Source organism: Sorex fumeus, unplaced genomic scaffold (genome assembly GCF_029834395.1).
Source record: "Sorex fumeus unplaced genomic scaffold, SorFum_2.1 ptg000010l, whole genome shotgun sequence".
NCBI classification, from domain to species: Eukaryota; Metazoa; Chordata; class Mammalia; order Eulipotyphla; family Soricidae; genus Sorex; species Sorex fumeus.
This window is the reverse complement of record NW_026606067.1, coordinates 44,256,164-44,328,252: the sequence shown is the minus strand read 5'-3', so window position 1 is coordinate 44,328,252 and position 72,089 is coordinate 44,256,164. Positions and strand designations below refer to the sequence as shown.

The 72,089-nt window shown below is 44.3% G+C and overlaps 1 protein-coding gene across 1 annotated transcript; it reads left to right on the top strand.

Annotated features, from left to right (window-relative positions):
• Positions 1–34,738: 34,738 nt before the first annotated feature.
• ZMAT3 (zinc finger matrin-type 3) lies at positions 34,739–70,321 on the top strand. Its single transcript, XM_056110769.1, has 6 exons — positions 34,739–34,843; positions 39,128–39,454; positions 63,662–63,781; positions 66,499–66,665; positions 66,792–66,892; positions 69,793–70,321. The coding sequence occupies exons 2-6, from the start codon at positions 39,185–39,187 to the stop codon at positions 69,999–70,001; spliced, it is 867 nt and encodes a 288-aa protein (XP_055966744.1). The 5' UTR covers positions 34,739–34,843; positions 39,128–39,184; the 3' UTR covers positions 70,002–70,321.
• The last annotated feature ends 1,768 nt before the right edge of the window (positions 70,322–72,089 follow it).

The window sequence follows — 72,089 nt, the reverse complement described above, 5'->3', positions numbered from 1 at the left end:
TGGACAGTCTCAGGGAAAATGAGAAATAAGAGTTGATTAAAAAGCTGATTATAAACATCATAAGCCATTTGAGACTTCTAAATTTGTATGTGGCAAAAATTGTAGTGTTGGTGATAAAAATCTTACTTTTTATTGAATTTTTTTCTAATATTAGATAAGATTGGACACATTCATGTTGGTATGACAACTGAAAATATCTGTTGGCAAGTAATCCCCAAAATATAAAATATATGGACCCTGGATGGGGGAGCCTATTGGTCTGTCTTAAAGTTCTAGTCACAGAATATCTGATATTAGCCTAAAAATTCTGCTTGCACCTTATTATTGTGTTGCTGCATTTTTCATTTTCCATTTTAGGTTTTGTTATAATAAAAATAAATAATTAAACCTCTTGTTATCTCTAAGTATTTATGGAATACTGTAATTATAATTGAAAGAAACATTTGCATCCTATACAAAATAAAGTCACTGTCACTGTCCTCCCGTTGTTCATCGATTTGCTCGAGCGGGCCCAGTAACGTCTCCATTGGAGACTTTGTTGTTACTGTGTCTGGCATATTGAATACGTCACGGGGAGCTTGCCAGGCTCTGCCGAGCGGGCGAGATACTCTCGGTAGCTTGCCGGGCTCTCCGAGAGGGGCGGAGGAATTGAACTCGGATTGGCCATGTTGGCTGCATGCAAGGCAAACGCCCTACCGCTGTGCTATCGCTCCAGCCCATACAAAATATATACTTTTATAATATTGTTACTACTTTGGACAAACTGGCAGGCTACCGAATGTAACCTGCCCACACAGCAGTCTGGCAAACTCCCCGTGGCGTACCCAATATGCCAAATACCAGTAATAATGATGGGTCTCATTCTCCTAACCCTGAAAAAGCCTTGAATATGGCACTTTTTAAAAAATCTCAGGGCTAGGACAAAGGAGACCTTACTGGGGCCTGCTCGAGGCAATCGACGAATAACAGGATGGTCGTGATTGTGATCGTGAATATTGTTAGCTTAAAAGGCAGGAAGTTAAAAATGATTCCTAGTATCCCATATGGTCCCCTGAGCACTGCCAGGAGTAATTCCTGAGTGCAAAGCCAGGAGTAACCCCTGTGCATCGCCGGGTATGACCCAAAAAAAACAAAAATCAAACAAACAAACCCTAATTATGTGAGCTACCTAACTTTCAAAACAATTGACCATCCCACTAAGGGATGACTGCTAAGGCAAGATCAGAGCTCTGGTAGGAAACAGGGAACCTGACACGCTAGAGGAGAGCATTTATGTTTGTAAAAACACAATATTTTAAACCTTTGACTCCACTGTAGGCTCATATTTTGCAGCTGGACTCTCCCTTTCCTACTAAAAGCAAGCATTCCTGTCTGCTCTTTGCAAATGGAGACACCACAAGGTCTGCCCTCCTCTGTAAGGTTACAGAGCACCCCAACATATGTTAATATTTATTCTTCTGGACTCCAGACAAATACTAAGAGTAAGTCACAGTATAACCTGAGCAAGTATATGCTGAATTGACATTGGAAAAAAAGAGATAATACTCCCAGGATGTTGTAAGAATTTATTGGAACATACTGGCAGGAGTCTAGGAAGTTTCTTGATCAATGTGGCTGAAATTTAAGAATAAGAAAAAGGTAATTGACTTAGGAGCTAATCTTTGGGATATAAAGTTTAACATCCTGACAGGGAACCCAAAGGTACAATCTTATTGCTAAAGTGATTCTTAGAAGAATATTTATACTATACACTATACTATATATAGTATATATACTATACACCATAATATTTATATACTATATATAAATACATACTATACACCAGAATATTTATACTATATACACCAGAATATTTATACTATACACTTCTAGAAAACCCAGAGGAGAATTGTGATTTCAATCCCAGAGGACACACCACTCACCAAGGCCACCATGAATTTGCAAATTAGAGAGAACTTGCTCACAGGGTCATTAGTAGCTCTCCTTTGCAGTCTATGATTGATGGTAAGAAAGGTTCTCTCAGAACTTATCTAAAGGTCAGTGGGGACAGTGAGGCTCTAACACTAGACAGGGCTTGCAATGATTGCATTACCTAGAAGTTGTCTTAGATTGGGCTACTACAACAAACGTCATACACTGTGTGACTTAAACAAGAGTCTGCTATTTCCTAGAGTTTTGCAGGCTAGAATTTAAAGATCCAGGTGAGAGCCTGGATGGTTATTTCTGCAAATAGATGATATAATGGTGACTCAGTCCTTGCCTGAAGAGCTCATGGTCATCCACTCATGTGACTTTTCACTAAAGGAAGGGATTATTACCTAAAACTTCCATTGTTGGAAGCCTGCCTCATGTGCTGGAGGAGAGGGCAATTGGGATAGAAAAGGGACCACTGTGACAATGATGGTGGAAGGGATCACTCTGGATGGGGGATGAGGATGAAAATTGGGTCAAGGACCAAGTTGACAACCTCTCGGTATTTGTATTGCAAACCACAATGCCCAAAAGGGGGAGAGAGAGAGAGAGAGAGAGAGAGAGAGAGAGAGAGAGAGAGAGAGAGAGAGAGAGAGAGAGAGAGAGAGATGTCTTCTGGAGAGGCAGGCTGAGGGAGGGGGAAGGTGGAGGGAGAGAAACTGGGGACTTGGTGGTGGGAAATGTACACTGGTGGAGGAAGTTGTATTGAGGGTGTTGGAACACTGTATGACTGAACCCCAATCATGAAAGATTTGTGATTGTGCAGCCCACAGTGATTCAATTTTTTTAAAAAAACCTCCATTGAAAAGAAATAAGTTGATGTTGATACCAAAAATCCAAAATGACATTTTGCCCCCTTTCTTGTCTTGGCTGAGCTGCCAGAAAATATCACAGACCAAAGAGTCTTAACAGAAACTTATTTCTAACCATTCTAGAGGCTGGGAAGCCAAAGACAAAGGTACTATCCAATTAGGTTCCATTTTGTTCAGAAGACTGTTATTAGGGGGAGGTGAGGCAGGGCAGTGGTCTACATCCAGTGATGCTCAGGGATTGCTCCTGGCTCTGTGCTCCGGAATCATACCTGGTGGTGTCTGAGGGACCATATGTGGTGCAGGGAATGAAACTGGGTCTGCCGCATGCCACGCACGTAATTTGACCATCTCTTGGCCCCAAGTGAGGCTCCATTTTGAAGCCACTTTCCTTGACATGCAGGGGGACACTATATTCCTGTGTGCTAATATCACGTCTTGAAGCACTGTCTTTCAAGGATACCGAATGAATATATAATTTAAAGTCTTCAACACATCACTATGTTCCCAATGGAAGAATAAATGGGTAAAAATATCAAAAGGCTGGGATAAGAAAAGTCTGTCATTGTACTTAATTCTCCATTTGAAGAAATAGTGCTTTCTTTCCCTAAAATACTAAAATACTCCTGCAGTTAGAAGAGAAGTTCTGCTTCGCTTTTTCTAGGAGGCACTTTGTCAATGAAGCACCGAGCAGCTGTATCACTGTATCACTAGGAGGCACTGTGTCACTGAACTAAAAGATAAGATTGCCCTAGGTGTGTTAGATTTCGTGTAGCTAGGAAGTTGTTAATCAGACGAGGAACCACTGTCTTGGCAGGGGTAATTGTCTTGGATCCGTAGGATGCTTTTATGAGGCCAGAACCCAACAACAGAGCATTTCTTAGTTCTTTGTTGTTCAGTTGGAATAATGAATGAAAGAAATACAGCAACCACAACCTGAAAAGTGGATAGTGGCCGGAAATGCCAAACCATTATGGGTTTTCAACCACACCTAAAGGCAAGCCATCCGCAGAGTGATAATAGCAGGCGGGGAATGTAGAGTGGATTGGCATTACTGGGAGAGGCTTGTGGGGATCAAACCTTGAGCCTTGCATATGCTAGGCGTGTGTTCTACAACTTGGCCACATCCTTGACCCCCTAGAAAAGAGAAACTGATTCATTTAAGGGATGGATTGTGACCAAAGATGTACTGGTCAGATTTTCCTTTAAAGAAAACCTGCCACTCAACTCTGAGGAACAGTTAATGGACACCATTCACCTCAGCACCATTAAAAGCCACTGCAGCATTTGAGTGAAATTTAGTCTTTAGCATATGATTGGCAGTGAGGGACATTATATCATGTTTTGTTTTACTCAACACGTCTGCTCAGCAGTTTCTGCCTTTGTGTTGTATGAGATTTGTTAGATCGTTATTACTTTCTTTTTAAACATTTTATGTATTTTGTCACTGTCACTGTCACCGTCCTCCCGTTGTTCATCGATTTGCTCGAGCGGGCCCAGTAACGTCTCCATTGGATACTTCGTTGTTACTGTGTCTGGCATATCGGATACGTCACGGGGAGCTTGCCAGGCTCTGCCGTGTGGGCGAGATCCTCTCGGTAGCTTGCCGGGCTCTCCGAGAGGGGCGGAGGAATCAAACTCGGGTCGGCCATGTTGGCTGCATGCAAGGCAAACGCCCTACCACTGTGCTATTTTATTGAAGTATAAGTGACATAGCATCATATTAGCTTTAGTTGTACAATCTAATGATCAGATATTTCATACATTGTGAAATGTTCATCACGATATATAACATATCTAGTTAGCATTCTGCAAACTACATTTGCCATTGACTTTGTTTACTTGCTTGCTTGTTTATTGAGCATAAAGCCCATGTTGTTTGGCTATGTTATTATAAATTGCAAGATCTCATTCTCTTTTTATGAGGGTGGACCACCTCCCAGGTGTTCCTAGACCATGTGGTACCTAGGATGGAACTCAGACCTCCTGCGTGCAAAACAGGAGCTGAGCCTGTGGAGTTCTCTCTCCTGCCCAAGATTTCATTATTTTCGACTGAAGAGTATAACACAACTCATCCATCCATCCATGCGTGGAAACTTAAGTTGTTCCCATATTTTAACTATTGTAAATAATGAGGCAATGAATATGAGTGAAGGGAGATGTGTAATTTTTTTAGTTAGTGTTTTGTTTTCTTTGGATAAGTATTCAAGATTGGTATTGCTGGGTCATATCTTTGTTCTAGTTTCCATTTTTTGAGGGATTTCTTTGTTATTTTTTTATAGTGGCTGCTCCAATCGACATTTCCTCCAATAATACACAAGTGTTCACCTTTATCTTTGCCAGCCCTTGTTATTTCTTGTTCTTAAAATTTATTTTTGTTTTTGTTTTGAGGCCACACGTGGCAATGCTCAGGGGTTATTCCTGACTCCACCCTCAGGAATTACTCCTGGCAGTGCTTGGGGAACCATATAGGATCCTGAGGATCGAACCCAGGTTGGCCACATGCAAGGCATGCACCCTACCAGCTGTACTACTGCTCTGGTTCATGTCTTGCCTTTTAAATAATAGACTTTTTGACAGGTATGAGATGATATATCAATATTGTTTTTATTTGCATTTCCTTAGTGATTAATGATGTTGAACACCTTTTCATTTGCTCTTTGACCTGCTGTATGACGTGTGTGTGTGTGGGGGGGGGGGGTGAAGGGGATGGTGTGGTGGTGAATGTTAGCCAGTTCTCAGGGCTTTCTCCTGACTCTGGGCTCAGAGTCACTCCTGGCTGTGCCTCAGTGGACTGTGTGTGAAGCTGAAAGCAAGCCAAGTAACTTAAATCCTGTACTATTTCTCCAGGTTCATCTATATGACTTTTTGAAAAAATGTCTGTCTAGATCATCTTGATTTTAAATTGGATCAACAAGTTTTAAACTATTTTTTATCGAGGTACTGGAATTTACAATACTGTTTAGCATACTTTTTCATGCATCTCTCCTTCTAACACCACAGCTATCACCAGGGTCCACTTCCCTCCACCAGTTTCCCAAAGGCCCCTCCTACCCTCCCCCACCACATAAACTCAAATCTATAGACCAAACCTCCAGTTCCAATAACTTTGACCATTTATTATTCCTTCACTATGTTTTTATAGTATTTTTTCATTTGTAACATATAGGTTATATAGTTTGGATATTACATAATTTGAATATATTTCCTATTTTGGCTATTACATAATAATATACTGTAGCACTGTCCTCCTGTTGTTCATTGATTTGCTCGAGCGGGCCCCAGTAACGTCTCCATTGTGAGACTTGTTGTTACTGTTTTTGGCATATCGAATACGCCACAGGGAGACTACCAGGCTCTGCCGTGTAGGCAGGATACTCTCAGTAGCTTGCTGGGCTTTCCGAGAGGGATGGAGGAATCGAACCCAGGTTGGCCGCGTGCAAGGCAAATGCCCTACCTGCTGTGCTATAGCTCCAGTCCATAAATAAATATGATTTGTAAATATTTTAATCCATACAGTAGGCTGCCTCTTCACTTGGTTGGTAGTTTCCTTACCTGTGTAGAAGCTTTTTAATTTTATGTGGTACCGTTATTGGTACCTGTCTCCACCAGGGCCCAACAGCTGAAGACCTCCGGGGCCCAGCCAAGGCCATGCTGGGACCACTCTCCACACACTTGGATGAGCCTCACGCATAAAAGAACTGGCAGAGGAACCCAGGTGTGTGGGACCCGGGGCTGAGATCTCCAAGCCTGCACGGTTTGGGACTGGACCTGCTGGACCTGCCAGTAACTAGACAGTTACACCCACCAACTGCCGTGTAACTCCAACAACGGCCAGGATCTAGAGATTATCACACTCAGCTCCTGGAAGCTTGACATCTTATCATCTAATTCCTACTTTGGACAAACTGGCAGGCTACCAAATGTAACCTGCCCACACGGCAGAGTCTGGCAAACTCCCCGTGGTATACCCAATATGCCAAATACCAATGATGGGTCTCATTCTCCTAACCCTGAAAAAGCCTTGAATATGGCACTTTAAAAAAAATCTCAGGGCTAGGACGAAGAAGACGTTACTGGCACCTGCTCGAGGCAATCGACGAACAACAGGGTGGTCGTGATCGTGATCGTGACCGTTATTTACCTTGATCTGTGTTGCTATGCATACAGTACTTTCTGCAGCTTTTCATGTTAACTCCCCCTTTTTTCTCTTTTATTTTTCATAGGTGTGTTTGCTGCAAAGACCATCTCTTATCTCCTGGAGATTATAAAGTGGAATAACTTGTCTCATAGCTTGAGGCATGACTTATAACTCTATGAGTACCAGGTTTTCATATTTTTTTAATTCCACAAGCTTTTATTTTTATTTTATTTTTATGTAGGAGTACTGCTATTTATTCAGCCACTGATTAGCTGATTGAACTGGGCATGAACTCCACCTTACTTTTTTTTATTCCATTTTTTATAATTTTATTTATTGGATCACCATGAGAGTAGTTACAAAGCTTTCGGGTTTAAGTCTTGGTCATACAATGAAACACCTGTACCTTCACCAGTGCCCATTCTCCACCAGGTTTTCATATTTAACTCAGATTTTTCTCAAACTTATCTACATGCTTGACATGTTTTATATATGCTTCAGGCAACAGAAAACTCATCCTTCCATTGTTCAGACAAGAAGTTTGGAATCATAGATTTTTCTCTCCACCAGATGGACTTGGACTGCTGTTCCCTATCCCTAGTGACACCATCCTTGGCTGAGCTATTGTGATCTCTCAACTGGATTTTTAAAATGGCCTCTGATCTAGTCTCCCTGCTTCACCTAAAAGAGTAGTTGGTCAACAGATGCCACAGGCCATGTTCTACCAACACAGATGGTTCTGCTTGTGCCATTGTACCTTTAAGCATTTGAATCTCATTTTTGCCTTGATTTCCTTCAGTCTTGTTTTAACACATTAATATAGTGACCTGGGCTGGAGCAATAGCACAGCAGGTAGGGTGTTTGCCTTGCATGTGGCTGACCCGGGTTCGATTCTTCCGTCCCTCTCGGAGAGCTCGGCAAGAGTATCGTGCCCACATGGAGCCTGGAAAGCTCCCTGTGGCCTATTCAATATGCCAAACACAGTAACAAAAAGTATCACAATGGAGATGGTACTGGTGCCCGCAATAGGATGACAGTGCTACAGTGCTACAATATAGTGACTTATGTTAGATCATGGGCTGGAGTGATAGCACAGCGAGTAGGGCATTCACCTTGCACGTGGCCAACATGGCCAACCCGAGCTCGATTCCTCCACCCCTCTCAGAGAGCCTGGCAAACTACTGAGAGTATCTTACCCGCATGGCAAAGCCTGGCAAGCTCCCCGTGATGTATTTGATATGCCAAACACAGTAACAAGTCTCACAATTTTACTGGGCCCGCTCGAGCAAATCGATGAACAACGGGAGGACAATGACAGAGACAGAGATGTTAGATCATGTTATTTCTCTGCTCAAACTACTGTGGTGACTTCCCTTCACGCTCATTAGTCTGGCCACTAGACTTGAACCTCATGCTCTCACTCTCTCCATTTCACTTACTTTACTCAAGCTGCATGGGCTGTTTTACCATTCCTTGAACACACCAAACATTGAACTTTACTTTTGCTATTTTTTTTTTGGAAAGTTGTCCCCAATGGTTTTCCTGGTGTCTCTCCTTTCAATTTTCTTCAAAGGTGATCAACATCACTTGATCTTTTCTCTTTCCATTTCCTCTGCTTAAATGTTCACCTCCAGAACTCTGTTTAGTTTATTAATTACTAACCTCCCACCAGCATTGGTCTACTTTTAAATCTTGTTAGATCATCATTATTCTTCTACAGTGATGGAATCCTGTGAGGTAAGAATGTATGCCTACTTCCTTCACAGTATTCCCAATGCCTGAAGGGAGACAGTTATGTACTAGGTTCTCAAAAAGAGTTCGCAGAGTAAATGAGGGCTCAATCTTGGGTCAGCATTGTCCAGAGTTTGTCTCCTTAAGGTTTTCCTGTGTCTCAGGGGTTCGAGCTCTGTTATTTAAGGGAGGGACATATAAGGCGAGTCTAATCTCCTTAGCTCTCTTCCTCCACCTCCAGCAATGCTTCCTCTCACATCCTCCAGCACAAGGGGTGATGGATGTCCCACAAAACGTTAGTAAACCTTCATATAGTTTTAAATATTCTTTTCAAAGGGTTTAATGTCATACGTTTAATTTTGTAATGAGTCAACTGGCATTCTTCCTCTAAAGACAGTAAGAAGAGGGCTTTTATTACATACCAGTGACATATTAATTTAATTTAATAGTTAACATGGGGAGGAGAGGGCTGGAGCGATAGCACAGTGGTAGGGCATTTGCCTTACAAGCGGCCAACATGGTCGACCCGAGTTCGATTCCTCTGCCCCTCTCGGAGAGCCCGGCAAGCTACCGAGAGTATCTCGCCCGCATGGCAGAGCCTGGCAAGCTACCCGTGACGTATTCAATACGCTAAACACAGTAACAACAAGTCTCATGATGGAGATGTTACTGGGCCCGCTCGAGCAAATTGATGAACAATGGGAGGACCGTGATGGGGAGGAGGATTCAGGCCACACCCAGTAATGTTCAGTGTCCAGGGATATGAACCACATTGGGTGGTGCACATGACTTACTCCTGGCTTTGCGCTCAGGGATTACATTGATGACAGATTGGTAAATAAACACAGAGGAGTTTGAATCAGAAAGATACTATAAGGGGTTAAGGCATTTTTCTTGTATACAGACAAGTCTGGTTGCATCCCTGGCACCTTATTTGGTCCTCTGGGCTCTTCTTGGAGTAATGCCTGAGCACAGACCCAGAAGCGAGTCCTGAGCACCAACCTAAGTGCTGTAGCTCCCCCTTCTCCCAAAAGAAGAGTTTGAATTATTGGAAAGTGCTTAATATTGATTTTTTTTCAGAGACGAGAAAAATAAACCCTGATCTCTCCAAATAAAAATCTATGAACCCATCACAGGATGAAAGATCAGACACAGTTATAAATAACACTGAGATAAACCAATAAGTAAGTAAGTAAGTAAAGGCCCTCCCGTTGATCATCGATTTGCTCTAGCGGGCCCAGTAACGTCTCCATTGGAGACTTTGTTGTTACTGTGTCTGGAAAGTTATATAGAAATCAGCTGAAACAACTAGAATTGTATTGTTAACAAAATCCTGACATTCTGAAATATTCCATTACCCTGCCATTCAAGTTGTTGTGTTTTTTTTTGTTTGTTTGTTTGTTTGCTTTTTGGATCATACCCGGCGATGCACAGGGGTTACTCCTGGCTCTGCACTCAGAAATTACTCCTGGTGGTGCTCAGGGGACCATATGGGATGCTGGGAATCGAACTTGGGTCGGCTGTGTGCAAGGCAAATGCCCTACCGGCTGTGCTATCACTCCAGCCCCTGCCATCCAGGTTTTTATAGAGATTGTTTAACACCTGATTCCAAAGAGGTTTGATCTGATGAAAGTACCAAATGAACAACTAACAAATATAACAAGTTAAAGAAATGATGTTTCCCTACCCACATCGCCAGTGGACAAGTTGGCTTGGGAGAATGAGACTGTTTTCTCAAATACTCAGACATATTGAGAGTTTTGATTAAGTAATAATAGCAAATGACTGCTTTTTACTCTTGAAAATCAAATGATAGCAAAAAAGGATATGAAAATAAGATCTAGCTTCTGAAGAAAAATGACTGTGAATTCCTGGATTTTATATCTGGGAAAGTTATAGTCTTCTCTTTCTAACTTTTTTTTTGGTTTTTGCCTTTTTTGTGTGCCATAGCTGGTGATATCAGAGCTTATTCCTGACTTGGTACTTGGAAATACTCCTAGCAGTGCTCAGTGGAGAATAAGGGTTGCTGGGGATCAATCCCAGGTCAGCTGCGTGCAAGAGAAGTGCCCTACCACTGTATTATCTCTGTGGCCCAATTCTGGCAATTTTAAGGAAAAGGATTACCAGATTGTTTTGGTAATAGTCACTGAATTCTAAATCTAGAATCATGAATAATACTATTATTACTATATTAATAACAATTATTATCATCAGTATTTAATTTATTGAGCTAGAGCTCTTTTTTAAAAATTTTTATTAGTGAAACACCATGAGGTACAGTTGTAGACTTATAATTTGTTGTGCTTGGGTTTCAGTTATGCAATGATTGAGTACCCAACCCTCCACCAGTGCCCATTCCCCACCTCCAATGCTCCCAGTATCTCTCCCACCCTCCCATCCCCCATCCCACCCCACCCCTGTGGCAGGGCATTCCCTTTTTTTCTCTCTCTCCTTTTGGGTGCTGTGGTTTGCAAAAGAGGCATTGAGTGGCTATCATGTTCGGTCTATAGTCTACTTTCAGCATGCATCTCTCATCCTGGGAGGGTCCTCCCAACACCCTTTACTTGGTGCTCTCCTCTCTATCTGAGTTGCCTTCTCCCTCAGCATGTGCGACTGGCCTCCAAGCCTTGGAGTGAACCTCCTGGTAATTATCTCGGCTATTCTTGGCTGTTAGTCTCCCAATTTGTTACTTTATATTCCCCAGATGAATGCAATCTTTTTATGTCTATCCTTGTCTTTCTGACTCATTTCGCTTAGCATGATACTTTCCATGTAGTACCACTTGTATGTAAATTTCATGACTTCATCTTTTCTAACAGCTGCATAGTACTCCGTTGTATAGATGTATCAAAGTTGCTAGAGCTCTTTTTTTAGAGCTCTTTTTGAGATGCTATAGTGAATATTCTACTTACATGTTTGATCTAATTTCATTTTTTCAACATTTTTGCATTGCTAGCTGTTAGAATTCTTTTTTTTTTTTTGCAGATAAGGAATTTAAAGTTCACAGAGTTATGTTGTTAACATTGCATCACTTGGCTATTATGTTGTATTTCTAGTTGTAAGTAGCAGAACCAATTCTAGTAACTCAGGCAAAATGAACAAGCTGGGGGCCAGAGTGGTAGTACAGTGGGTAGTTTGCTTTCCTTGTCAGAACATATCTGACCCGGGTTCAATCCCCTGCATTCCATATAGTCCCCTGAACACTGCCAGGAGTAATTCCTGAGTGGAGGGCCAGGAGTAACCCCTGAGCATCGCCTAGTGTGGCCCCCAAACAAACAAAATATAAAAACGTAAGTCAGGTTTTTCAGAGAAACAAGCAACAAACTAGATCAGTGTTCTTGAACTGCTGGTGCTTGTTCAATGACTTGGTGCCAGTTTGCAGATATAAAAAGTTTGAATAGCAGGAGCTGGAGCAATAGTACAGTGGGTAAAGCAACTGCCTTGTATGCAGCCCATCTGGGTTTAATCCCTGGCACCCCAGATGGCCCCCAAAGCTTGCCAGGAGTGATATCTAAGAACAGAGCCAGGAGTAAGCCTGAGTACCACCAAATGTAGTGCACAAACAAAAATAAAACAAAAAAAAAGTTTGAAAAGCAGTCTTCTGTCATAATTGTAGCTATAAGTCTGTTGTATGCAGGTAAGTGCCAGTCCTCTTATGTTAAAAGGTTTGAACACTGTGTCAGAGGGTCAGAGTGATAGTACATTGGGTAGAGCGTTTGCCTTGCATGTGGACCACACAAGTTTGATCCCCTGCATCTCATAAGTTCCCTTGAGCACCACCAAGACTAATTCCTGAGTATGGAGCCAGCAGGCACCCACGAGCATCACCAGCTATGACCCAACACGCTCTCTCCCTGAAAACAAAAAAAGAATTCTGGACTATTTAGAGATGTATAAGGTCACGGTCATGGTCCATCCATTGATCATCAATTTGCTCGAGCGGGCCCAGTAACGTCTCCATTGGAGACTTTGTTGTTACTGTGTTCGGCATATTGAATACGTCACGGGGAGCTTGCCAGGCTCTGCTGTGTGGACGAGATACACTCGGTAGCTTGCCGGGGTCTCCGAGAGGGGTGGAGGAATTGAACCTGGGTCGGCCATGTTTGCCACGTGCAAGGCAAATGCCTTACTCGATGTGCTATTGCTCTAGCCCATAAAGTTACAAAAATAGAAATCACAACAAGTATCTTCTCAGACCATAAAAGCATGAAGGTAGAAATTAACCATAAAAAGAAAGTGTGTGTGTGTGTGTGTGTGTGTGTGTGTGTGTGTGTGTGTGTTTGGGGGGTGGGAATTTCAACATTTGGAAGCTGAATAATATACTGTTGAAACGCAATGGGGTCAAAGTAGAAATCAAAGAAGAAATAAAAAAGAACCCTTGAAACAATTAATAACAAACTCCCAAAATTTATCAAACACAGCAAAAGCAGTACCAAGGAGAAAGTTAATAACAATACAGGCTTACAGAAGCAAGACTGACAAACTCTTCACTGCTGGGTCAAGTATAACCAGGAGTGGTTCTGGGGCACCCAAGCACCCCAGTGGAGCACCACAGTAAGTATTAAAAAATAATAGAGACCCAGATAGTTTCTCACTTTGATTTGAAATAGTGCTAATGAAATGTTCAGAAAAGCAACAGTTAAAAGAATTGATCACCATTAAATATCAACCATCTAGGGGCTGGAGCGATAGCACAGCGGGTAGGGCGTTTACCTTGCACGTGGCCGACCTGAGTTCGATTCCCAGCATCCCATATGGTCCCCTGAGCACCGCCAGGAGTCATTCCTGAGTGCATGAGCCAGGAATAACCCTTGTGCATTGCTGGGTGTGACCCAAAAAGCAAAATAAAATAAAATAAAATAAAAATAAAAAAAAATAAAGTCAACCATCTATGTGTCAGTTTTGGAAAATGCTGATTCAAATCTCTTGCTTTTTTATTGGCTTGTTTCTTGGTTGTTATTAAGTTTTATTAAAAAGTTTCTTTACCTTTACAAAGCTTTGCACACCTATGTGTCTTTAGCCCGTTACAAGGTGTATGACATGCAAGTATCTCCACCCCATTCAGTGCTTGGTTTTTGCTCTTTTTACATCTTATTCTATTTTGGTTTACATGTTTGTTTGGGGGGCCTCAGCTAGTGATGCTCAGGGGTTACTCCTGGCTCTGTATTCAGGAATTCATCCTGGTGGTGCTCAAGGGACTATATGGGATGCCGGGGATCAAACCTGGGTTGGCCATATGCAAGGCAAACACACTATCCACAGAACTATCTCTCCAGCCCCATCTGTTTACATTTTATTTCACTGTACAAAGCCTTTTCAATTTAATTAAGTCCCAATTTTCCAGTCTTATTATTCACTTCACAGGGCTTAATATGAAATGTGAGAATATAGTCCAGAGTTCCTGTTTATTAGCCAACTTACGAGAATCCTTGTCCCCAGTCCGGGTTTTCTACTCTGAAATATCTCTATTCATCTGCACTACTAATAATATGGCAAGACCAACCCATTTTCTTTGTTGTTCATGCAGTTTTATAGTCTTTTACCTCTGCGAGGAGCAGCACTTGAATTTTTATTAGGGGTTTCTCCTATCCAGATACAATGATTGTCATTCTGGGAGCTACCCAGTTCTAGCCAAGAGAAGGACTCATCAATCAACTTAATTTATCAGTCATGTCTCCTAGGAACTAAACTTATAAATCAAGCAGGTATGGCAACACTTGTAAATAATACATCTTGGTTATAGTAGCTTGAAGAGGCTTTGGTGGTATCTAGTAGCCCAAGGTGTTTGCTTGGCTTCTATCCTTTCTGTGAAGTTTGTTCAAGTGTTTCCTTCTTCCACTCACTTTCATTGGGTTAGTTTTATCTATATACTTTTTTTTTTATCTTGCGTTTATATGGGCTGGAGTGATAGCACAACGGGTAGGGCATTTGCCTTGCACATGGCCGACCTGGGTTTGATTTCTCCATCCCTCTTGGAGATCCCAGCAAGCTACTGAGAGTATTCCCCCTCATGGCAGAGTCTGGAAAGCTCCCTGTGGTGTATTTGATATGCCAAAAACAGTAACAAAAGGTCTCACAATGGATACTTTACTGGTGCCCACTTGAGCAAATCAATGAACAATGGGAGGACAGTGCTACAGTGCTACAGTGTATTTATATACTGTGATGGCTAAGTTTATGTGTAACTTGACTGGACTATGTATGGGATGACTTAATTGCCAATGAAACATTTCTGATGTGTTTCTGTGTGTCCAGAAAAGATCAGCATTTGAATCAGTGGAGCAGGTAAAGAGGTTTGCCACTCCTCAGTGTAGGCGGAGAAAGAAAATTGCTTTCTTTGGTTGAGCAGTCATCTATCTCTGCTGCCCTCCAGGAAATATCTAAGCTCCTAGATTTCAAACCGAATTAAAACACTGATATTCCTGGGTTTCCAGCTTTTAAATAGAACAATCAGGAACTTCTCACTCTCCATGACTGTGTGAGCAAATTTCATAACAAATACCTTATACATGGGCTGGAGCGATAGCACGTCGAGTAAGGCATTTGCCTTGCATGTGGCAAACGTGGCCGACCCAGGTTCAATTTCTCCGCCCCTCTCGGAGAGCCCTGCAAGCTACCAAGAGTATCTCGCCCACATGGCAAAGCCTGGCAAGCTCCCTGTGATGTATTCAATATGCCAAAAACAGTGACAACAAGTCTCACAATTTGTTGTGAGATGTTACAGTGCCTGCTCAAGCAAATCGATGAACGATGGGAGGACAGTGCTACAGTGCTATGAATACTGAACTATGTCCCAGCATGTAGTCTATCTATCCTGGAGAATGTTCCCTGCACACTGGAGAAGAATATGTGTTCGCTTTTTCTAGGGTGGAGGGTCCTATAATACCAGTTCTTCCATTTTTCTAGAGCTGGAGTGATAACAAAGCAGTAGAACATTTGCCTTGCACACGCCAACTTGGCCGACCTGAGTTTGATCCCTCAGCCCCTCTTGGAGAGCCTGGCAAGCTACCCCTGGCGTATTTGATATGCCAAACACAGTAACAAGTCTCACAACAGAGACGTTACTGGGCCCACTCAAGCAAATTGATGAACAATGGGAGGACAGTGCAGTGCTATAGTGCTACACATCTATTAATATTAGTTCTCCCATTTCCTTATTTAAACCTCCTGTCTACCTACTTACGTTCTGTCTGATTATCATGTCACCTTCAATGTATCTCTTCAGATTTGTTAGCAGTTTCTTTATAAACTTTTCTGCCTCATCATTTGGTATGTATATGTTGATAAGATTTAAATTTCTCTGTCTCTCTGTTTCTCTGTCTCTTTCTGTCTTTCTCTCTCTCTGTCTCTCTGTCTCTGTCTCTGTCTCTGTCTCTCTCTCTCTCTCTCTCTCCCCCTCTCCATCTGGCTCCCCCTCTCCATCTGGTGGTGCTCAGGGCTTACTCCTGGCTCTGTGTCAGGGACTGGGTCATGATATGTGGTCCTATGTTTTAAACTGGGCTCACTTGTGTGCAAGGCAAGCACTTTAAGCCTTAAGCCTGTACTTTCACACAGATCCCGAAGAGTGAAATTCTCTTGCCTAATGATACCTAAGCAGTACGCAACATCCATCTCTATCTCTTATTATCTTCTTTGAGTTAATGCAATTTAGTCTGATACCATGACCATCCCTGCTTTTTCAAATCCTACCATTAGCTTGCAGGATTGCTTTTCTATCCTTTCATTGTGAGTTTGCTTTTGTCATTTAAATTCTTGTGCTTCCTGTAAACAGCTGGATTTTTTCCCCCCAGTCACTCCAGTGCTTTTTGCTTTTTGTTCGTTTTTGTGTCATACCCAGAGGTGCTCAGGACTTACTTCTGGCTCTGTGCACAGAGATCATTCCTAAAAGGGTGGGACCCTATCATGAACCCAGCCTGGCTGTGTGCGAGGCAAGTGCCCACCTGCTTGTACTATTTCTCCAGTTCCTGCTCGGAGAGTTCAGCCCATTGGCATTTAAGGAGATTATTGATGTGAGGAAATTTGTTGCCATTTCTATGAGGATTTAAGTCACTTCTGTCTTTCAGCATCTGTGTTTTTAATGGAAGGCCATTCAGTATTTCTTTGCAATAAACTCCTTTGACTATTTGTCAGAAAATGGTTTTATTTCTTCTCATATCTGAGTGTCAGCTTTGCAGGATGTTGTACTCTCCAGTGAAGTTTCTTTTTAGTCAGTATTCTGAGTACATCATTCCATTTTCTTCTTGCGTGTCCAGCTTCATTTGCAATATCTGGTATGAATTTTATATCACTTCTGCTGTGTTTGAGACTCTACTGCTTAAAGCTGCCCCTTTACTTGGCTCTTGCCATTTTGGTTACAATATCCCTTGGTTTCCTTCCCTCTGAGTTTGGCATTCTTTGGACCTGTGCATAGGTCTGTCTCCCCAGAGGAGCAAGTTCTCAACTATTTTCTCTTTCACCATCACTCTTCTCCTTTCTTTCCTCCTCTGAAATTCCTATGATTAGGAAATTGTTCTTCTGGCTATTGTCCACTAAATTTTTCATTAAAAGATACTTGATCTCATTTTCCTCATTAAGAAAAAATTTTTTTCTAGTACTGTGTTTCCGGTGAGAGACATGACTTCCATTAGTGAAGGAATAGGGTGGAACCGTGGGAGTGGAAGGGTGGAGTACTAGGTGAACTGATGAACCCAATTGGTCATTTTATCCACTCAAAATAGATAAAGGGGGTGCAGGGGTGGGGGGGGTGAAGGGCTGGAGTAAGGGTAAGGCATATTGCACGTGGCTGAACTGGGTTTGATTCCCAGCATCCCATATGGTCTCCCGAGCAATGTCAGGAGTAATTCCTGAGTGCAGAGCCAGGAGCAACCCCTGTGTATGGCCAGGTGTGACCCAAAAAAGCAAAAAAAAAAAGAAGAAGATAATGGAGATGCTGGGGGTGGGAGGTAGCAGGAGATTAAAGGAAGCCCTCAGCTAGGAAGAGAGAGCTCATGGTTCTTTCTCCCAGTCCGTTTGGCAGGGCAGCAGGGAATCTCACTCATGCACATGTGACCATGGCCAGAGACTGAGATTACAGGGATAGCTGGTATCCTAGTTAACCGGTCCAAGAGGAGGCAGAGTGACATGCTCACTGACAGCAGACCCCAGCAACAGGATACAGGTGACAGGTTCCAGCCACAGATCCTAGATCAGGAACTCTTATATTGGGTAGAGAATGGCACAGGGAAAAGACCATCAGGTTATCATACACTGGAGGTGACCAGATGGCTAGAGACAGGGCAGTGATATACACACACAAAGGACCTGATCCATAAACTTGAACTTGGTGATAAACCTTCCTTCTTTTTTTTTTCTTTTGGGGCCATACCCGACATTGCACAGGGGTTACTCCTGGTTCATCCACTCAGGAATTACTCTTGGCGGTGCTTGGGGGACCATATGGGATGCTGGGAATCTAATCCACATCGGCCACATAGAAGGCAAACGCCCTACCCGCTATGCTATTGCTCCAGCCCCAAATTTCCCTTCTTAAGCATTTGAGTTTTGTAGGCAAATCTTAATCTTAATTTAATATGCAAATATTAATCTTAATTTTCAAAAACCCACAGGTCAGGAATAAATTCAGTTTCACACTAAGAGGGTGGCTAATGTGAAGCGGAAGGAGAGAGGTCCAGCTGGAAGAAGGGGAGTCTATCGGTTCCCTCTCTCCCCGCCTCGGCCTTCCCTCTCTCCCACAGACACCCAGGAACAGCCTGTGGAAATCTCCAGCTGATGAACCTTCTCTGAGCACCTGCTACAATACAGACATCTTGTCTCACCAGTTCCTCTAGGTGGTCATCCAACCACGCCTGGATTCCACTTCTTCTGCCCAATGTGGGAAATGGTTCTGGCCATTCGATTTCCTGGGGAGTGAAGGAACCCAGGATGGAGTGAGGAATTGCTCTTTGTAGTAAAGGAAAGTCAGCCCTAAATCTTACCCAGACTTTCCAGGCCTGGCACCTTCCTTCACAGAAAAGAATTGCAGGAACAACTTTGCACCTCTGTATCCCATGGCAATTCAACAACAACAACAACAAAAATTGCAGGAGGAGATGAATAACAAGTGTATCTGGGAAGTAAAGGGAGAGAAAGAGAGTGATACATGCTCAAGAGAAAACAGGGGCTTCTCCAGAGTGGAAAAGCCCAGGATAACTTTTGGGAAAGGTTGTCTACTTTGTTTTGTTTGGAGAGGTCATACCCAGCTGTGCTCAGGCTTACTACTGGTAGGCTCAGGGGACCTTATGTGGTGCTGGGGATCAAACCAGGGTCTTCTGCATGCAAGGCAAGTGCCCTACCTGCTGTACTGTCTCTCCAGCCTATGTATGGATATTTCCTTCATCCCAAATTCTTTATACAAGTTGGAGTTAATGGGACACTTTCTCGGGAAATGCACCGTACTTAAATTGGTTCTTTCTGGCCTTTGCATTCGGGGCCTCTCTCCTTTCAGGGATTAAATTTCAGGCTTTCCCTCTCAGGATCTGTTCTAGGGCTTCAAACTCTGCACCTCAATGCTTTTCTCAAGGCTTCTGCAGGGGATCTTTTGTTTCAAAGGCCTTCATGCCTTTGGGCTGTTTTTGGTTTCAGACAATGTTTTTTCTCAGCTTACGTTTCCATGGTCCCCAATTTCTCTGCCCGCAACAGCCTCTTATTTAATGATGATAATGTTCTGTGCCCTATTCTCAAGGTCACTGATTCAATTATTGGCGTTTTCCATTCTGCTCCTGAGACATGCTGCTACTGTATCTCTAACTTCTCCATTTCTGTTTAGATAAATCCTTTATTTTTTTCCCATCATTTTTCTTTCAATTTATTAAATTTCTTTTCCAATTGTCCAGTAGACATTGAGAAGTTTGTCGCTCTGAAACCATTGTTATGCAGAGTCAAAAGTTCTGATGCGGGCTGGAGTAAGTTGGGTGCTTGACTTGTGCGTGGCCAACCTGGGTTTAATTTCCGGAATCTCATAAGATCTCCCAAGCCTGTCAGGAGTAATTCCTGAGTGCAAAGCCAGGAGTAACCCCTTAGCATTATGGGTGTATTCTCCAAACCAAACCAAAAAGAAAAACAAAACAGAAGTTCTGCTATACTTGAGAACTTCCCTGGCCTTCAGTTCCCATCTCTTGTAGCAGCCGAGTTCCTTATTTTCATTATTCATGGTGCTTCTTTGGCGGTAAGGATGAAGCAACTAGTTTCAGGTATTCTGCTCAATGATCTGGTGCTCCTGTTCACATTATCAGTCTGATGCTTATGAGGATGGTCATTTCTGGCAGGATTTGTTACTCTGTGAGGATTTCATGCAGGAAACAGCAGAGGCAGAGCTAGGTACCAAACTATCAAACCAGTGGTGGGTTGTCCAGGGCCAGAGTGAGACCTAGCCAGACTTATAGCGTCAACAAAGAGCAAAACTGGCGTTCATAACAATCAGCAATTTGAAGAGAATGGAGAAGAGGAGGGACCAAGGGTGTGGGGCAGAGAACTTGGCTGTATGGTGGGAAAAGTGCTTGCTTTGTGAGGTCCAGCAGGAATGACCCCTGAGCACAGAGCCAGGAGTCAGCCCTGAGCACTGGCAGGTGTGTTCCCCCAAATCAGAGTAAATAAACAGATGAATAAACTGAGAACTTGGTTTGGATATGAGGTGAGACAGGGGAGGCCCAAGCACAGTTGGCATTGAGGATTTAGTGCTAGACAAGTGAGCAGCAGAAGTGTTGTAGCTTTTGTTTAAACTTGGAGTTCAAAATAAAGAGCACATAAACATTCTTAATGTGTTTATCAAATTTTACAAAATGAACTTATGGAGATTTTAGTTGAAATTACTTTAACCCATTCAGACTTATAGACCTGTATAGAAAAAAGAGGCATCTTGATGATAGTCTTATAATTCCTAAACACATTTACACATTTACATTTACTTTTAATTTAGATATTTTTAGTGACATTCAATCAAATCTATGCATTTGTTTTTTAAAAAATTATGATTATGTACATTTTGGTTTATGTGCAATAATGCGTATAATTGCGTTTCTCATGCGTATAATTCCAATACCACTTCCTGGCTCATAAAAGCACCTGGAACTCTTAGAATTGTTTCTAAAAGTTACTTTTTAAAGTTCTTTTCTTTTTCATTGCTACTTTTGACATTTTTCATTTCTTATATTTTATAAGTTTCCCTCTAAAAACTTCGCATTCTAACTGTTGAGATATAAAACTACTGATTTTTATTGTTGTCCCAGAACTTTGTCAAGCTGTTCTTAAATATTTGTGAATTACTTATCTTTAAATATATTAAATAATCTTTTGCAAAAGTGTTTTTTCCTTTATGTTGCATTGTAGCACTGTCCTCCCATTGTTCATTGATTTGCTCGAGCGGGCACCAGTAACATCTCCATGTGAGACTTGTTGTTACTGTTTTTTGGCATATTGAAAGCGCCATGGGGAGCTTGCCAGGCTCTGCTGTGCAGGTGGGATACGCTCGGTAACTTGCCGGGCCCTCTGAGAGGGACGGAGGAATCAAACCCAGGTCGGCCGCATGCAAGGCAAACACCGTCCCCACTGTACTATCACTCCAGTTAATCTTTAATTCTACTTTCTTCCTTTTTATGTCTTAATTGCATTTATTTTGTTATCCAATATTATGTTGTGAGACTAGATAATCTTCCATTGGTTCCAACTTTAAAATATATGTTTACAATATTTTATTATTTTATAAACAATATACAGTTTCTATGTGTATCTTAGTTATTGTTTTCGTTAAGAAAAATTTTAGTACTGGATGGCTATTTTTTCATTTGAAGTTCTAGATTCACAGGAAAATGGAGAGAGAAGGCCACACGTTCCCCTTTCTCAAGCTTCTTTACATGCAAAACCCTTCCCTTAATGAGCTGTTAATAAACCCTACCCATAATTAACACTCCCTACTAGCATAGTACACTTATTAATATTGATGACAATATTGACACACCATTGCCAAAACCTGTAGTTTATATTAGGCTTTACCTTTGTTAAAAGGTAAGCACATTTGGGCTCCCTAGTGGTGTTCAGAAGCAATTCTTGGTTGTGTGTGTGAGTGTCTGTCTCTGTGTGTGTGTGTGTGTGTGTGTGTGTGTGTGTGTTTGGGGGTTCAGGGGGCTGGGCCACACTCAGTAGTACTCAAGGCTTATTCCTGTCTCTGTGCTCAGGGATCACTCCTGCTGCATCTTGGGGGACAATATGGGATGCCAGGGACGGAACCCTGGGTAGCCTATGTGAAGGCAAATGCCTCACCCCTCAGTACTGTTGCTCTCGTCCCTCCTCCAAGCAATTCTTGAATGATCAGGCTGGGAGTTCAACACAAGGCCCTGAGGATGCAGTGATACTATGGCCTTGTGGTATTTCTGAGCACCTCAGGGGTGCTTAGGAATCTCTACGGTCATACCCACTGATATTTTTTTGCCAGAGTTGTGGGGGGTGTGGAACCAGAGTGAACAGGCCTGAAACAGGGAACTATGAGGATTAGGAAAAGAGACAGAAATAAGAGAGAAAAAATATGAGGTAAGGGGGCTTACAGCTCCTGGACTGGGAGCCCTAACTGTCCTCCACATACAGTATTTATTGCTTAGGACCAGTAATCCTCAGAAGGAGAACAACACCATTCTCTGGTCAAATATCTTAATCTTTTGGGTGTTGTGGTTTGCAAAAGAGGCATTGAGTGGCAATCGTGTTTGGTCCATAGTCTACTTTCAGCATGCTTCTCCCATCCTGGGAGGATCCTCCCAACTGTACCTCATGGTGTTTCACTAATAAAAATTAAATTAAAAAAATCTTATCATAAATGAGAGACTAACACCCAGGAGTGGCCGAGATTAGTACCAGGAATTTTGCTCCATGACTTGGAGGCCCGCCACATGTGCTAGGGAAAAAGGAAGCTCAGATAGAGAAGAGAGCACCAAATAAAGGATGTTGGGAGGATCCTCGCAGGGTGGGAGAAGCATGCTGAAAGTAGACTATAGACCAAACATGATTGCCACTCAATGCCTCTCTTGCAAACCACAGAACCCAAAAGGAGAGAGAGAGAACAAAAGGGAATGTCCTGCCACAGAGGCAGGGTGGGATGGGGGTGGATGGGGGGTGGGAGGGATGATGGGACCCATGGTGGTGGAGGATGGGCACTGGTGGAGGGATGGGTACTTGATCATTGTATAACTGAAACCCAAGCACAAAAATTTGTAAGTCTATAACTGTACCTCATGGTGTTTCACTAATAAAAAATAAATTAAAAAATCTTAATATATCCAGGCTACACTTTTATGTATCAAAGGGCCTTAGTTTGTCAGGATAACTAAGTTTCTTTGTCATGAACTTTCTCCAGGGTAGATTCTCCCAGGAGAGGGAGCAAAGATAGAGCAGTTGCAGGACTATGCTTGCCAGGGCAGCATTCTGCCTCTAGCACCAGCATTCTGGTTGAAAGTTCCCATAAACTACACATCCAGCTCTTTTTCTTTATCTGCCTAGTCCTCAGCAATGCTTAGAGGCCTTCAGGCTGCAACTGTTGATTCTTGGAAGACTATGGTGCTGGGAATTGAATCGAGTTGACTGTCTACAAGATATGCTCCTTAAACCTTGCAGTATCCTACTAATCCCTGAACTACACTTTATGATTTGGATGAATTCTAAGTGACATGTACCTACTATTACAGTGTTGTACAAAGTAGTTTCACACTTTAAAAAATCTTCTGGGGCTCGAGTGATAGCACAGCAGATAGGGCATTTGCCTTGCACGTGGCCAACCTGGGTTTGATTCCCAGCATCCCATCTGGTCCCCTGAGCACCGCTAGGAGTAATTCCTGAGTGCAGAGCCAGGAGTTAACCCCTGTGCATTGCCAGGTGTGACCAAAAAATAAAAAATAAAAAATCTTCTATATTCTGCCTACTCTTACCTTCCCATCACCTAAGTTCAGCAACCACTTATATCTTCCATTATGCCTTTTTATGCCATATGGTTTGAATCATATGGTATGTGTCTTTATCAGACTGGAATTTTTTCACTCAGTAATATGCATTTTTAGACCCCTTAAAGTTCTTCAGTGACTTTATAGTTCATTTCTTTCGTTTCGGGTTCCATAGTCAGGGATGTTCAGGGACTGAATTAAGGGTTTCTGCATGCAAAGCACCTGCTTCATCCTACTAAGCTATCTTCCCAGCCAAGTGAATTTCTTTTGATACAAAATAGCATTCCATTTGTCTACATGTACCAAAGTTTATTTATCCATTCACCTACCTCTCAAGCTCATTCACCAACGTGACTTGGCACAAGCCTCAGGCAACTGCAAGCGAATGTCCGAGCTTGCAAAGCAGTGCAGAGAAATGATAAAGGAAGACCTCAAAGAGAGAAGAGCAGCATTGCTGGCAGATGCAGTAGAAGCTGGGAAAAACATTTGCATCGCCTGCCTGTCCTTTGCCAACTACAAGACCAAGATGACTGCCCTCCTATGTCCTGATGGATCTATCACATTTCCAGAAGGGCAATGGAGAAGATTATTCAAGACTTCTACTTGGATCTCTTCGAGAGCCACATCCATCATGTGACGACTGGAATGTGAAGGAATGGGAGTGAAGATAGATGGTTGGCAACTACGCCACCTCCGCTTTGCTGATGACATTGTTCTAATAACACTAAACATTAGCCAAGTGGCACAAATGCTGACCGACTTTGACCGTAAGTGTGGAAAGGTCAGACTACAGCTGAATCTCATGAAGACAATACTTATGAGAAACAGTCTCGTTCCTGACTTTCCATTCGCTCTCAACAGAACAAACAACTCTGAATGCAACAGTTATGTGTACCTAGGTTGAGAAGTCCAACTATCGAATGTAGCCTGCCCACAGGGCAGAGTCTGGCAAACTCCCCGTGGCATACCAAATATGCCAAATACCAGTAACAATGATGGGTCTCACTCTCCTAAACAGCCTTGAATATAATCTCAGGGCTAGGATGAAAGAGACGTTACTGGGGCCTGCTCAAGGCAATCGACGAATAACAGGATGATGAAATGAATGAAATGAAATGAGGTTGAGAAGTCAACATGATGAATGACCTGGCACCTGAGTTGCGCAGGAGGAAGAGAGCAGCTTGGAATGCCTTCAAGAGCGTTGAAGAAATAGCTAAGAGGATGAAGAACCTCCGGCTCCGGGTACATCTCTTCGATTCCACTGTTCTTCCCGCATTAACATATGCCTCAGAGTCCTGGGCCCTATGAAAACAGGATGAGAATGCTATTCGGGTCTCCCAAAGAGGAATTGAAAGAGCTGTGCTTGGAGTATCACGATTCACTCAAATGAGAGCAAGAATCTGAATTTTCGACTTCCGTCGACGGTCAAGAATCAGGCACGCTGTTTCTTTTACTAAGGTATCAAAAATCAGATGGGCAGGTGATGTAATGAGATTTGGAGACCACCGCTGGACTAGAGCTATTACCGACTGGATTCCATGGAATGTCAAAAGACCGCATGGCCGTCCACCTATAAGATGGTCAGTCTTCTTCGTCAAGACCCTAAATGATCGGTTTGAGGCTCTTCGTGTTCCTAGAATGAACAGATACCATTGGGCTACACTAGCACGTGACAGGGATGAATGGAGACGTTACTGGCACCTGCTTGAGCAAATCAATGAGTAATGGGAAGTTAAATGATCAAGTGATTATTACAGGCTCGGTTCTCAGAGGAACATATGGGATGGTGGGATCGGACCCAGGTCAGAAGCATGAAGCAAAGGGTCATTACCCATCGTATTCTCTCTCCAGGCACCCCCTCCCATATTTCTTATTTTAATGATATTTGGAAGGGTTTAATACATATTTTAGTCATATTGTTTTGTTTCCCTCAATTTGCCATTCTTGGAATTCAGCCTAAGTGCCACTTTTCTTTCCTCTGTGAGATGGCACTTATTAAACTGTCTATGGGAATTTTCATTTCATTCACTGTGTTTTTCATTAAGCACCTTCGCTTGAATTTATTTGGTTTTTGGGCCACACCTGGCATTATTCAGGGGCTTACTCCTGGCTCTGTGCTTAGGGATCATGCCTGGCAGTGGTTGGGAGAATACATGTGGATCAAAACTGTCTTGGCTGCACACAAGTCAAGCAGCTTACCCCTGAGTCCAGGGGTCAATTCAATCCTCTGGGATTTTTTAGAGCTCCAATCTCTTAAATTTTTTTCTACTTCTGCAATTGTTTTCTTATTTTCTTGTTTTGTCTAGTGAGCATTTGAACCTCTCATTGAATTTCTTCATAATGGTTTCTTTTTTTTTTTGCCACACCAGAGATGCTCATGGGTTACTCCTAGCCTTGCACTTAGGAATTACTCCTGGCAGTGTTCAGGGTACCATACAGGATGCAGGGGTCAAACCCAGGTCATCACCGTGCAAGTACCAGGTCATCATTGTGCAAGTACCCTACCTGCTGTATTATTGTTCTGGCCCTGCTTTATAACAGTTTTTATTGAATTTCCTCCAACTCTATTTCTAGATCGTTACAATTTATTGGAGGCTTTTCTTTCTCACTCATTCTATTACAGGATTTAGCCTTTTTTGGCACTTTCTTTGTTTTACCCAGTACGTGATGCTGTGGCTCCCTAGAGGTCTGATTTGTTTTCCAAGATTTCAGCTGTGTGCGGGTGGAAGGCTGAAATTGTTGGGGGAACCTTTTCAGTCACTGACCTGGTTCCAGAGGATTAGCCTGGATATAAAATCCCTCAGTATCCCCCTTCTTCCCATGACTGGAGGGCTTTGTCGAGTTTAGATCTGTGGTCCCAGATACCTTCTCTAATTCCTTGTCTCAAGTATCTGTGACTGTAGGTGTCTTGTTCTGGAGCCCCAATTTCTTGTAGAACTCAGAACTAGGTGACTAAGTGAATCCATCCCTTTTCTCTGCAAGGGCTTCCTTGAGTCCTGAAGACTACCTACAGTAATATAGCACTGATAGAGATTTTCTTTCTCTCTTTCTTTCCCTCCCTCCCTCCCTCTCTCCCTCCCTCCCTCCCTTCCTAAATTGAGTCAGTGAGATAGAGTTACAAAGCTATTCAAGATCAGTTTTAGTCATACAATGTTTCAACACCCATCCCTCCAGCAGTGACCACTTCCCACCAATGACCTGTTTCCCTCTCCCCAGTCCCCACCCCAGCCTGCCTCTATGGCATACACTTCTCTCTCTCTCTCCTTGCAGGCATTATGGTTTGCAATACAGATACCGAGAGGTTATCATGTTTGTTACTTTACCTATTTTCAGCACACAGTTCTTGTCCTGAATGATCTGTTCCAGCTATCACTGCCATAGTGGTTCCTTCTCTATTCCAACCGCTTTCTCCTCCAGCACCTGAGGTAGGCTTTCAACTGTGGACCAATGCTCCTGGCCCATGTTTCTACTGTCTTTGGGTATTACTCTTATATATATTTTTTTGCCCCACAAATGAGTGCAATTATTCTATGTCTGTTCCTTTCCTTCTGATTTGTTTCACTTAACATGGTACTCTCTGTTATAATCCATTTATAAGAAAATTTTATTACCTCATTTTTCCTAACAGCTGTGTAGTACTTCACTGTGTAGAAGAACCATAGTTTCTTTTTCAGGTCATCTGTTCTTGGGCACTTGGGTTGTTTCCAGATTCTGGCTATTGTGAATAGTGTTGCAATGAACATACAACAAGTGCAGATAGCATTTCTGCTGTGTGTTTTTGTGCCCCCGAGACATAGTCCCAGAAGTTATATTGCTGAGTCATATGGAAGCTCAAGTTCTAGTTTTTTGAGGAATGCCCATATTGTTTTCCAAAATGGCTGGACCAGTTGGCATTCCTACCAACAATGAATGAGAGTCCCTTTCTCCTTGCATCTGCCAACACCAGTTGTTCTTGATTTCTTTGATGTGTGCCAGTCTCTGTGGTGTGAGATAGTATCTTGTTGTTGTTTTGATTTGTATCTTCCACATGATTAGTGATGAACATTTTTTATGTGCCTTTTGACCATTTGTATTTTTTCTTTGAGGATGTTTCTGTTCTTTTCTTTTCCTAATTTCTTGATGGGGTTAGATGTTTGTTTCTCTTAACGTTCTAATAGTGCCTTATATATCTTGAATATTAACCCCTTGGTATTGGGTAATATCAATGATAGTATTACTTTTTCCGGCTTCTGCCGCCTCTACCAGTACTTCTGCTCTTCTCTCTTTGAGGTCTTCTTTGATCGCATCTCTGCACTGCTTTGCAAGCTCGGACGTTAGCTTGCGGTTTCCTGAGGCATGCGCCAAACCACGCTGGCGAATTAGCTCAAGAGTTTTCGAAGATAGGCGACTTTTTGTGGCTATCTCTCTCTTGGCGTTCCTCGCACATTCATGGAGGTGCTGAACCAGTCGATCGTACTCCTCGTCAATGTTGTCAACAGTGGCATCTTCCCATGTTGCCGCAATAGTACCAAAGAGTTCCCAGTTGGTGGTCATTCTGGGAGTTCTCTTTTTGAACTTTGCAGCCCTTTCTCCCCGCTCCGTGAAGTAGAATTTTGCACGAAGGAGACGGTGGTCCGATCCCGTTCGAAATTTTGGGACAACAGCGACATCAGTCAGGCAAAACCGTCGATTGAATATGATGTGGTCTATTTTGTTGTGGAATCGTCCACCGGGAGACTCCCATGTCCATCGTTTAGATTCTGCCTTCTGGAACTGTGAGTTACCATGAATGGTCTTGGTCGACATGATGAACTCAGACAGTCTCTCACCCTGTTCGTTCCATTCTAGGCCATGGGTCCTGATGTGAAGTTCTTCAGCTGATCTTCTCGGTCCTATCTTGGCATTAAAATCGCCCACAATGATCTTGTAGAAGGTGTGGTCTTCTTTATAGAACTTCTCTAGCTCCATGTAGAACTTCTCGATTTCTCTTTCATCATAATGAGATGTTGGTGCGTAGACAACGAAGATAGAAACTGCAAGCAGTGAGCCACATCTATTCAAATGTAAACGTCCGATTCGGGTTGTTAGGCATTCGAATGAATCAATGCTCTTGGCCAAGTTTGTGTTGACAAGGACACCTACGCCTCCGACACCTCTTTTATCGCATGTTCCGAGGAACAATTCTTCTCCAGTGTCGAAAAGAGCATGGTGACGCCCGCCTGTCCTTCGCCAACTATAAGACCAAGATGACTGCCCTCCGACATCCTGATGGATCCATCACATCCTCCAGAACGGCAATGGAGAAGATTATCCATGACTTCTACTCAAATCTCTACGATAGCCATGTCCACTTGCCGACATACCAAATTCCACAGGATGGGTATGTCGTTCCCAACGTTCTCCCTTCCGAAATCCGACACGCCATTTCGTCGGTAAAGAAGCAAACAGCACCCGGCCCAGACAAGGTCAGACCTGAACACCTGAAGAACCTGCCGTCAGTACTCATCAATACACTGGCTCGGCTCTTCACTCGCTACCTGTCTGAATGCAAGGTTCCGTCCCAGTGGAAAACCAGCAGGACCGTACTACTGTTCAAGAAGGGAGACATCCATGACATTGGCAACTATCGCCCGATCTGCCTATTGTCTGTCATCTACAAGTTGTTCACTCGAGTCATCCTAAATAGGATTGGCAGAACACTAGATGAAGGACAACCATGCGAGCAAGCAGGGTTCCGCAAAGGATTCAGCACCATCGACCATATCCACACTATAACCAAGCTCATTGAGGTTTCTCGGGAGTTCAAGATGCCGCTCTGCTTAACGTTCATTGATTTAAAGAAGGCCTTTGATTCTGTTGAGACGGAAGCGGTCATTGAAGCCCTAGCCAATCAGGGCATTCAAGCCCAATACATCAGGATCCTCCGTGAGCTGTATTGCGGATTCACTACCAGGATCTCACCATTCTACAAAGAAGTGATCGTTGATGTCAAGAGAGGGGTGCGGCAGGGTGATACCATTTCACCAAAACTCTTCAGTGCCACCCTCGAGAACATCATGCGACGACTGGAATGGGAAGGAATGGGAGTGAAGATAGATGGTCGGCAACTACACCACCTCCGCTTTGCTGATGACATTGTTTTAATAACACCAAACATCAGCCAAGCGGCACAAATGCTGGCCGACTTTGACCGTGAGTGTGGAAAGGTAGGACTACAGCTGAATCTTACGAAGACAATGTTTATGAGAAACAGCCTTGTTCCTGACGCCCCATTCGCTCTCAATGGAACGACCATCTCCGAATGCAACAGCTATGTGTACCTAGGTCGAGAGGTCAACATGACAAATGACCTGGCACCCGAGCTGCGCAGGAGGAAGAGAGCGGCTTGGAACGCCTTCAAGAACGTCGAAGAAATAGCTAAGAGGACGAAGAACCTCCGGCTCCGGGCACATCTCTTTGATTCCACTGTTCTTCCTGCATTAACATATGCCTCAGAGACCTGGGTCCTTCGCAAACAAGATGAGAACGCCATTCAGGTCTCCCAAAGAAGAATAGAAGGAGCTATGCTTGGAATATCACGTTTCACTCAAATGAGAGAAGGAATCCGGAGTTCTGACATCCGTCGACGATCAAGGATCAGGGACGCTGTCTCATTTGCCAAGGTGTCGAAAATCAGATGGGCTGGTCACGTAATGAGATTTAAAGACGACCGTTGGACTAGAGCTGTTACTGATTGGATTCCACGGGATGTCAAGAGACCGCGTGGCCGCCCACCTACCAGATGGTCAGACTTCTTTGTCAAGATCATGAACGATCGGTTTGAGGCCCTTCATGTTCCCGGAGCGAACAGATGCCATTGGGCTACACTAGCACGCGACAGGGACAAATGGAGACGTTACTGGCGCCCGCTCGAGCAAATCGACGACTAACGGGAAGTTAAGTGATTAAGTGATTAATGATAGTATTGGGTAAATATTTTTTCCAATTATATGGGCTGTCTGTGTATCTTGGTCACCATTTATTTTGAGGTTCAGAAGCTGCTTCTTCTTCTTCTTCTTCTTCTTTCTTCATTTTTGCTTTTTGGGTTACACCCGGCCCTGCACAGGGATTACTTCTGGCTCATGCACTCAGGAATCAGGAATTACTCCTGGCAGTACTCCGGGGACCATATGGGATACTGGGAATCAAACCCAGGTGGGTCGTGTGCAAGGCAAATGCCCTACCCGCTGTGCTATCACTCCAGCCCCTCTTAATTTAATGTAGCCCCATTTGTTTATCTTTGCTTCCACTCGCTTGGTCAGTGGTGTTTCATCTCTAAAGATGCCTTTACCATCAATGTCATTGATGGTTTTGCCTATCTTTTCCTCTATGTACCTTATGGATTCAGATATGCTATTGAGGTATTTAATACATTTTTATCTGACTTTTGTGTCTGGCATTATTGTGAGATCTGAGTTCTTTTTTCCTTTCTTTCTTTCTTTCTTTCTTTCTGCATGTAGCTGTCCAGTTTTCCCAGCACCACTTGCTTAAGAGACTTTTCTTGTTCGCTCCACATTTCTTACTGCTTCATCAAATATCAAGTGGCCATATTTGGGGGTCTTTGTCAGGATATTATCCTCTGTTTCATTGGTCTCTATGTCTGTTTTAATTACTACTGCTTTGTAGTACAGTTTGAAGTTGGGGAAGGTGATGCGTCCTGTTTTCTTTTCCCCAATAATTTCTTTAGCTATTTGTGGGGACTTATTGTTCATATAAATTTCAGGAGTTTTTTTTTATCTATTTCTTTGAAAAAGTCATGCATATTATTATAGGGACTGCATTGAATTTGTATAATGCTTTGGGAAGAATTGCTATTTTGACAATATTAATCCTCCCAATCTATGAGCAGGGAATGTCTCTCCATTTCATTTTATCCCTTTTTATTTCTTGAAGTTGTATTTTGCAGTTTTCTTTGTCCTCCACCTCTTTAGTTAAGCTGACTCTGAGTTACTTGATTTTCTGAGGCACAATATCTCTTTCTTCTCTTTCATTATTTGTGTATAGGAAAGTCATGGACTTTTAGGTATTGATTTTATAAACCTATTGTTTTTAGGATCTTTTTTGCAGAGTCTTAAGGACTTTCTAAGTATAGTATCATGTCATCTGCAAATAGTGAGAGCTTGACTCCTTCCTTTCCTATCTGGCTGCCCTTGATTTTTTTTCTTGCCTAACTGTTATGGCAAGTACTTCTAGTACGATATTGAATAAGATTGGTGAGAGTGGGCAACCTTGTTTTTACCTGATCTTACAGGGAAGGCTCTTAGTTTTTCCCCGTTGAGAATAAAGCTGAGGGCTTGTGGTAGATGGCTTAGATTATAATAAGGAAGGTTCCTTCCACTCTCATTTTGTTGAGAGTTTTTTTTTATCATGAACTTGTACTGGACCTTATCAACTGCTTTCTCTGCATCTATTGATATGATCATTCATTCATTCATTCATCATCCTGTTATTCATCGATTGCCTCGAGCAGGCCCCAGTAACGTCTCTTTCATCCTAGCCCTGAGATTATATTTAAGGCTCTTTAGGAGAATGAGACCCATCATTGTTACTGGTATTTGGCATATTTGGTGCGCCACGGGGAGTTTGCCAGACTCTGCCCTGTGGGCAGGCTATATTCGATAGCCTGCAAGTTTGTCCAGAGTAGGAATGAGATAATAAGATATCACAAAAAGATGTCCTGATAAGATGTCGCGCGGCCACAAATGTGGCCGCGTGGTTCCGGGAGCTGGATTTTATAGTCTCTGAGTCTTGGCCGTTGATGGGATTACATGGTGCCAGGGGGCCAGGTGGTGGGTGTGACCCCCGCCTACTGGAATTTGGAGGATCTGGGTGGAGGATGCTCGACTCCAATTCGAGTAGGCTTGGAGATCTCGGCCCTGGAACCCGCGTGGCTTTGTCCCTCTGCCAGTACCTTCATGTGTGCGGAGAGTGGTCTCAGCATGGTGGTGGCTGGTCCTGGAGGTCTTCGGCTGCCAGAGCCATGGTCGGGGCGGGGAGGAAAGCTCAACCCGCTCCCTCCAAGGGACCCCAGTGAGGAACAGCCAGGCGCAGGGGCAGGAGACTGACTGCACTGGTCTCGTCCGGGAGTCGGGTTGCTTGGGAATGCAGCCCAAAGCGGGTGGTAAATTCCATCTAAGGCTAAATTGATATGATCATTTTCAAAATATTTTCTTTTATTGATATGGAGTATTATGTTGATCAACTTGCTAGTGTTAAACCATTCTTACATCCCCCAGATGAATTATTCTTGGTCATAGTATATGATCTTTTTGGTGAGTCATTGGATTCTATTTGCTAGTATTTTGTTGAGTATCTTTGTATCTGTTTTAATCAGGGATATTCACCTACAATTATCTTTTTTGGTGGTGTCTCTGCTTTGGTATCAGGGTGACATTTGCCTCATAAACTGTTTGGGTGTGTTTCTGTTTCTACAACTTCCTGGAAAAGCTTGAAAAGGATTGGGAGTGGGTCTAGAGAGTTACTTTTGAAGGTTTAAGGGGAGGGGGCTGGCTAAAATTACTTGAATTTTTGTCTGGTTATGGCACCCAGACTATGACAGCCTGCGGATCTGGCTGTCCTCTGTGAAGGAGCTCAGAGATCCTTGGAGACATGCATGTCTCCAAGGACCTATTCCTGCCAGGCCCAATATCTGTGCAGCTGAGTGTCTCTCAACTGGGAACACACTACAGGGCAGGGAATTTAGTCTGGGGGTATTGCATGCAGTTTCTCAAGAGAGGCAAATCTTCCTGAGACAGTAAGGGGGCTCATTCTGCTATGCTGCAATTGCTAAAATTGCTGCAAATTACTGGGGTTAAGAGTATGGTCACATGAGCAGTTTCAGACAGCCAGTGGGTCTTTCTTGACTCAGTCAAGGAGCTCCATTGAGTCCTGGAGACTGGAGTGTCTGAAGCCCAGCTTGACTAGCCTCCTGTTCCATCTGCCATTGTGCTACTTGCTGTAGCTCCCAGGGCTAAATTTTGCCGAAACTCTGACTGGAGGTCTAGCTGCCTTCTCCTGATTCTGTCAGCCTCATTGATTTGGGCCACTCACCTTGAAAAGTGCAGGTGGGCCAGAAATAGGGCGCTTACCTTGCATGTGGAATCCCCGTTTGGACCCCAGGAGCAACCCCAGGTGTGATGCTTGAGTACAGAGCCAGGATTCAATCCTGGGCACCGCCTGGAATGTAAAGTGATTGAAAGGAGACATTTAATTTATGTCCGTTTCACGGAAAAAAAGAAGAAACAGCAATTTTGTTTCGGAGAATGCACAAATGCAAAGAATCAGAGTTGGGGCTTCCTCTGCTCCTCGCTGTTCACCTTAAAGGTTGACCCCGAGAAGACAGACAGTGTCATCCTATTGGAGAAGGGCTGCGGGCAGAGAGTGAGTCCCAGAGAGACACACTGTAGCACTGTAGCACGGTCTCCCAGACAGATACACTGTAGCACTGTCTCCCAGTTATTCATCAATTTGCTCCAAAGGGCCCAGTAACATTGTGAGACTTGTTGCTACTGTGTTTGGCATACTGAATACATCACGGGTAGCTTGCCAGGCTTTGCCATGGGGTGGAGATACTCTCAGTAGCTTGCGGGGGCTCTCCGAGAGGGGTGCAGGAGTCGAACTGGGGTCGGCTAGGTACCCGCTTTAATATATTTAACTATAAGTACACAGAAGGAATTTCGGCTTCGGTCTTTAGTTGCCCTGAGGTTTGCCTCTCAGTGCCCGGAGACGAAAGTCACGAAAGTAGCATCTGCCCCCAATTCCACTCTAGGAGTGGTTGGCTGGGACTCGGGGGCGGTGTACCCTCCTGGGGACCCTGCCTTTGTCCCCGCCCAGCGCCAGGGCAGGGGCGATCCGACGCTCGGCCGGCGCGTGCCGCGTCCGTCTGGGATGCGGGAAGAGCCGCGGGGCATCCGCCTGGGATGCGGGAGGAGCCGCCGCAGCCGCCGCCGCCGCCGCCGCCGCCGCCGCGCACGCGCACGCGCAGTGGCCACGCCGGGCCGGCGCCGCCAGTCCCCTCCCCCGCCGCCGCCTCCCGGTTCCGCAGTCACTTCCTGCAGCTGTTTCCCCCGCGCTCGGGCCGGGCCGACTTTTGACAGCCGCGTTCTGCAGCCGGGAAGGTTCGGCTCGGGTCGGCGGGCGAAGTTGCGCCGGGCGCGGCGGAGCGCAGCGGAGCCGGGGGCGGCGAGATTCCCGGGCGCGCCCGGGGGGTCGTTCCGGTAAGTGCGGGCGAGCGGCAGCCTCGGGGGGCGCCGGGGGTCTCTCTGGGCTCCGCCGCCGCCGCCTCTCGGCCCCGGCCCCGCACGTGCCCGGCGCGGGAGCCGGTTCGGGTGGGTCCGGCTGGCCGGGACGCCGCGGCCCACGTGTCCCGGCCGACGTGCGGCCGCCCCGGCGCCGGCCCCGCCGCGTGGGTGCCCGGGGGTCCCGGGGGTCCCGGGGTCCGCGCGGGCTTCCTCCCCGGGGCGCCCCCCGCGCGCCCGTCCGTGCGCACGCACCGCGCAGGGATGCGGTGCCCGCGCGCGCGGGACGCCCGTCGCCGCAGCCGGGACCGTGCGAGCGTCACCCGGGCCTCCGGACGCCCGCGCTCCGCCCCGCAGGGTGGCCCTCGCCCCGGGTCCAGTGCCCAGCCCCCAGCCCCCTCCTTTTGCGCTTCTTTTTTCTTTTGGCTGGGTTCTCCCCCCCCCGTGCGCCTCGCCGCGCCCCAGCCCCCTCTGAATTAAAGCTCCCCGCGCCTGGCCCTGCCGTCCGAACGCCCCCGTGATAGACCGAGCCGGTGGGCGGAGGGGGCATCCCCTGGGCTCGCCTGGTTTCTCCAAACGGGAAAGTGATGGTCTGAAGCCCGTGCCGAGAAGCCTAGGCCCCGGCCCAGGCATGCAAGCGTGCTGGGATTGCAATGCTCATTCGCTTCCTTTCAATGAGACGCACCGCACCGTGGAGCTGTGGATTCTGGATTGTGCCCCGAGCCGCTGGCCAGGGCAGTTGGATTCATGATTTCTCTGTTTCTGCTGGTCCCTCCGTCAGATTTAATGGTGTCTCGGGCCTGAGAAATGTTTATTTGCACTAGCCAGTAAGTTAGACTCCATTTAATGCATTGCTTGAATGGACCTGGGTCACATTTGCCTTGGATTCTCTCTTTTGCTCCAGTTTTGTTTTCACTGGAGGCCTTGGCTTAACACTTGGCTTTTATTTTTATGCTAATCTTTTTGTTTTCAAGCAGAGTGCTGCCTGATATAGTTTTCATGCACAGATCCGTTTTGGGAGTTGACATTATCGATTTGAATGTTAACTAGAACAGGAACAAACTTTTGGATGTTCTGTGAAAATTATAATGATAAAAATCATAAAGATAAAATACAGTCACGAGTCTATCTAGACTAGGGAGGATTTTGCTTGAATTCAGGAAATTTTACCGCATTTTGATGGGGACCGTTTGTACTCTGAGAAGGGTCATTATTTTGATGGAGACCCTTAACACTGGGGATCGGGACACACACATACAACACACAAACACACACACACACACACACACACACACACTCACTCTGTTTCCTCAAAGTGAAGTATCAGGGAGCTCAGAAACAAGTCCAGACATGTTGTAGGCAATTGGTAACTCTTGATTTTCAGTTCTTGGTTTTGTTGCTGATTTCCTTGATGCAGGTGTTTTGATACCCTCCTTCATCATTTGTCCTCTGAGCTTGCAAAGCACATGGCTGTGTGGCACCTTGGATGGGTGGTTTGTGTAGTTTTTTACATTCTGAATTATAATTAAGGTTATGGTTAAGTTTTTTTAAAAATCTGTTTTTTGTGTACTTGATCTTTTATTTAAAAATATCCTCAGCTGTCTGCTTTGAATGTTTGATTTAATGGAAAGGATGCACCAAGATTTCAGAGAATCCCAGTTTCTAAAAATGTCTAAATCTCTGTTGCTTTTCTTTGTGTTCTCAGAGATACGGACAACCTTGGCACAGGACAGTACGTCTATGTCAGAATAAAAAAAAACGGCTTTTCTAAAATGATAAGATTCATGGGCAGTATCGTTAGCTGCTGTGATTAATACTTCGTGTAGTTTGCTCTTTACTGCTCCACTGTACTGATAGTGCTGTCCCCAAACCTTAAATTTTAAAATTGAACTTGATGACAGTTCCCACTGTGGGCTCTTTTACCCATATTGGAAAAGTGACTTGTAACTTTTCAAAATTTATTTGGTTGATTTTCGTGAACTACTTCGTGGATAGAATATATACTTTGCTACCAGAAGTAAATTGCAGCAGCTTCAAATGACTTTATCCTAATGACAACAGAAAGGTTTTGTTTTTGTTTTTGCGATTGCTTTTGACCCTGACCTCGTGATGCTTGGGGTTACTTCTGGTTCTGCTCTCAGGAATTACTCCTGGCGGTGCTCCAGGGATCATGTGGGATGCTGGGGGATCAAACCCAGCTGGACTATGTGCGAGGCATTCGAGATACCTGCTGTGCTTTTCCTCCAGCCCTGAGAAGCTTGAATAGTATTGCAAGAGAGGTGTGAACTAGTAGGTTTTGAAACAGAATTTGAACTTGGATTAATTTGGGCCTTGGAAATTCCAAGTGTGTATGGTGGTTTATTTTGAGATGTTTTAGGTTAGAAGACGCCATCTGGGTGGGTATCAGAGGAACTAATGATAAAGATTGAAGAGGGACAGGGACATGCTGGGTTTATCTTGAGGAAACAGAATCGTGACACTCAGCTATCAATTTTTTTGTTTTTAATTTTGCTGGGGCGGTATTGGGCCACGCCAGCTATGTTCCACTCCTGGTGCTCTGCATGGGGATCTTTCCTGGTGCAGCTTTGAGGACCCAGATGGATGTTGGGGATCACACTTAGGTCAGCTGCATGCAAGGCAAGCACCCTGCCTGCTATACTGTGTCTCCTGCCCTTGGCATCTAATTTTAAGGGGGAAAGAAATAGCAGGTAGATTGAGGGACTGGAATCATACTGGGGCTTAACGTCGTGATCTATGGCCCCATTGAACGTTAATTGGAACCTTATTTTGTTTAGACAGTTTTCCTTGGGTGAGAAAAAATACTCCGATATTTTTAGGGAATTCATTACTATAATTAAAGCTCTATGATGTGCTGAAGTGAAAGGCCCATAGGGACAAAGACAGCAGGGTGGAGAGGAGACCTAGGCTGACTGGTCAGGCAGGCTTGGTTCCTTGGTTGAGTCGTCTCTTAACACGAATTCCTGCCCACATCGGACCATAGGCCACGTCTTGCTGAATCATCCTTCTGTCTGAATTAATTAGTTATTGGTTTGGGGACCACAGCCAGCTGTGCTCAATGTTTACCCTTGATTCTGTGTTCAGGGATCACTCCCCTGGGGCTTGGTGGAACCCCAGGGTTGGGATGGAACCCAGGTCAGCTGTGCACAAGGCCTTGTTCACTGTACTACCTCTCCAGCCCCTGGGTCTTCCTTTAATCAAGAGAAGCCACTTGTCTTCTGGCTTTAAAATACGGTCTCATTGACTTTAAATCCAAAAGCAAAAAGAACAGAGTGTATATTTGAAACAGGGCACTTCTATGGCTGCCAACTTCTATCATGAAAATTCGTTGACTCAACTCTTGGAAAATTTTTACTTTTTTATAGGGGGGAGGTCAGATTATAACTTTCTCTCGGGGAGGGGTTTGGGACACATTCAGCAGTGCTCAGTGCCTATTCCTGGCTCCAGACTTGGAGAATTGTTTGTGGTGCCAGGGATAGAACTAGAGTTGGCTACTTGCAAGGCAGGTGCCTTACTTTACTATTTTTTGGGCCCTGGATTATAATTTTATTCTCGTACTAGTTATTCCTTAAATCTTTAATATTTTACCATTTTTTGGGCCCTGGATTATAATTTTATTCTCGTACTAGTTATTCCTTAAATCTTTAATATTTTACCATTTTTTGGGCCCTGGATTATAACTTTTATTCTGACATACTAGTTATTCCGGAAGTCTTTAATATTTTACCTTATTCTAGTAGTGCTTTAAGGAGTCCACGAAAGGACGTCCTTTTTCATTCTATTTGATGCCATTTGGGTAGGAAGGAAAGCGAGCTAGGATGCAAAGGAGACATTGCAAGGGCTTCTCTACATTGGTATTTATATCTGTAGAGAGTTGTCATTACGATGATTTAAATGTAAGTATGTCTAAAGGAAGGATCTGGCCAAGGTGACCTTTGATGTCCATTGGAGCCACGTGACTTTTAGATTTAATTAGCCATGGATGCAATACTATAAATGTTCATGGGCTGGAGGGACCGCTGGGCGCAGTGCCAGGCAAAAGACAGCCAAACCCATGGAGTGGTTCTCGCCGGAAGGGCATGATGTCAGTGTGGATAAAGAGACACGGGGAGATTGTTAGATGAGGCCCGATGAAAGAAGACCCAAAGATGTCTTTGGTGAAGGGGTCAAGAGGTGCGCTCGTTTGCCTGTCATCTTGCTGTGCATCCCATTTTAAATATCGTTTTGTTGTTGTTGCTGATTCAGATTTGAAGACTCAACTTTTCATCGCCCATTGGATTATGCCCAAGACTTTCCTACCCAATGATCCTCTTGCAACACTCAGCACTTCCTCCACCTAAGCAGCCCTCATCCTCTCCTCCTATGTCAGTAGCCACCAGGTCTACAGGGACTTTGCAGCTTCCACCACAGAAGCCTTTTGGGCCGGAGGCTTCTCTGCCTCTGGCGGGAGAAGAAGAGTCACCCAAGGGCGGGGAGCAAGACTCGGCTCTGGAGGAGCTATGTAAGCCCTTATACTGTAAGCTCTGCAATGTCACCTTGAATTCTGCACAGCAAGCCCAGGCTCATTATCAGGTAAGGAGATAAGAGAATTTGGGGGCATTTGCGTTATCTGTCCTGATGTGTCTGATTTTGCCTGGATAGCTTAGTGCATTCTCAGGTGTTTATTTGACTGAAAACATTAGGTTCCTACTGTAAGTTAAAGTACCATTTGTGATTAAGTGGGCACCTTGCCTCTTACACTTAGACTGTGGGGCATTTGTCCTTTAGCAGTCCTTCTAAGACAAGTCATCCGTGTTGAGCGTAAGGAGAACAGGTATTTAGAACATGATGTACTGATGCCAAAGTTGGCTTAGTATTAAAATTATTATTACATTATTTAGAACTATGCCTTTCTTGCTAATATTGTATGCATCAGTGGAAGATTGTTTCTATGAGTCTTAGGCTTTTCCATTTTGACCTCTAATTTAATTACCTGTTACTCCAAGGGAAACTACAAGTATCTTTCTGCAATGAGATTAAAATGACTTGTCCTTCATTTTCTAATACACAAACTCTGATTTCTTCTAGACCGTCAATGTAAACTGGTACTTATTTCTGATATTTAAAGCTTTTATTCCCATATAAAAAATGAGTAGTAAGGGAAGTTGTAAAGGGTGTTATTACCAAGTACAAATAGAGAATTAAATTTTGACCAGGAAGAGAGTGCTCACTTCCCTCCTCGATTATTTTCTGTATAAAATCTCTAAAGTGTCTTTTTGGGGGTAAAGAAATCCTAGAGCAGTTGAGACCAAATCCTATTGAAAGGAAGACTTTTTAGGTCATGATTGATGTGTCTACTTTTTTTTTTTTGGCATGAATATCTACAATAATTAAACTGTGATCGGAAGATAAAGTACAGGGGTTAGAGACATAGTACAGGAGTTAAAGCACTTACCTTGTACATGGTTGACTTGGATTCCAACTCTGACATGATAAAGGATCCCTTGAGCACTGTTAGATGTGATGTCTGAGCACAGAGCTGGGAATAAGCCCTTACTCCTGCTGGACATGGCTTAAAAAAAAAAGAAAAAAGGAAACAACAAAAATTAGGAAAGAAAGATAAATTGCAAAGGCTTTTTCTCTATTGTGTCACTCTTAACTCTTCTACCAGAAGTTTTTATTTACTTTGTTTTGACCTTAAAGAATGAAAATTGTGTAACTTGGTGATGGTACATCAGAAGTATTTGGGTGGTGTGTTGTTTATTCTGGGATTTGGGAAAAGTCAGAATATATTGTTGCCCTGGAGTTTTTTTTTGTTTGTGTTTGTTTTGCCCTCAGGTACAGACTTGAGTTCACTGTCACAGATCTTGGCATCTGTTATCATTGGTTCTTGCAGCATCCGCTGGTTGTCTTCATTCCCTCCTTCCTCCCCATCCCCTCTTCCTCCCAACTGCGCCTTCCTCCGTGTACTGCTTCTCACTACGGTGGATGGATATAGCTCAGCGCTCCTGTATGCTGGTGGCCTGTTCGCCCATTGTGTTGGTGTCTGTTAGGGTGGTTCATCTCAGACCCACAACTCAGTGCTAGCTTCCTTCCTCATGGGTTCCTATGGAATGTTCAGTTTTGTAGTCTTGTAAGATTCACTTTGAAAAATACAGTCTGGGTTCTAAAGCTTTGACTCTAAGCTGTATAAAGCCCCTAATAAGTCCTTAACTAGGGAGCTAACCTTTTTTTCTGTCATAAACATATAATGGCGTTTTAAAGAAAAAGTAATTTACTTTTGTGGGAGAGCATTTTAATACGTGTGCATGGATAATGCACAGGGTTCTTGCCTTTCTCCCCGGCCCTAGAGGGTAGAGCCTGTGCTGCCTCTGTAGACAGTGATGGATGCTTCTGGTTATACGCAAAGAGAATTCAATTTGAGCAAGGTCACTGGAAAATAACTCTTAAACTAGATAGGAAATAGAAGCAGCATTTTATTTAGGTTTTTTCTCTTTTTTTGCATTTGTGTTTGTGTGTGTGTGCACTCTGAACTTCTTAGGTAATGTTACTCATATCTAATTTCAGCTCCCCAGTATCACAATGAGTATATATAGTAGAAAAATATTTATACTTGTATATGAAATATATGTGAATATACATAAATATGAAATATATATATGAAAAGGGCAATAAAATTAAGGAACATTTTTCAATATTCAGAATTTTTCAGTACAAGAGTTATAGTAAGATTACTTCATAAGGGACAACTTAAGCAGCCAAAATCTTGAGTAAAGATAGGGTAAAGAAGCAAGTAGATGAAAGTAGAACCGAATAGAAAAATGTAAAGTTTGGGTGTAATTTAAAGCATGTTCATAAGGGCTTGGAAACAAAGATTTGAACGAAACCATTGTCACTGGTGACTCTTAAAGAAGTTTCTTCCGCAGAAAAGAAGGCAAGGGTTTGATGCTTTAAAATGTACCTGGCAGTTTGACTGAAGAGCATAGAAGAAAGTTAATCTTAGAAGTGAAATCTAAGGGCTGAAGCCATAGTACAACGGGTAGGGCATTTGCCTTGCACACGGCCAATCTGGGTTTGATCCCAGCACCCCATATGGTCCCCCGAGCACCGCCAGGAGTAATTCCTGAGTGCAAAGGAGTGCCAGGAGGAACCCCTGTGTATCACCAGGTGTGACTCAAAGGAAAAAAAAGAAGAAGTGAGATCTAAAAAAATTGAAATAATCAAGATGAAGTTAAATTAGAGTGTAAGTCAAAAATCAGAGGCCAGAGCAGTAGTGCAGTGGGAAGGGCATTTATGGTGCATGCAACTGATCTGAATTTGATCCTCTGCATCCCATATGTTCCCCTGAGCATAGTGAGGAGTATTTCCTGAGTATAGACCCAGGAGTAATCCCTGAGCATTGCTGAGTGTCACCTTACCCCCGGAGAAAGGAACCAAAAAGACTCTCAAAAAACCCAAACACACAAAAAGTCGACCACAATATTGAAAAGTACATGACAGCCTGAACATAACCAGTTGGTGGGTGAATCAACAGAAGACAAGCACACGGATGCTCACCTGAAAGGTGTCAAAAGCACCCAAAGGATACAGCAGTAGGGAGTAATTGGAAGCGGTGACTCACGACAGAGGGAAGAACAGTGAGCGAGACTTACCAAGCATCAGAAAAAGGCAGCATGCAGGGAGGGAGAGCTGACCATTCAGACACCGTGGTTAATGAGGTGCCGGTTGCCAAGTTTTACTTCCATACAGAAACCTGCTTTGTATCTTTGTTTCGTTTTGGGTCCATTCCTAGCACGACTCAGGGGTGCTCCTGGCTCTGTGCTCAAGGATCACTCTTGGGGGACCCAGGGGAACATATGTGGTACCAGGCATCAGGAACTGGTTGGTTGGCACAGGGTAAGTGCCCTACCTGCTGAACCATTTCTCCAGCCCCCGCTTTGCAGTTTTTAATACTGGGATACCAGTGCCTCAAGTTCATTATTTTGAGATAATAATAAGTATGAGATTAAAGGGGTCAGTGGTATCCTATTTGTAAGCTGGAAACATACCCTGCTGAAGTTATAAATCACTGATTGTTTGAGTCAGTTAATGCTGCTATTGAAATCACAAAAGTTTCAAATTGCCCAGGGTATTGGAAGCAGCCTTGGGCAGGTTTGAGCTGTGTGACACTGGAGTCTAACTGTATCATGTTCCCCTAATCCAGGACACAATGCCGGCTGCTTAATAAACAGTCTGGAAGCTCACTTCCTCCTTTGCCCTGCCGTGCTGCTGTTCCCAGGCAGGGGGTGCATAGCAGTGATCCAGGTCTGTCTATGGTTGCTTGCAGATTTAGTTCTATTTCTAGGGCTTCTAGATTGGTCAGACTATTTCAGAATACCCGTAGCTGGTTGTTTCATTTTTCAATGAATTTACCGATTTTTGCAGTCTCAAAATCGTGGCATTCAGTAGATCTTTTTTTTATTCCTCCTCTCTTCCCCCTTCCCTACCCTTTGTTCTTACTGTGATGACTGGGCGCATCTCTCTCCCTCCCTCTCTGCCTCCCTCTCCGCTCTCTCTTTTTCTCTTTCTCTCGCTCTGCTTCTCTCTCCCTCCCTTTCTCTCCCCCCCCCTCTCTCTCTCACACACACACACACACACACACACACACACACACACACACCACACCCCATATATTTGTCGATATTGTTCTTGGTGGGGTTGCACACTTTAGCTATGATACCGGCAACTATCTGACTGTGCTGAGTCAGAGACTGAAGTAGCAGAGCTGTCGGGACCTTCCTTAGGGAATGGGCATCACGGGTGATTGAACTCCTGGTCTCAAGCTTGGGAAGCCTGCACTCTGCCATCCACCCATCCCCAGATTCTCTATTTCATTATTTCCCAAAGTGGGCAGTACTTTCAGTACTTCTTACGGGAGCGGGGGCGCTGGAATGATCCAGGGGGCTGGAAATAACCTCAGGTTCAGTTGGGGTGGGAGTTTACATTCGGTTTGCTTAAAGAAGTATATTGTCATGAGGAATGTTGAGTGATTCTTTTTTTTTTTCCTTGAAAAGGGGGGCTGCGGGCCAAAGCAGTTTAGAAACCTCTGTCGTAGCTATATCTTAATTTAGAATAAAACTGTGGGAGCTGGAGTGATAGCACAATGAATAGGGCATTTGCCTTGCACACGGCCGACCTGGGTTCGATTCATAGCATCCCGTATGGTCCCCGGAGCACCGCCAGGAGTAATTCCTGAGTGCAGAGCCAGGAGTAGCCCCTGTGCATCGCCGGGTATGACCCAAAAAGAAAAAAAAAATAAAATCTTGGATGGAAATCATGTCTTTATTTTAGTCAAGTCTTTATGCAGGTTGTTGGTTACTTAGGGCAAAAACGGCATGGAGTAATGAAAAACTTGTGGAAGCATCAATGTCTAAAGGAAGAACCACTTTAGGAAGGAAGATTATTAATAGAAACCAAAAGAACAGAAAGCATGAATAAATTCTGCGAAGGCATCCACAGCTTAAAATAAAATTAACTGATTTGCATACCCATTTGAAAAAGATCTGGTTGCTCAAAGTACATTTCTAACATGTTACGAACATAGATTTCTATTTATAATATTCAGTAGCCAAGTGAGAATGTTAATTAGATTAATTTGAAAGAGGACTAGAACACCGATCATAAAAAACGTGTGCTAAAATTATGCTGAATGACATGGCCTTAATTCATAACGCTGCTGATGTGGCTGACACGCTGAAATTTCATACCAATTTTAGCACACGCATTTTGACGCTGATCACTCAAGTTCGGATGGCAGTATCAATCCCTTTAATCTCACCTAATTTTTCTGCCTTCAGAATTCTGCCTGATTATTTTCTGAATGAACTCGCCATGGAACTTGTGCAAGGAATGTTCAGAACACACCCCAGCAGGGGACAGGAACGCTCCATGACAGCTCCACTGTCCCATGGGGCTCCCCAGGCCTCTGTTTCCCATCAAGTTCACCCCTGTATGGTCTTCTTTTTTTCAGAAGATTAGAAGCTCTTTTTGTGCAGCTGTTACTACTTACCCTCTACTCTGGGGTTTATTTCCTCATTAGGGTGAAACGAGAAACGTGCTCCAGGCTTTTTCATATAAATAGACACAGTACTCTTCTCTTTCTTTACTTTTTTTTTTTTTTTGTGGTTTTTAGGTCACAACACCGGTAATGCCCAGGGGTTACTCTTGGTACATGCACTCAGGAATTACTCGTGGCGGTGCTCGGGAGAACCATAGGGGATGCTGGGAATCGAACCCAAGTGGGCTGCATGCAAGGCAAACTCCCTACCCGCTGTGCTATCACTCCAGCCCCTCTTCTTTACTTTTATAATCTCTCTTGTTAGCAACTATTGAATTCTTTCTTGCTTTTAGAGTTGAGTCTAGAGTTGTCCTCTTAAGGTCTTCATTTCTATTTCCTTTCCAGCTACTCCTAGCATGCTGTTTTTTTATTCCAATATGCTATTGGAACGAATGATTTAAGGTCACCTGTAATCTGATGGACAATTCCAGCTCTTACTCCCTGCATTTCTTCGTAGCATTTGCTGCTCAACGTGATTCTTAAAACATTCAGGGAATTTTTTTTTAACTCAAAATAATGCCTTTAGAACAAAGGTTTTATTTTTTCCCCAATTCTTTAAAAAGCTTTTGAGCCACATCTGGTGATGCTTAGGGATTACTGCTGGCTCTGTGCCCAAGAATCACTCCTGGTGGGCTCTGGGGTTCCTATGGGATGCTGGGGATCGAACCTAGGTTGGCCTGTGCAAGGCAAGCACCCTATCCACTATACTATCACTCAACTCCCCTGTAGAATAAAGGTTTTAAAGTAAAGGCAGCATATTTTCACACAGTTCACCTTCCTTATCCGTTCCATATCTTTTCTTTCTTCTCCCTTCACTGTGTTCCATCTTCCCTTGGGTATAGTTTCCTTTTTTTTTTTTTTTTTGGGTCACACCTGGCGTTGCACAGGGGTTACTCCTGGCTCATGCACTCAGGAATTACTCCTGGTGCTGCTCGGGGGACCATATGGGATGCTGGGAATCGAACCTGGGTCGGCCGCGTGCAAGGCAAACGCCCCACCCGCTGTGCTATTGCTCTCACCCCTAGAGTTTTACTTTGACTCCTACATAGTTGTTTACTTTTCCCTCCTAGGGCGTAGGGTGGTGGTGGTGGTGTGCCTCCCAGGTGGGGCTGTGGAGGCCTGGGTCTCCTCCTGGTGATTCTCAGCCAACCAGGCTATGGTGGGCCAGTGTGAGGGGCCGCGGATGTAGGGCTGGGGGATTGATGACTTGGATAGCAGCTCAGTGGGCTTTCAGGCCTGTATGCAGCAAAGCGTGGGAGACCATGAGGCACCGGCAGATGCGGGGTTCAGCTGCAAGCAAGGTGTATGCCTTATTCCCTTACTATTTTTCTGGCCCCAGGTTGGTCACATTTTGTGTATGATTGAATTACATCTGCCTTGCTCTTTTTCCAGGTTGATTCCATTTATTGAAAATTGAGAGTCTGTTTTTTTTTTTTTATGCTATGGGTGGGGAAATACTGTTAATTAAAACCTGTTTGCTTCTCTCTCTTCCCACTGTCATGGTCTTTTGCTAGTCAAAGGAGATGTTTGAATGACCCTTTTTGAATGCCAGTTCAAATGCATGTCCTTTTTATTTGGCTTCATGTGTGGATATGAACTTTAAAATTACGCTCCCCTGAATTTTTGAAAAGTAACCTTGGGATTTAAAACACACACACACACACACACACACACACCCACCCCAAAAATCAGGGAGGAAAATCTTAGACATTAAAAAACAACTGCCCATCTACTAGCTTCTTAATCTTTTTTGTTTGTTTGTTTGGCCGTACTGCTTGGTACTCAGTGCTTATTCCTGGCTCTGTGCTCAGGAATCACTCTAGGTGGGGCTCAGGGGACCACAGGGGGTGCCAGCGATTGAACTTGGGCCAGCAGATGCCCTGTCTCTGTACTGTGTAATTCTGGCCCTGTCATCTTGATCTTTTTATTGTTACAATTGGTTTTACTTATCCTCATGCACCTGACAGATTTCTAGTTGTTTCATATTTGGGTCATGATCTCATTATGTAGAAGTTTCGTTTTGTCTTTTCCAATTTCCTCGCGCTTTTGACTTTCTTCTTTTTCATAATGAACCGTGATCGTTTCCTTCCTTTCACCTCCAAACTCAGTCACACGATATTTATTGTGTGGAATCCCTTTTGTCCTAGATCCCTCTATCTTCCTACTACATTTTCAGATGGTTGGCTTTTGGATTTTCTGCACAGCTGTTAATTTTGGACTTCTCTTCGTTGCTCTTTGGTTTGGACTACTCTTTTCTAAATATACTTGTTTTCTTTTTGTGTCTTGCTTTTTGGGGAGTACATCTTCATATTACTTGAAGGATGACAGAATATAAATGCATTTATCATAGGCCTCTTTGTATAAAATAAGGTAATTATGCACACTTGTATATACATATACATATGTTTATTTTTTCTCTAAATCCTGTATGTCTAAAACTGTACTGTGCCTTCCTCATTAATTTAGTTCCAGTTTGAAAATGGTTCTTTTGTGAGGTTCTATTGTGTGTACGTATTTCATCGTCTGGTGTTGCTGAGAGGATTCTGATTCCAGTTCTTTTGTGGGTGACCTATTTTATACTTTTTTTTCCCTCTGAAAGCTTTTAGACTCTCTTTTATATTCTGTTATCTGAAATTTCACAGTGATGAATGTGTCTAGCTTTGGCTCTTTTTTTTCATTTGTCTGGTCAGTTCTAGTAGATCCTTTCATTTTGCATACTCCTGCTTCACTTGAGCTCTGGGGAATTTCCTTTGATACTATTTCCTTGATATATTATTGTTTTTCTTTTGTCTTTCTCTCTTTTTGCTAATCTTCTTAACCCTATCTTGGACTTTGCTTGCTTGTTTTTTTTTAATACTGTTTATCTCTTTTCTTTTTCTTTTTTTTTTTGTCTTATTCTTTAATTTTGGAAAAGGTGTTCTAGAGTTCTACTGTTTAATATTTAAAAAATGTTTTTATATTTTAAATAGTATCTGGATCAAGCCTTACATATATAGAGCATGTATTCTACTACTGAGTTGCATCCCCTGCCCTTGCCTTTTTTTTTTTTTTTTTTCTTTTTGGGTCACACCCGGCATTGCACAGGAGTTACTCCTGGCTCTGCACTCAGGAATTACTCCTGGCAGTGCTAGGGGGACCATATGGAATGCTTGGAATTGAACCTGGGTCAGCCGCGTGCAAGGCAAATGCCCTACCCGCTGTGCTATCGCTCCAGCCCCTGCTCTTCAGTTTTGTGACAGTCATAATTAATTCTAAAAGCCTCCTTGATTTCTTATTCTTCTCTTTATTATATCTGATTTATAAATGGATATCAGTTAAAAACATGTAATCATGGACTTTGGGGTGAGATAGGAGTTCAAATTTTAGCCTTACTACTTATTGGAGGTTTAATATTGGGGAATTTTTTTGTTTGTTTTTGGCCACAGCTGGTAGTACTCTGGGCTTGCTCTTGTCTCTGTCCTCAGGCATCACTCCTGACAGGCTTCAGAGACCATAGGTATGCTGGGGATTGAACTTGGATCAGGACCATGCAAGGCAAGTGCCTTACCTGCTGTACTGGAGCTCTGGTCCTGGAGGATAGCGTGGGGGGGGGGGGTTGCCTTGCACGTGACTGAGTTCGATTCCTCCGCCTGCCGCCCCTCTTGGAGAGCCTGGCAAGCTCCCCGTGACATATTCGATATGCCAAACACAGTAACAAGTCTCACAATGTCACTGGGCCCGCTCGAGCAAATCGATGAACAACGGAGGACAGTGCTACAGTGCTACAGTGCTTGTTACAACTAAATAGCAAAAGGAATCATTACAAAAAAAATTGCAGTAAAAAAAATTTGTAAAAATTGTTATCTCTCTGTGTAGCACGCATGCAGCCCCGGACATCTAAGGGCATCACAGACCCGTTATTGCTCAGTCTTGGGTGGCTGAACGCCACTTGTCCCTCTAAGAAGTTGGGGGACGCCGACCGCTCAGGGTCGCGTAACTAGTTAGCATGCCAGGGGCTTGTTTGTTATCGGAATCAGCTAGACAAATCGCTCCACCAACTAAGAACGGCCATGTACCACCACCCACAGAATTAAGAAAGAGCTATCAATCTGTCAATCCTGTCCAGCCCTGCGCAGCCAGCCTGGCCGAGCAGGGTTCGATTCCTCCGCCCCTCTCGGAGAGCCCGGCAAGCTACCGAGAGTATCTCGTCTTCATGGCAAAGCCTGGCAAGCTCCCTGTGACGTATTCGATATGCCACAGTAACAACAAGTCTCAAAATGGAGACATTACTGGGCCCGCTCGAGCAAATCCATGAACAATGGGAGGACAGTGCTACAGTGTTATCTCTCACCAGGGGGTGTCATCAAGTTCTTCTCTGAGAGTTTAGTAAATTGTTTGCTGCTAGTTGAGCCTTCTGTGTGATTGTTTTTATTTACTGAACTCAGTTGGGTTCTGTCTCTAGCTTCTAAAGATGCTCCTTTCCCATCTTATTTGGTGTGCTCCTCCTGGAATGTCATTATTGTGGAACTTGAAGGTGTTGCTCCCAGAGCTCTAGGATCTGTAGAACTGGGAGGGGTGGGTGAATGGGAGAGGTAGGGTGGGCTTTCTGCCCCCACTCCAAGAAGACCCCAGAGTTCTCAACCTAAAAACTAGTATACCTGGATTTTTCTGCAGAGACTAGTTGTGAAGCAGCGGAGTTGTCCATTGGCCTGGCCGCGGTGTGGGGAGTGTGTGGAGTTGCTGGGGATTCAGCAGGCTGGGGACTCGGCCTCCCCCGCTCCCAAGGGTGCCCCGGAGTTTGCAGCCGGGAGACCGCTGTGCCCATGAATTTTAGCGGCTTGCCTTGCATCTCTTCCAGATTCAGTTGTGAAACTGTGAAGCTGGGCCAGTGGCTGGTTTACATGGAGGTGGCCGCAGAGTGTGGGCTCAGCTGACATTTTTAGTTGGTTGCTCTTTGTGAAATCAGTCCCTTTAAGCAAAAAACCAATTTCTATAAACCGAGGTAAAGTTCTATGTGGTATTTCAACTCTCACTCTTGATTGGGTTCTTGCAACTTTGTTATTCTGAGCAGAGGGCTGGAGTGGAATCCGATTCACCTGTATCCAAGAGGGCAATTTGTTGAAAAACTGTTACTTTTTTTTTTTTAGCTATTCCTTGTGTATTTTTGACATATTCCCATCGCTTTTGCATACTTCCATTCTTGCAGAATCAAATGATCCAGGCGTTTCTTGTATTTTCACAAGCCAGCTTTTTCTTCAGGTGCTGGGTGTCTTTTATTAGAGAGTGGTGGGTACTTAGAAACCAAAGTGAGAGTGGAAGATGGGCTCTTTGTTACTTGGGGTGAAAGGGCTCATTATTTCTTTGTCTTCTCAGTGACAGAGTTAGTTAGACATAACTATGTAGATTCATGTATGAATGTGTTTGCATGCGATTAACTTTCCCCCATACATTAATAGTTCTCTTGTGTCCTTATATTGAAAAAGTTCAAGCCTACACTTCCAAGTTTAGGACATGATCTTTTTTGCATTCCATCTTTGCATCTTTTCTAAACCATTTACTCCTTTTGGGGGAAGGGGAATAAAAGATGGTTTATTCACTTTAGGGGGAAAAATAAAGTTTCTCAGAAATTTAAATGTACATTTACAACATGATATAGAAATTCAAGTCCTAGAATTTTTTTTATGTTTTTTACAAGTGAAGCAAAACTTTTTTAATTAGTGAAACGCCAAGAGGTACAGTTGTAGACTTACAAGTTGTGGTGCTTGGGTTTCAGTTATACAATGATCGAGTACCCATCCCACCACCAGTGCCCATTCTCTACCCCCACCAATCCCAGTATCCCTCCCACCCCTCCCATCCCCCATCCCACCCTGCCTCTGTGGCAGGGCACTCCCTTTTGTTCTATCTCTCCTTTTGGGTGCTGTGGTCTGCAGAAGAGACATTGGGTGGCAATCATGTTCTGTCTATAGACTACTTTCAGCATGCATCTCACATCCTGGGCGGATCTTCCCAGCACCCTTTATTTGGTGCTCCCTTCTCTATCTGAGCTGCCTTTGCCCCTACAGTGTGTGGCTGGCTTCTAAGCTGTGGAGTGAACAACCTTAAACCATGAACTCCTTTAACAGTGAGAAACCAGGGCTTTTGTAGTCCCGAAAGTGCAGACGTATATATGTATCGCATGTGGGTACACAGACACAGGTATGCTCATTGCTCAGAAGGCAATTTGGGGGTAGATAAGCTGTTTCCTTGTGAAAAGGCAGCCGTCTGCCTAGAGGGAATGATATTTATACATTGTTCTTTCAGTCTTCACCATTAGAGTAGCAAACACACTGAGACGCACTTTGTTTTACTAAGTTACAAAGGTGCGGATGCCTGGGTTCTGTGGTCATTAACGCTTTGCTCTCTGGACAGTAAGTACTGATGTGGAGATGCTAGATTGTGGCTATGTGAATAGTACTTTTTCTCCCTCTCCCCAGAAGTGTGGCTTTGTTACCATGTTTTCCCTCTTGGGCAGTTGGTCTTGCTTTTGTGTTTGATTTGTCTTCTGCATCCCCCTCAGTTCCTGTTGACTTTCATCCATTTTCCGAGTTTTTGTGAAGTCTCATGAAAATTTAAATAGTTCAAAAGTCCTGTTATTCGTCGATTGCCTCGAGCAGGCCCCAGTAACGTCTCTTTCATCCTAGCCCTGAGATTATATTCAAGGCTATTTAGGAGAGTGAGACCCATCATTGTTACTGGTATTTGGCATATTTGGTACGCCACGGGGAGTTTGCCAGACTCTGCTCTGTGGGCAGGCTACATTCGATAGCCTGCAAGTTTGTCCAAAGTAGAAATAAGACAATAAGATGTCATTAAAAAAAAGTTCTGTTAAGATGTTCCGGGATCTGGATTTTATAGTCTCTGAGTCTTGGCCGCTGATGGGATTACACGGCGCCAGGGGGCCAGGTGGTGGGTGTGACCCCCGCCTACTGGAATGTGGAGGATCTGGGTGGAAGATGCTCGACTCCAATTCGAGTAGGCTTGGAGGTCTCGGCCCTGGAACCCGCGTGGCTTTGTCCCTCTGCCAGTACCTTCATGTGTGCGGAGAGTGGTCTCAGCATGGTGGTGGCTGGTCCTGGAGGTCTTCGGCTGCCGTAGCCCTGGTCGGGGCGGGGAGGAAAGCTCAACCCGCTCCCCTCCAAGGGACTCCAGGAAGGAACACCCAGGCGCGGGGGCAGAGACTGCACTGTTCTCGTCCAGGATCTGGATTTTATAGTCTCTGAGTCTTGGCCGCTGGGATTACACGGCGCCAGGGGGCCAGGTGGTGGGTGTGACCCTCGCCTACTGGAATTTGGAGGATCTGGGTGGAAGATGCTCGACTCCAATTCGAGTAGGCTTGGAGGTCTCGGGCCCGGAACCCGCGTGGCTTTGTCCCTCTGCCAGTACCTTCATGTGTGCGGAGAGTGGTCTCAGCATGGTGGTGTCTGGTCCTGGAGGTCTTCGGCTGCCGTAGCCCTGGTCGGGGCGGGGAGGAAAGCTCAACCCGCTCCCCTCCAAGGGACTCCGGGAAGGAACACCCAGGCGCGGGGGCAGAGACTGCACTGTTCTCGTCCAGGATCTGGATTTTATAGTCTCTGAGTCTTGGCTGCTGATGGGATTACACGGCGCCAGGGGGCCAGGTGGTGGGTGTGACCCCCGCCTACTGGAATGTGGAGGATCTGGGTGGAAGATGCTCGACTCCAATTCGAGTAGGCTTGGAGGTCTCGGCCCCGGAACCCGCGTGGCTTTGTCCCTCTGCCAGTACCTTCATGTGTGCGGAGAGTGGTCTCAGCATGGTGGTGTCTGGTCCTGGAGGTCTTCGGCTGCCGTAGCCCTGGTCGGGGCGGGGAGGAAAGCTCAACCCGCTCCCCTCCAAGGGACTCCGGGAAGGAACACCCAGGCGCGGGGGCAGAGACTGCACTGTTCTCGTCCAGGATCTGGATTTTATAGTCTCTGAGTCTTGGCTGCTGATGGGATTACACGGCGCCAGGGGGCCAGGTGGTGGGTGTGACCCCCGCCTACTGGAATGTGGAGGATCTGGGTGGAAGATGCTCGACTCCAATTCGAGTAGGCTTGGAGGTCTCGGCCCCGGAACCCGCGTGGCTTTGTCCCTCTGCCAGTACCTTCATGTGTGCGGAGAGCATGGTGGTGGCTGGTCCTGGAGGTCTTCGGCTGCCGTAGCCCTGGTCGGGGTGGGGAGGAAAGCTCAACCCGCTCCCCTCCAAGGGACTCCGGGAAGGAACACCCAGGCGCGGGGGCAGAGACTGCACTGGTCTCGTCCGGGATCTGGATTTTATAGTCTCTGAGTCTTGGCCACTGATGGGATTACACGGCGCCAGGGGGCCAGGTGGTGGGTGTGAACCCCGCCTACTGGAATTTGGAGGATCTGGGTGGAAGATGCTCGACTCCAATTCGAGTAGGCTTGGAGGTCTCGGCCCTGAAACCCGCGTGGCTTTGTCCCTCTGCCAGTACCTTCATGTGTGCGGAGAGTGGTCTCAGCATGGTGGTGGCTGGTCCTGGAGGTCTTCGGCTGCCATAGCCCTGGTCGGGGCGGGGAGGAAAGCTCAACCCGCTCCCCTCCAAGGGACTCCGGGAAGGAACACCCAGGCGCGGGGGGAGAGACTGCACTGGTCTCGTCGACGAGATCAAAAGTCAGAACTGTTAAAAAATGCGTACTCATGACTCATGAAAATAGCCTTTATAATCCATTCTCATTTCCCCATTGTTCATACATTTAAAAATCTTTGTACTTTCATTTGGTCAGTTTGTCAGTTTCGACTTATTTTGCTACCCTGTTACTTCACATCTCTCTGAATTTTTTGCCCTCTTATACTTTGTCATGAGTTAAGATAATTGAGCAGTCAAATAATTTGAACCCCTGAAAAAGTGGTTTATCAAATATTAATGGTATTTCAGCTATTCTCTATTGAAGAATCAATAACCTGGTCTGCTTTACAGATACATGCACACACGTACGCACACATACATGCAAACACACACACACATCATTTAGTTTTGGGCCACACCTGGCTGTGCTCAGGGATCACTCCTGGTGGTGCTCAGCGGACTGTAGTTGGTGCCAGGGATCAAACCTGAGTGGGTCACCTACCTGCAAGGCAAGTACCCAACCTACTGTACTATATATGTTATATGTCCAGCCCCAACATGTTTTCTAAAACTTTTTTTTAATTGCCCTTTTTAAGTTGAATCACTGCAAGATACACAGCTACAAAGTCGGGTTTCAGTCATACAATGTTCTAACGCCCATCCCTTCACCAGTGCACATTTGCCACCATCAGTGTCTTAAGGTGACCCCCACTCCCACCCAGCCTGCCTCTGTAGCAGACACCTCTGCCCCCCGCCCTTTTAGGCACTGTGGTTTGCAGTACAGGTACTAAAAGGTTATCTTGTATATTACTTCGCCTCCTTTCAGCGCCCAGTTCTTGTCCAGAGTGATCATCAGGTTCTTATCTTGAAGGGGCTTACATTCCGTAGGACATTAAAGAGAAAAATCAAACCATCAAGCATTATTTTAGATGGCAGCTAGTGGTACTAAGAAAACCTTGCACCAGACATTGTGGTAATGTGGTAGGTGTGTGTGTGTGTGTGTGTGTGTGTGTGTGTGTGTGTGTGTGTGTTTTGGGGGTGGGGTTAAGGAGTAAATGGAGGTGGCACTTTAGTTTGGGTGAGATACTGGTAGTTGAAACCTGTGCAGTAAGAAGGAACCAGCTCTGCAGAGATCTGAGGGAACATTTTAGGTAGAAGAAAGACTAAAATGGTATTGAGGTAGGAGGTTAATATTTGGGGAAGAGAACTGTATGAAGAAAATAATCTGAGCAGTAGACAAGACCAGATCGAGTAGTAACTCTTCTAGATAACATTTATTTGTGTACTGGGATTTTTTTCTTTTTTTTTTTTCTTTTTGCAGCCACACCCAGTGGTGCTCAGAGCTTACATCCTGACTTTGTGCTCAGGGTTCACTGCTGACCAGTTGGCGTGTTGGGGATGGACTCTGGGTCAGCCACATGTTAGGCATGCACCTTCCCTTCTATACTATCTCTGCCCCGTGGGAAGTCTTTGTTAGGCGAGAAGAGAGGGACATGATTGGATTACATCTTGAATTGTCCCTCTGACAACATGACATAATACCATAGGAACCGCCGGGGGAAAGCACTCTGTCTCAGAGCTGCTACCTCCATTCATGACGGATGTTGATAGCTTCTTTTCCCATACTGTGTCCATGAACATAAACAGAATGACCTAGGATGTATGTTGGAGGTAGGCTGTCAAGACTTGCTGATGGATTGGATGTGTTGGTTTTAAGAAAGGATGGAATGAAGAAAGGACCCTTGAGCTTTTCTTGAGTAACTGGGTGAAGATAGTGTCATTTAGTGGTTGAGGCAGAGATGAAAAAGTCCTGAGGGGAGGAATCAGAAGTCACATATTAGATCTTTTAAGTTGGATGATAGTTTATCACCACAAATGCACATAGTGAAAGCACAGTTGGATATCTGGCTTTGAGTGGTTTGCCTTGTGATAGAACTGCTGTCACAAATAACCATAAACTGGGCCAGAGAAAGTATACAGCAGACAGGGTGTTTGATTCCCAGCATCCCCTATGGTCCCCTGAACCCGCCAGGAGTGATTTCTGAGTGCAGAGCCAGGAGTAACCCCTGAGCACCGCTGCGTGTGGCCCCAAACCAAAACAAACTCTCCCCTTCTCCCCCCAATAACCATAAACTGGGTGACTTAAATAACAAAACATCTACCTTTCACAGTTCAGGAAGCTGGAAATCAGAAATTCGCGGGCCAGAGTGGTTGGGTTTTGATGAGAGTCCTGTTGCTCTTAAACAGAAATAGTTATTTCAACAAGGGCTTGAAGTCTTCAGAAGCCAGCTGACAGAAGAGAGTGCAGACTGGAGAGAGCCAGGTGGTGAGCGCACCCTCTTCCCGTAATCTGAGGCAACCAACCTCCTGCTTCCATTACCTGTGGGGGAGACCTCCCTTTGGTCAGCAGACAGGCACACAGTGTCCGTGTGCAGGGGAGATGCAAGGCATGTTGGAGTGTGTGGTCTGCTCAGGCACACGGGTATAATCTAGCCCAGTGCTTTTCGACCTTTTTACCACTGTGGAATGGTGGCTGGAAACCATGGCTCTAGCCTCCTGGTTACATTGAAATAGACTTCCCACATACCACGTTTCCCCTGTTCATCTAGATTGTTCTCTAGAAGCGTTATGGAGTTGTGTAGTTAGGGATCTGTGCCCGAAAGGGCCTTCCAGGGTCTCCTGTCTACAATCTGTTTCTCCACAGTCATTGGCAGTGGGGATCTTTTCCAAGCGCTGGTTTGGCCTCATCCCTCCAGGCATGCTATTTCTACAGTTTTCTTGACAGTAAGAGTAGAATTTAGCAATATGGGTGCAAAGGCAGAATCAAGCAATGTTAATAAGTCCAGTTTGTAATAAAGATGTTGAACCAGAAACCAAATCTGAGAATCAGGCTAACTATATCAAACGATAAAGGATTATTTGGTGCAGCTTGCTTCAGTCAGTTATTTTATGTAAATTCTTTATTTTACGTAATTTTATTTCTGATTTTTTTCTCAAGGCATCTATCTTTATGTAACTGTTGGTATTGCCATCAGACAGATGGAATTGCCACACTGACAGAGTGCCTTGCTTAGCAAGTAGATGATCAGGGATGGTTCTTCAAAATTCTTTCAGCCCTTGAGTTAAAATTGTTGAGCTGAAGCAGTTTTTATGTTGGGGGCCATACCCTGCAGTGCCCAGAGGCATTCTGGTGGGGCTGAGGGACCTTTGGTGCTGGGATCCCACATGTAAGGGTGAGCTCTGACTCTTTGAGGCATTTCCCAGGCCCCTGAAGCAGTTTGGATTGTGGAATTTGTTTAGCTCACCCAAGTTAAAGATTCAAATAATAATAATAGTAATAGTAAATCCCCTTCCCCTGCTTTTTTTTTTTGCAATAGATGGAAAGATGGATATAAGAGCTTCATCCATATTTGGGAAATACTGAGAAAAGAAAATAGGGCAAAAACAACAATGAGAAAAAAACAAAACCATTTCCACTCTTGGTTTAGTAATTTTGGGAAGATCCTATTCTCCGACACTGTCAGCCTTAATTTCCCGAAAACCTTTATTTTTTCAGGTCACCAGAGGGCATGAAGGGCCGGTGAGGCTGCATAGTGTTTGTTCTGGTGTGTCACATCAACCTAAGAATCTTCCCTTTGAAGCTGGGTGCACTAGAATTCTTTCTCAGAGACTTGTAGAGAGTTTATCTGAAGGTGTCTTGTCTTAGAGAGGACATGCCGAGACAATAGAGTGTGTGGCATGTGGCCATCATTTCCCTGGAGTGGGCTATGGGAGTCTAATTCTATTATTCCCTGAGGACATGGTTACTGTTGATCAAAATAATTAGGCACTAACAATACTGAGTTATATCTCCTTTGACCAACTGTGGAGTCTCAGGGGCAGAAACTAAGTGATTGAGTGTCCTGGCCAAAAAGGGAGTTAATGAGTTCTAAAAGATTGAGATTTAGAAGATCAAAGTATTTGTGGTTTCTACAAATCTGGTCAGTTTCTCTGCCACACCTGGTTGGTGCCAGGGATGGGATTCAGGGTCTTGTACATGTGTGTGATCTGCTAGTGGGCTGCATCCATAATGGGTTTTAATAGTACCATTGGTGCTTTGGACTCAGATGATTAAGGAAGAGAGACACAGTGAAAATGACGCAAAGCTGGCAAGTAGCATAAACCCTTTGGAGAGCCTCACCAGTAAAATGTGTCCTCTCTTGCCTTTTCAGTCTAGGTATTCCCCAGGTAGGTATGGTCTTCTCCAAGAGGACTTTAGTCACTGCTTGCCCGAAGAGGCAGTAGTTTGTTTACAAAGGCAAACTGCATTCCAGTGAGAAAATAAGCATGAGTACCTTGAATTAACCATTTTTTATTCAAGAGATTGGCTAACTAGGACGTTTAATGGCCAGACCTCTCGTGGCTATTAGGAAACTTAAAGTGCCCAGAAACGATGAGACTAGCTGTCCCAGATTGTGTTTTGGACAGGTGGGACAAGGGAAGTAGCCACTTGCTGTGATCTTTGTATTTTCCCAAACCCATTTTGATCCACGAATCTCCTTTATCAGTGGAACAATGGTTTAGTACATGTACAGTGATTAGATGGACATTTTTAGCCTCACTGGTTGGACTTTGTTGTTCTCTGGTCCAAACCAAAGCTTCTGTTTATTGTCATACCAATGGTTACTTAGATTCTAATTCTGTTTCTCTTTTTCTGGGGTAAATCATTAGGCTTCTCTGGTCAGTTTTTCTGAGTCTTCAACCTTCCTACACCTGTGGATTGGGGAAAGTAAATATTTTGTGGATCAGCTGATGCCTCAGACAAAACCTGCCTAAGACAAAATTCCAAACTAATGTAGATCTTATTTATTAATGTACTCTTATTTATTAAATTCAGTGTGTTGATATTACTATTTTTATCTATCTGGCTCTGACATCTGCAGGTGTCTAGCTCGCCCCACAACCAAGTAGCACCCAAATCATGTAGCTGTTCCGTCTACATGATTGAGGGGAGGGAGACATTTTGTGCTCGTCCACAAGCTGTAGGTTGAAGAACAGAGTTTTAAGCTATCAGTTGGAGAAATGTTCTTTTAAATCATGACTGAGGTCCTTTAAAAGCAACATTGCCTGTGAAATAATCAGCATGATAATTCCCTAGACATTGGATTTCAGAGTGCCCTGGGGTTTTTCTCACAGGTAAGGCAGCAAGTAAAAGTATAGTTTGGGCGAGTTGGGGAGATAGCTCAGTATTAAAGGGTGTGTGATTTGTTTTCTCTGGGACCGAAGTTGGAACGTTGGCACCACATGGTCCCTCTGACACTACCAGGTGTAGTAGCCCCAAAGGCCTCCAGACTCTGCCGGGGTGACCTTGGTCATCCATGAAAGCCCAGGGCCCAAGCAGCCCTGCATCCTTGTCACTGAAGTTTCCCCCAGATGTGTGAGACTTGTGAGCTCTCTGTTCTTAGCCTCACCCAAAAGTGTGACTTTTTTTTGACAATTCCTGAACATAAGAACCATTTTACATTTTATCTCAACTTGACGTAAGGAAGGTATTTTGCTTCTACAGCGTTGCAAAATTATGAGGTACTCTGATGGCATATATATCTGTTGTCTGTGTCAATGTGGGCAGTTTTGAGCCTTGATTGGGCGGTAGGCTTCTGTGGGCAGGTATATTTTGGCCACAGGGAGGACAAAGGAGCCTTCAATGCACGTTCAGCACCACCTTAACTATTTTCACCTTTCAAATATGAACAATAAGTGACTCATGAGATGTCAGCATTTTACCCAAAAGAAAGCCTTACAGATTATCACAAAGATTCAGCAGGTAAAACCAAATGGTCATGAGTACACTCTTTGGGATTTATCAGGAAGAGGATTCCTGGTTAAGGGTAATGTAATGTGAGACAGTTCAATGGGAAGAGTCAGCAAAAGATTTTCATAGGTCAAGAGGGACAGGCACGCCAAGTGATATTTCAGGAGGGCTTCTATTGCAAGTGCTGCAAAAATTGCTGAAACTGATCCACTGGGACAACCCAACCCCTTAAAGGAGGACCGTGAGTATGACAGGTACCATCTGACAAATAGACTTGAAGTCAACAGTAAATTTTTTATTTTTGAATAAAGCCCTGAAGAGATTAATGCCAAATTGGGGGGAATCTTCAGTGCAGAGGAAAACTTACCCGCAACTCCAGGGTGGCTGAGAGGGCTCACCAGCCCTGACTTTTCCACCAGTTTAGGAGAGGTGGGAGATTGGTCTACTTGTGTGGGACACCAAATATGTTGACCTCAAGGGAAAGCATTCAGTGATTCCAGTAACAAGCAGGGTTTATTCATAAGCAGAACAAAAGACAGTGTGTTCCTGGTAAGATCCAAATGCAAGTCCCTGAATCCAAGGTTAACAGGCCTCTCTCTAACCTTTGGAGAACCACCCCTTTAGTTCCTTCTGAGTGGGACACGGCATCCTTTCTTGCGGGAGATGAAGGCATGCCAGGTCTTCTAGTTTTTTGGCTGACACGTTGTTGGTCACTCTCTAGCTGCCCAGCCTAATTTAAATAGGCTTTCTTCACAGCACCCTTCTGGGTTGCAGACAGCCATTTTTTTGCATCCACCAGAAAAGAGAGCAAGGGAACTCTCTGCTCTCTTCTTAGAAGGAGAAAATAGTAGGCTCCATTTTCATCTCTCGTGATCTCCCCAAAAAAGCAGTTATCATACTGGGATTAGAGTTCAACATGAAAATTTTTGCAGGACACCAGCATTTGTCCATAACAGTGATCACTGTATCACCATCATCCCATTGTTCATCAGTTTCCTCGAGCAGGCACCAGTAACGTCTCCATTCTTCCTAGTCCTGAGATTTTCGCAAGTGCCACATTGGAGGCTCTTTTAGGGTCAGGGGAATGGGACCATCATTGTTACTGGGTTTTGGCATATCGAATGTGCCACAGGAGCTTGCCAGACTCTACCATGTGGGCAGGATACTCTCGGTAGCCTGCCAGGTTCTCTGAGAGCGAGAACTAGGCAATAATCATAACAATCATAACTAGGTAATAATCATAACAGGGATGGAGCTAGATAATCTGGGGCAGCTTTCATTTATTGCTTGTGTTTTAAAGATGCGAGACCAGGCAGAATAACCTAGAGTTTGCTTAGAAATGGAGAGAAGAGGAAGGGAGAATTACAGACCAGGTAGTATCTGGGGAACAAAAGGTAAGATGCCAGAGGGAATCATGAAAGGCGAAGAAGAGAATGTCAATTGTGACCGTCTGTTTAGAGTTACAGTACACTCAAGTACAGATCTACCCACTGGACTACCATCGAGCAGTGCTCTTTAGCCTTTTGACACTGGCTGGCACCTGTCCTTCCTACCAATTCATGGACTGACACTTATGACTGCTATGGAAGACCAGTAGTTTTCAGCCTTTCCATTCCTGCAAACCACTGTCTGAAGACCACTGCTTTATTTTTTTAAATTTTTTAATTTTTAATGAATCATCATGGGATACAGTTACAGACTTACAAACTTCCGTGCTTACATTTCAGTCATGCAATGATCCAGTACCCGTCCCTCCACCAGTGCCCATGCTCCACCTCCAATGTTCCCAGTATCCCTCCCACATCACCCCCCATCTCCTCTGTGTCAGGCGGATTCCCTTTTAACTCTCTCCTTTAGGACGTTGTGGTCTGCAGTGCAGGTGTTAAGTGGCCATCATGTTCCGTCTGTAGTCTACTTTCAGTACACGTCTCCCATCCCGAGTGGGTCCTCCAAGCATCCTTTACTTGACGTGACTGCATTAGAACACGGCTTTAGAACAGTGTTCCCCAAACTTTTTCTGTCAGTGGCCCGTTTCCAGCCTTTTTTTCTTCTTGCGGTCATCCCCTGCCCCCTACCTTGTTTTGCCCTTGTTCCCCTAGTCTTGTGCCTTGGCCAAATGTTCATGCAGTTTTTACCTGTGGCTTCCTTGGAATGTCAGGGATGGAGGGCAGGCGGTGAGGGGGGCTTCCAGGACATCATGTGCTTCCCTGTTGGGAAATGCTGCCCTAAACATAGATTCCCAAACTTATTTGACTTCCCTGCCAAAAAAGTTACCCAGATTTCCCTGGATTTAGTTAAGAAAACAAACAGAAAGCACCCTCATTGTCCCTACGGGGACCTTTCCAGCTGCTTGGTGTGGGGGAGTGGGGAGGAAGGGTGTGCAGTTCAGGTACCACGCGCATGGTAGAAACGTCGTCGAAATCAGTGGTCACAGGGCAGAACTGAGTTCACTGCTTGATCAGCTTTTATTTATTTTATTTTTTGCTTTTTGGGTCACACCCGGCGATGCTCAGGGGTTCCTCCTGGCTCTGCATTCAGGAATTACTCCTGGCGGTGCTCAGGGGACCCTATGGGATGCTGAGAATTGAACCCGGGTCAGCCACATGCAAGGCAAACGCCCTACCTGCTGTGCTATTGCTCCAGCCCCTTGATCAGCCTTTTGTACCTGTCACTGGGCTAGTCTTCCAGTTTATTTATTCAGTTGAGCTTAAGTCCAGAGATTTCCAAACTTGTTTGGCCCTCACCCCATTTTCATGAAAAATAATTCGCTCAGGGCCTCTCTGTGGTAACCCTAGGGGGTGTCATCCACTTTGTGAAAGCCTGACACAGTGGAATGTTGCTCAGGTGTTGGCCTTTCAGGTTTGAATTCTCTCGGGTTCACTTTTGAGAATAACGCACTGCCTGAGTGTCCTTTGGCTGCTTTTAGATTCCAACCCGTCCCCGTTTGTGTCAGGGAAGGGAAGGGAGCCCCGGGAAGCACAGGTTCCCATGGTGGGCTGCTCTGCCTCTGCTTGGCCAGACAAGGGTGGGACCCTCTGACTGACATTATCAGTAAATTAAATAAACATAACGGGACACAGTGCCACTTCCAGGGGCTTCAGAGCGGGTCCTTGGAGCCACTTGGTTGTGGACGGCTTGTGTCTAGGCACGTCCTGTTCCCTAGTATGAAGGTACTGGCACAAAGTACCACCTCCGCCCCCATCCCCTCCCCGACACACAACTGTCCATGCTCTGGATCACAGCTTCTCCACTGCCACGTATCGATAATATTAATACAGGGGATCTCTGTGAGCAGCCGATGTACATGAGACTCCTCTGTGAATGAGAAGGGGATTTATTTATTTTTATAGTCTTTTTTTTTGTTTAAATGAATTACTGTGAGATACACAGTTACAAAGTTGTCTATGATTGGGTTTTTGTCATTCTATATTCCAACACCCATCCCTTCACCAGTGTACCTTTCTCAGTTTCCCTCCCACTTCCCACTGACTCCTCCCTTCCCCTTCCCTTCCTTCCCCTCCCCTCCCCTCCTCTCCCCTCCCGTCCCCTCCCCCAGACTGCCTCTAGAGCAGACACTTTTCTTCTCTCTCTCTCTCTCTTTCTCTCTCTCTCTTCCCCCCTCTCTCTCTTCCCCCTCTCTCTCTTCCTCCCTCTCCTTCCCTCTTCCCTCTCCCCTTCCCCCACTTCTGGGCATTGCGGTCTCCAATAGTTTCCAATACAGGCGCTGAAAGGATGTCATGTGTATCCCTTTACCTCTTTTCAGCATTCAGTTCCTGTCCAGTGATCATTTCCAGCCATCACTGACATGGTGGGCTTTACAAGGGCCGCTTTTGTAAGAATTACTGGTTTATCTGTTTCATGACTGACTCGTAAGGTAGAGGAATCAGAGTGTCCTGGAATTCATATTTAGGCAGTGAATGTGAGTGTATGAATGGATGCGGGCTGGAAATTGTGCTGCTTTTCTAGAAATTAGAGGAAATTCTTTCCATTTATTTTGGGGGGGGGTGGTTGTTCCCTTATTGCTTCCACATTAGAATTTAATCATTCTTGCGAGAACCAGCATATACGTTCCTTTCTTTAAAATCTGAAAATCATCTCCTACGAGCATTCACATATCTACAGTCTTTCGTTTATACTTTTATGTATATCCATATCTGAGAGAGAGTAGATGTACTTAGTAGTGCTTTGTGGCTCCTCCCCCTCCCCCCCCCCACCACTCCCCAGCATTTTTATTTTAGCAAATGCATCAATGGACAGTGGTGTGGCAGTTTCCGTGGCATGGTGATTACTCATTTCTTTTTCTTTCTAGGGAAAAAATCATGGTAAGAAACTCCGAAATTACTATGCAGCCAACAGCTGCCCTCCTCCTGCCAGAGTGAACAGCGTGGCGGAGCCCGTGGCGACTCCCGGGGTCCCAGGCCCCCCGCAGGTGAGCAGGGTCAGCTGGCGGCTTGCCCAGGCCCAGGGGATCTGGGGTGAAGTTTGTCATCCAGGTGACCTTCAGGGTATAGGTGGGCCAATATTCCTGGAAGGGCTCATTTTTAACCCCTTAAACTACAGCGCTGGATCTGACACATGCCCAGATTTCACTGGCTTTGGTCGTGAGGCATGAAACGGTAAAAGCAATTTTTCTGAATCTGTCTTTCAGTTAAGAGACCAAGGATGTCTAGACTAACCCCCTGAATGTGAAGCAAAGATGTTTCAAACATTTATGTCTGTATTTCAGCGAATCAATTTGTTGTTGTTTTGGGTTTTTTGCCTCCCTCCTCGCAAACTGTGCTCAGGTTATTCCTGGCGGGTCCCATGTATGGTGTTGGAATGAGTCCCAGGGTAGCCGGGTGCAAGGTATGCACGCTGCCCACTGGACTCTCTCTCCAGCCCCAAGACAGTTTTTTAACTTTTTTCTTCCCTCCCCTCTGTGCAGAGAGCCTGTATCAGGTCTTTCAGGACTTTGCCCGAAAGCAAGTTCCTTTCCCCTTTGGAGGATACACTAGGTGTTTCAAGGAAGATACTCCTGTGCTTGGATGACCCTTGGTATCGGAATGTTCCTTAATCTTAGTCTGGAGCATGATGTGCACATAGACACGTGCTGCGGTTCTAAGTCAGAACCCACGGAAGCACTTTCTGTGCATTATCTCACAGGCGGGTCCTATGATGAGGGTGATCACTTGATTCGGACACAGTTTAAGAGGGAGCACAAAGAGATCAAGACACACGTTCTAATGCAGTGTTTCAAAAGATTCAAAACTAATGTGGAAAAAGCCTGTGGTGAACAGAACATCAGAAACTTAAAGACAGAATGAGCATTTTTACTGATTTTTCTTTGCCTTTACTTGTAGTTTGGTATGAGAGCGATCACACCTTTATTTTAAATGTTGGCACTTGGCTCTTTTTTTGCATTAGGTTTGATTGGAAAAAGCATCCTCTTAAATTATTTTTTATTTTGCTCACGGCATGTACCTTCTGCCTACTCCTGAGGCTTGGCTTGATTTCCTGCTGGCAGTAACTTGGGCATATTTGTCTTATTATTTGAAGTGGAATGTGCAGACCATAAGCATTGGTCTCTCAGAAATTTATGATAAGCTTGGACAAGCTAAGGAACTCATCCACTAGGTTTCATGGTTTGTAAAGTAATCAAGGATTTTAATCTTCGATCTGTGCTCTTTGCTCTGATGGTAGAATTTTACTTGCCCGAAAGCCAGTTTGCTAGTTAAAATGGATGGAAAAATCAGCTGCGCTTGCAGCGGCCTGAAGTTGTGAGGAAAATGAAGTATGTTAAAAACAGAATCAGACGGGGCCAGAGAGGGCGTCTAGCAGGGCGCTTGCCTTGCACGCAGCTGGCCCGGATTCCATCCCCAGCACCACCTGGTCCCCAGCGCACAGCAGGAGTGCTCCCTGGGTGTGGAGCCAGGAGTAAGCTCTGAGCACCACCCTGCACAGCTCGTCCCTCCAAACTGAAAATCAGAGGATGGCAGGAGACCACCTCGAGACCTTCAGGCAAAGTCGTTCTGGTTCTCCAAGTGCAGCTTCCCCAGGGCCGCTCTGGAATCTGAGAACCACCACCAGTTGGGAATTGTTTTTCACTGGCTTCACCCACCTGGGCCGAGTTTTCGCTTTCTCTCGTGGCTTCTTCCTTTGTGAGTTGTGAAAGCAGCTGTCTTATCCCCAGAAAAATCTCTCTTCAGTGAAACTTGGGCTGTTTGTGAGGAGCGCTCGGCCTTCCTGATTTCTTCCTTTGCTTCTGGTAACTGTGCTTTCCAGACGCGGCACTGAATACTTATCCTTTCGCTGAAATCCGGGCTGTCGTTCTGTGCTGCCCGCCCAGTGATGTGCACGGAGCACACGCCGCCTTCCACGTGCCGCAGCAGAGGGCCAGTAGCTCGTTCCACAGCCTCTAAGCAGTTGTTTGGATTTTCTGGTTATTTTCACCCACTTATGACTGGAGTTAATTTGTGGGCTCCTTGAGGGTCTGACTTATTTTTTAAAATAGATCTTTATAGCCTTCCTGGATTTGGCAGTAAGTCTGATTTAGTCCTTAAGTAAAATGCTCGTAGATGACTTGTGGGTAGATTTTACTCTTCTGGCAGTATAATCTTACACCTTACCCATGCGGCCCGAGTTACCCATGATCTTTAAAATTTTATTTTAAACAATTAATTAGGGCCAGAGAGATAGTACAGCAGGTAGGGCACTTGGCTTGATTTGATCTAGGTTTAAGCTAGGTTTGATCCCTGACACTACATCTGGTCCCCTGAACATTGCCAAGAGTGGACTATGTCAAGTGTCCTGAACACTGCCAGGAGTGATCCCTGAGCGTAGAGCTGGAAGTGAGCCCTGAGCACAGCCGGGAGTGGCCCAACCCCCCGCCCCCCCCAAAGGAAAAAGAAATATTATCGATGGAAATAACTATGCTGTTCACCGCTTTGACTCACAGAAGACTGTCATGCAAAATATGATTATCTTTCGGCCTCCCAACCCCCAAAAAAACCCCTGTGCCCCCATGAATTACTTCCTTTCCTTATAATACCGAGTATTTGTGTTATACTCTAACCTCAGTTCTTTTTCCGAGTCTTAGAAGGAATTTGAAGAGAAGTTGGGAATGCACGCTTCATGTTTCAGCCTTGTTTTTTGTGTCTTGGATGTTAGATGGGCTCCTTTAAGCCTGGAGGCCGAGTGATCCTGGCCACTGAGAACGATTACTGTAAGCTCTGTGACGCCGCCTTTAGCTCCCCGGCCGTGGCTCAGGCTCACTACCAAGGGAAGAACCACGCCAAGAGGCTGCGGCTGGCAGAAGCCCAGAGTAACTCATTCTCGTAGGTATTGCCCTTTGCTCCGAGGCCAGAGTGTTGTGTGAAAGCATCCTTAAAGCTAGGCAGAGTTGAAACGGACCCTCGTCTGCAAGTCTGACTCATAAAATTGTTTGAATTTCTTTCCTCCAGGGAGTCCTCAGAGATTGGGCCACGGAGGAGCCGGAAAGAAGGGAATGACTATAAAATGATGCCGAACCGGAGAAATATGTATGCAGTCCAGAATAATTCAGGTATATCCTGAGGATGCCCACATACTTTGGTTGTATTCCGCAAATAGTCGCCTTTGTTTTTATTCCTTTAAGGGCAATAAGAGAGCCCTGGGAATTTGGGGTTAGCTGGTGCTTTTTTTTTTGTTTTTTATTGGTCTAGTGGCTTTTCAAGCTGCTGTTTATTTCAGGTCGTACCGATTTCCTTCTTAGTGGACTATTTACTTGCATTTATTTCTTGCAGTCCTGGGGATCAAACCCAGGGTCTCACACCTGCAAATCAAACACTGTCCTGCTGTGTTAAATCTCTGGCCCTTTTGGTTTTTGGGCCACACCTGGCGATGCTCGGGGTTACTCCTGGCTAGCAAGTCCTAGTGGAGCTGGGGGATCTATGACATGCTGGGGATTGAACCCGGGCTGGCCTCATGCAAGGCAAGCACCCCACCCACTGTGCTGTCTCTGGCCCCACCTGCCCCTCTCCTTTGATGGGATTCTTTTGAGGGGGTGGAGCCACATCTGACTGTTCAGTGCGTACTCCTGGCTTTGTGCTCAGCGATCACTCCTAGCACTCCTAGCAGGGCTTAAGGAACAAACCTGGGACAGCCACATGCAAGGCGAGCACCTCAGCTGCTTGCTACACACTCTCTCTCAGGTCCCTTGTTGGAGTGGTTTGAACCAGGGTAGTAACAAGAATTGCCTGGGGAGTTTGTATAAAATTCACACTCCTGAACTAGGACTTAAAGCTTCTCAGGCAGTAAATCTGGGATGGAACCCAGGCATTTGTGTGGGCTTTGTGTGTGTGTGTGTGTGTGTGTGTGTGTTGTTGTTGTTGTGCTCAGGGCTTATGCCTGGCTTTGCTTGGTGGAGCTTGGAGGACCTAATGGGTTGTCAGGAATCAAAGTCAGCCAGCTGCGAGCAAGGCAGATGCCGCACCCCCTGCGTTATCTCACAGGCGCTGGTGTGTGTTTTGAAGTGGGCTGCACGGTGGTTCTGCTTTGCTCCTCCAGTTCAGAGCCACCAGTTTAGAAAGGCGTTCTGCATTTACTGTTTTCCTGAGTGGTGGGCATAGTACTGAGGGTCAGCTCCCTACTCCAGCAAGTGAGACAAACAATACATCAATACACCCAAGTATCAATACATCCACAGTGGTCATTTACATGAAACAGTAAAAATCATAAAAATCAGTGAAAGGTAAAGGCAAGAGAAGCACCTCAAGAAGGACTCGTAGAACATACAGTGTAATATGATTAGTAAAAGTCCTAACGCATATCAGTTACAGTAATGCCAATTTATTTAACTAATTAAAAGACGGGCTGGAGCAATAGCACAGCGGTAGGGCGTTTGCCTTGCACGCAGCCAACATGGCCAGCCTGAGTTCGATTCCTCCGCCCCTCTCGGAGAGCCTGGCAAGCTCCCCGTGTTGTATTTGATATGCCAAACACAGTAACAACAAAGTCTCCAATGAAGACGTTACTGGGCCCGCTCAAGCAAATCGATGAACAACGGGAGGACAATGACATTATGACAATGACAGTTAAAAGACAAGAATTGCAAGATTAGAACAGTTATCTGAATTGTGGAAAACTGAAATGGCTATATTAATGTTAGATAAACAACAGAAAATGGTTTAAACCTTTTTTCAAATTTTCAAACAAGAATACAAATTAGATGATCTCTCAGTATGAAAATAAAAGAACACAACAACCAACCAAAAATTGTATCTGTGGAGAAATTTTAAAAAACTCATAAGTGACTCATGAGTCAAATAAACCATTTGGACATCAGAAATCCTTTGAACTAAGTTGTAAATGCAAAGATAAGAAAATGTATAGGTTGCAGTAAAAATAATGTTTTGGTAAAAATCAAGATACTGGAAAGGCAACGTAGAAAATTGGGCTCAATTTAAGTCATTTAAGTAAAATTAATGGAATAAAATTGGCATTAATCCCAGTGTTTTTGTATATGTCATTCTAATCTCTTTATGCACATTCCTTAAAATAGAAATGGGACCATATTTTATTATGTGCTTCACTTAGCTTATTTAATCAGATGTTCATGTAATTAAAACATTTTATATAACACCACTTTTAGTGACTGCTTGATTTTCCCTTGCATTTATTATTATAACTTTTCATATCATATTTTTATATTTTTCTCTTTTGCATTTTTAAATAATGATAAAGTATTATTGATGATGTTCTTTGCAAAAATTCTCAATATATATATTTAAGGAGAATTCTTAGCAGTAGGACTTTGGATTTAAGAGTTGGCACAGCGGGTAGGGCATCTGCCTTGCACGCAGCCAACATGGCCGACCCGAGTTCGATTCCTCTGCCCCTCTCGGAGAGCCCGGCAAGCTACCGAGAGTATTCGATATGCCAGACACAGTAACAACAAAGTCTCCAATGGAGACGTTACTGGGCCCGCTCAAGCAAATCGATGATCAACGGGAGGGCAAAGATTAGAAGCCTTTAATATTTTTTTCACTTTGGGGCCAGAGAGATAGCAGTCTGAATAGGACACTTCTCTTGCAAGTGGCAGACCCAGGTTTGATCCTTATTATCCATATGGTCCCCAGAGCCTGCCTGGAGTGTTTCCTGAACATAGTGCCAGGAGTAAGCCCTGAGCACAGCTGGGTGTGGTCCCAACAGAAAAACAAAACAAAATTTTATTCATTCTTTAGACAGTTGCCACTTGTAGTTTGGGTTTGGCTTTCTAGTATTCTTCCTGACCATACTCTATTGGAGGGAATATTTAAAATTTTTAGATTGAGCCTTTATGAGATGTTAATTAAGAATCCATTAACTTTAGATTCCTTTAATACGAGCATCTGTAAATTTTATCATTTGAATTTAGGGGTACAGGTTATGATGACATTACACGAGACTCTCATTCTGCATCACTTTCATCCCTTGCTTTAGCAGGTCCTTACTTTAATCCCCGCTCACGACAAAGAATTCCACGGGATCTGGCCATGTGCGTTACGCCAAGTGGCCAGTTTTACTGTTCGTTGTGCAACGTTGGAGCAGGCGAAGAGGTGGAATTCCGGCAGCACTTGGAGAGCAAGCAGCATAAAAGCAAGGTGTCTGAACAGCGCTACAGGAGCGAGATGGAGAATCTGGGCTACGTATAGTGATTGCTGTGTTCAGAGCAGTGTGTCCTGTTGTTGGCCTTCTGTCAATGTGTCCTGCTTTGTGATCCTCTGATATGAGTACATTCCTAGCTTACTGTTAGTACATGTAGCCATGCAGTGGTACTGTGAGATGTCAGAACTGGGGAAGGGCAAAGAACATGCTTCTTAGGGTCCTCAGATGTTTCGGGTTGGTTATGTCAAGCTACTTATTTATTAGAGCATGTTACCTGCCTACCCCGTGAGAAACAACATTTTTATTTTGACCGAGTTTAGGCCGACTAGTAGCTTGACCACGTAGAGCTTTAACTATTTAAACTTGTCTTTTTAAAAAAAATTCAGTTTTTGTTTCATGTACTGTTAAATACTTTTATTGAGTTCTTGCTCCCAGATCATGGTAAAAAGAGCTCAGCAGAGATTTTGGTTTTTTAAAACATCTTTGGAACCACCACCTCAACTCAGTATCTTGTTAATAAGAGGTACTTGACAAACCGCTGTAGGATCTTTCAATTTTCCCAGAACACCACGCCCCCTCCCCCCCTCCCCCCCTCCCTCCGCCCCCCAGCAGCAACTTCTTTATTTCTAGTTGTGAATTTCCCTCATTTAAGTGTTCCTTCCTCCTCTTTGACCCTCCCTTCAGGCCTCCAATGAATTATCTTCTCAATGAACTCCTTTTCCTGTTCTGGCTGGGAGTGATTTTCCAAGGCCCCTATTTGAATCCGTTGAGTTGAAGCTAGACATGATTAACTAATGTTTCCCAGCTGTTTTTAGGAAATGTAAATCTGTGTTTGAGTTCCCAGTTTAGAGTTATTTCATGATATAAATGCACTTATAGTCCCAGCCATACCGTCAGTTTTTTTAATTGATTCGGCGCACTCTTTTAGATATCCTACCTTACTTTTTTCTTGCTTGTCTTCTCCATCGCGCACGTTGTTTGTCCGGAAAAATGCTATTTTTTTCATAGAGAGGAGTCAAGACAAAGTGAATCAAATTTCTGTATCATTCACACTAGAAAAATTTCTGAAACTTGGTTTCGTTCTTTAGAAATTCATCTTCCTTGAAGGTAATAATTTTTTTTTTGTAGATAGCTTTAGTATCCAACAGTTACAGCAGTATTATTTTTGTTGTTTTTGAAATAAGAAGCTCTAGTGTATGTCTAGATTAACTCAATAAACTTTCATTAGCTGGATTGTATCTATTCCCTGTATATACATGGATAAGACTGGTGCTCATCCATACTTCTTTTGAAAGACCACATTCATCAAGGGGTTTATATTGAGCTGTATTTTTGCACCATGTCCAATTTACACTTGATTGTTTATGTTACTAGTTAATAATAAAACTCCTCTGTTTTCCTGGATCATTCTGTAGGCAAAGAGATGGGAAAAATTACAGTCATCCTTGATTTCCTTTAGAATTTCTGAATAAAGTGAACAGTCTTCATCAATGACTTTCAATTTCTGTAGACCCACAGACTAGCAGAGGTCTGTGGACTGACGTCTGTGCTCAGTAGCATTTGTTTTCTTGAAAACCAAAAGTGTGGAACCTGTGGGCCCCACAGTTGAAAACCATTGATCCAGACCCATGATTAGAAATCCTAGTTTTGCAATTTACTTCTAATACAATATCGAGTTTCTGTCTTGTGTTGAAGTGTTGGTTTTTGAAAGAGAATTGTGTAGGAAATTTTTTTCTCTCCCGGAAACAAGAAATAATGTTCCGTTGAGATTCAAACTAAATCTGTGACTCTTGATAATCCTTTTTGCAGTTATCTGCAAAGTATAATGAATTAGATTAGGGTAGTTTAGAGTTTATTTTGTCAGTAGGATTTTTGTTTTGCTGCTAAGTATATATTTTTTGGGTAGATTTGAATATTTCAGTGCTGGCCACTTGTTTCTATATTATTTAAAAATCTAATTTTTTTCTCTGTATGTGTGTGTATGTATATATGTATATGTATGTGTACATGTGTATTTATGTACACACACACACGTAAAACAATGTGTATATAGTTTTATGTGAGGCCATAGAGATTTCATTGAGTTCTTAGTTCAGCTAACAGTAAGGGATCGTGGGTAAGAATTTTCATTTTGT

Coding starts and splice junctions, on each gene's coding strand:
- ZMAT3 (XM_056110769.1), top strand. CDS start 39,185: ATGATCCTCTTGCAACACTCAGCACTTCCTCCACCTAAGCAGCCCTCA. Junction 66,666..66,791: donor GCCCAGAGTAACTCATTCTC/GTAGGTATTGCC, acceptor TCTTTCCTCCAG/GGAGTCCTCAGAGATTGGGC. Junction 66,893..69,792: donor TGCAGTCCAGAATAATTCAG/GTATATCCTGAG, acceptor TTGCTTTAGCAG/GTCCTTACTTTAATCCCCGC.